At 35.1% G+C, this 72089-nt stretch overlaps 1 protein-coding gene across 1 annotated transcript; it reads left to right on the plus strand.

Moving 5' to 3' along the window:
* Window positions 1–33809: 33809 nt before the first annotated feature.
* Window positions 33810–37776, plus strand: PIN1 (Auxin efflux carrier family protein). Its single transcript, XM_006826822.4, has 6 exons — window positions 33810–35088; window positions 35176–35449; window positions 35705–35790; window positions 36001–36158; window positions 36694–36770; window positions 37361–37776. The coding sequence occupies exons 1-6, from the start codon at window positions 33867–33869 to the stop codon at window positions 37425–37427; spliced, it is 1884 nt and encodes a 627-aa protein (XP_006826885.1). The 5' UTR covers window positions 33810–33866; the 3' UTR covers window positions 37428–37776.
* The last annotated feature ends 34313 nt before the right edge of the window (window positions 37777–72089 follow it).

The following is a 72089-nucleotide window of genomic DNA, read 5'->3' on the forward strand; positions in this document are numbered from 1 at the left end:
AACTTGGGGTTGAAACTTTCTCAACTTGTTAGACAACTTAAAAGAATACAAAGGTTTCGTACAAGCTTTAGGGAAAAACAAAGTGATTGATTATATCCGGTCTAGAACGGGTAGATATAAGTATTTGGGTACTCAAAATCCATTTTATTTATTTTGACAATTTAAGAACTCATAGGTATGTCTTTTGTTTGAGAAGCAAGTTTGCTGGAAGTAGGATGCATTTTAAGTCTCCACACACACATGGATTCAACCATTGATATTTTTTTCATTTTTTTGGACAGATCAATAGGGATTTGGCCTTTACCTTTTAGGTGAGAATGAAGTCCGAAACTTCATTATAGGGCAATATTTGGTTTAAGAGAAAATACTCATCTCCTGTAGAAGCCTAAGGGCTACTTCATTATAGGGCAATATTTGGTTTAAGAGAAAATACTCATCTCCTGTAGAAGCATAAGGGCTATACATATATGTTTTGATGTTTGTACTTTGCTGCCCATTCAAGTTTTGTACTTCACTGCCCATTCAAAAAACCATCAGCAGGGGATTTGATGTTGAGGAAATGTATACAATACAACCATTTTGTTTTGATAGAACGAAGTCAAAGCCATTATTGGTTGTTAGATGTGAAATTAGGTGACTAGATACGTGTAATCGGTAAACAACACAGTCTCAAATAAAATATCTTGAATGTTACATCACAATTTAGTGAGTCCCCAAAGTAAAAGAATACCGAAAGTAAAAGACAAACCGAAAGTTAAAAGACTTGTAGTACACAATCCCAGATGCCAAAGATGATCACGACATCAGCCAATGAAGAACATAAAAAGATATCAATTTTGATAGCCATAAAGAGATCCAATAATGTGACTCACACCAGCCAAAGGTCATCTTGCTTAAAAATTCATATATTTTTTCTCAGAAGAGAGAGAAACCAACACGAACAGTCTAGAAACTTATTTAGCCGTCACCTTATCTCTACTTACAAGACTACTACTCATCGCTTATGATCAGTGAAAATGCTGACCACAACAGCGATGCTTGTAATAACAATTTAACTAGTCTCTCTCTCTACACTTAATTTATACTACTCTCTCCTTCTCACTCATCAACGGTGTAGATTTCGATCAACATTCCTTTTTGACAGTCACCAGAAACGCCGCTAACGAAGAAATTGCCACCGCTCTGTAGCAGTATATGATCCAGACCGGTTTGGTAAGTTTTGGAGTGCTCAGGAATAACGCAGGTCGTGAATCCTGCACCATTAACTTGAACCACGTTGTGAAGAGCCGGATCGTACTTGAAAACTGCAAGGAGAGCACAAAAAGGCACACGTAGCCATAGTATCAGTCTAGAGAGAGAAAACCTCTTGTGAGTGTGAAATATATGTATATATGAAAGTTCAATGGTCTAGATTGAATCTGGGTCGATCTGACGATTTGGATTTGTAGAAAAGAAAATAAAATTCAAACATTGTCGGACACCCTTGATCGTCAGATCGGCCCAGATTAAATCTGGGCCTCTGGGATCATTTTTACTTATGAGCCCACTGGCTCACAGCAACGTTATATATATATATATATATATGAAAAAGTTTATATAAGGTTGCCACCTTAAAATGTAGAATTACAAATGCACATCAAAAATCCATTGGAAAATGTTGTTTTAATGTTGAAAAACCCTATAATTGATCATCTCGACAACAAGATGTATGAATATAAATAAAAAATTAATTTTGAGTCCGAAAAATAGTGCACCTTGCAACACATTATCTAAACCGTATTTTGATCAACACAATATTTTGGAGGTATTTTGATCAATTTATATTTTACTAATTATTTTCATATGTTTAAAACATTCATATTTGTTTTAGAGGTTTCAGGTTCTTCCTTTGATTTAGGAAGGGAATCGTCAACTTCGGGGGGTACAGGAATATCATTTTCGGTTATTAGGTTATCGAACTCTAATTCGATATATATATATATATATATATATATATATATATATATATATATATATATATATATATATATATATATATATATATATATATATATATATATATATATATATATATATATATATATATATATATATATATATATATTGGTGTGGTTTCCATAAGTTTACAACCTTAAACAATCCATTTAAAGTGCACCTTCAAATTTTATCATAACATATAATTTTGATGTAAAATATTCTTTCTATTATTGCAAAATCCATTTTCAAATCTAATTATAAAATTTTAAACTCCAAAACTGATTAAAATCAAGCAGATCTACAAACATATGAAACTCTTGAAAATGGACAGTTTGGATAATGTGTTGTAAGATGCACCATTTCTGGGGCTCAAAATCTTTTTTTTTTCATAGTCATACATCTCGATGTCGAGATGATCAATTAGAGGATTTTTCAACATTAAAATAACCTTTACTGATGGATTTTTGAGATGCATCCGTAGTTCTACATTTTAAGGTTGCAACCTTATATAAACTTTTATATATATATATATATATATATATATATATATATATATATATATATATATATATATATATATATATATATGGAAAACACTACAAAACATCTATTGGTGAAGTTCTAGTGCTTCACCTATGGTTTTATCACCGTTCAAAGTTTATCACACGATCATAGATGTTTGATTGTGTTTGAATTTTAATATTTTTTTTACTACTCATAATGATTTGATATTTTTGTAGGTATGTTCACCTTGAGATGCACATGAATGAAATATAAAACAAATAATTTGAATGATAAAATTACACAAAATACCCCTATAAAGTTTTAGAGGTAATTTCATCATTTCATTTATGTATGTTATTTTTTTAATATTTTATTTTGGTACAACTTGGTCATATATATATACAGCCCAAATATTAGATAAATTTGATTAATATAATAATTATAAATTCAAATACTACTAGATAATTGTAAGCATCTGATGAACTTTGGAGGGTTATAACGTGCTGGTGATGTTTTATATATGCTTCCTATACAGGACCTGGTGAGGCGAGTTACTTGGCTCGTCCGAATAACGCGCCCAAAACCGGATCATGTTTTTATAAAGTGAGCCAAGGGGAAGTGAGGCAGAGAGTAGCGTAAGAAAACACGACCCGCCTAGCTAGCCACCATCAGGATGGACATTTCCAAGAGGAGAGAGAGAGAGAGAGAGAGAGGACTTGGCCCCAGACCTGGCGATCGGCCATGTAACTCGAACCGAGTGAAAGTAACTCGGTTCGAGTTGGGCGGGTCCAAAAATATAAAAACATTTTAAAAATCCCAAAAATATAAAATTATATTTAAAATAAAAAATTAAACACAACACATCTAAATGAGGTTAAAAAAAGTAATAGAAAAATAAATTTTGAAAAAATCAATTTGTGACTTGGGTTATTTTAGAAATAATCCAGAAAGAAGGGATAATGAAAAAATAAGCATTTATAGCTAATATATTTCACAATCTTTGTCAAAATAATAGAAAATATAGAAAAAAAAATTACAAATAAGTACTTTTTATTTTTAATAATTTTCTTGATAACTTTCTTAACATCCCGAACTTGATCATTAGAAAATAATAATAAAAAAATATTACAAATAAATTTATTCTTTTTTTTAATTTTTAATAACTTTTTTGAGAGCTTTCTAAACCTCGGAAACTTGAGCACCGAAATCAGGATACTCAGCCTAGTCAGCGTGGTGAGCACGAGTTACTCAGGTGTGTCCGGAATGGCTCGTCCAAGTAGTAGAACACTGAGTAACGAGAGAGTGACAGAGAGAGTAAGCAGTAGTTACCAAGCACATCTCCTGCCTTGAAGGTCTTTCCATCTGGCCAGTTAGCTACGTAGAAAGTCCAGCCTTGGCTGTCCCCCACCGTATAAGTGGTCGCCATGCTAAGCTCCAATACCCCAAACACCACAACCACCAAACCCACCAAGCTCATCGCACTCCTTCTTCCCTGTGCCATCTCCTCTGTCTCTCTCTCTCTAATGCAGAGGCTGTTTCTATAACGCAGAGAGGTGGGCAGAGCTTATTATAGATTGAGATCGAATGGAGGGCTCGTTTCTAGAAGCTGAGATGGCATCTTGATAAGAAGAAAGCCTTCCAAATTAGAAACGCATGCCTGGAATTGTAGAATTAGAGATTTCTTTTTAAACTATCGTGTCTCTCTGTTTATTTTGGTGGATTCACTAGCATGCGGAGTAACTAAATTACCCCGAAATCAGCATGCTCACCACTTTCATTCACTTTTGGTGTAGGTAATTTGCGATCGTGAGTAGTGATAGAGTCTTATCAACCATTATAGGAAAATTTATTAAAAGGCAGCGTGTGCCATATTAGTTTATGTTTAGAAAAATTATATATATATATATATATAACGTCTTCATTTCGTGTTTGAATTTTAATTTTTTTCTGCAAATCCAAATAACAAAAAATTTTAGGGTTTTGTTTTTCATATATAGAATAATCTAATAAAAATAAAAGTAAAATAATTTACAAAACAAAAATTAACCAAAATACCCCCAAAACTTTTTGGGGGTATTTTGGTCAATTTATTTAATGTAAATTTTTTTTTAATTTTTTTATTAGATTCATCTGTTTTTTAAAAACACACGTCTAAAATTTCAAGCTATTTAGATTTATAAAAATAAAATAAAATACAAATACGAAATGAAGTCATAACCGTTAGATCGGTCTAGATTCAATTTGAGTCGCTGGGCTCATTTTTGCCTATGAGTCCACTGGCTCACATGATCATTTCCATATAAGGTTTGTCTAGATTTAACAACCATTAAAAATATAAAAGTTAAAGTTAGAACGGGTTGTGATGGGTGTATATATAAAAAAGATGATTACTCTTATTTAAAAAATTATTTTAATAAGGGTAAATTTGAAATTTTAACAAAAGTACAATGGCATTTTAGAAGCTAGTGTCTTGGAATTTTATTTGTAGAGTACCATTGTATTTTGTAGAGTACTTTTATGAAGATGACAAAAGTTTACCCCTTGTCTTGTAGTAATATTTACGAAATTACCCTTACTTGATCAATATATCACAAAAAGTAAATTTTTTGATAAAATAGACTACAAAATTTGTAAATCCGCCATTCACAACTCTTTTTATCTTTAATCTTTTTAATTTAAAGGATGGTGAAGTTTAGATTATCCCATATATGTATATATGTATATATGTATATATATATAGGGAAAAGAATATATATATGTTCATATGAACTAGTGAGCCAATCCCATCTTTTCCCATATATATATATACATATATACATATATACATATATACATATACACTCCAAAGGATTACCATTAAATTTGACACAGATCTCTAGAAAAGTTATCACATATGTGTGGGACTTGATTTTTTTAGAGATTTATGTCAAATTTAATGGTGATCCTTTAGGGTCCTACACACATGAGTGTGGGAGGGTCTCATAGGATCATTACTTGCATATATATATATATATATATATATATATATATAGGAAAACTCTTCCTAATGCCTATAGGCGAAAATGAACAATGATTTCGCTTACCTTCATCACCATCCAAACTTCATCGCACGGTCACAATTGTCTAGTAGTGTTTCAATTTTCATATTTTTTTCTACAAATTTAAATTACTTTAAATTTGGAGAGTGTGTATATCTTAGTGAGGCGAACCTAATAAAAATATGAAAAAAATAATTCGTAAAATATAAATTGACCAAAATAACGGGGTATTTTGGTCAATTTATATTTTATGAATTCTTTTTTTCATATTTTTATTAGGTGCGTCTCACTAATATGTATACACACTCCAAATTTCAAATCATTCCAATTAGTAAAAAAATTTAAAATTGAAATAATATCGGACAACTGTGACTGTGCGATGAAGTTTGGATGATGATGAGGTTAAACAAAATCACTATTTAGTGTTTTGTAGTATCTTCCAGATATATATATATATATATATATATATATATATATATATATATATATATATATATATATATATATATATATATATATATATACAAACATTATGCAACGCATATAGGCGAAAATGAACAATAATTTTGTCTACCCCCATCACCGTCTAAAGTTTATCCCGCGGTCACGATTGTTTGGTAGTATTTTATTTTTATTTTTTTTATACAAATCTGAATGACCTAGAATTTGGAACATGTATTCATAAAAAATATGCGAATCTATGAAAAATATGAAAAAATAGTTTTCATGAAAATAGTTTACCAAAATACCCCCAAAACTTTTTGGGGTATTTTGGTCAACTTTTTTTTTTTCACGGATAATTGTTTTTATTTTTTTATTTGATGCACCTCAATAAGATATACATACCCTTCAAATTTTATGTCATTTCAATTTATAGAAAAAAATGAAAAATAAAACACTATCAGACATTAGTGACCGCGCGATGAAACTTAGACTATGATGATGGTAAGCGCAATCATTATTCATTTTCAACTATAGACGTTATGAAGAATTGGATGGCTTGGGCTAGTCACGAAGTCTGGGAAATTTTTTATCATGAATGTTGAATCTGTTTTATGACACTATTATAACTACCTAATTTGAAATCTAAGGGACATGAGTAATTATGACCTCCTTTATATATATATATATATATATATATATATATATATATATATATATATATATACATATATATATATATATATATAGATGGATAGATAGATAGATAGATAGATAGAGAAGATGGGATTAGCCTACTAGCTCATATGAACATATGAGCTCAATGGCCCAGATTGAATTTGGGTCGATAGTGCTTGAATTTTTTATTTATTTATTTTTCTACAAATCTAAACCATTGGAAATTTTATGTGTGTGTTTTTCTCATCAAGGTGCACCTAATAAAAATATAAAAGAAATTATTCGTGAAAAACGAAATGATCAAATACCCCCTGAAATTTTTTGAGGGTATTTTAATCAATTTATTTTATGTAAATATTTTTTTTGATATTTTTCAAAGATTCACTTATTTTTTATGAACACACGTCTAAAATTGCTAGTGATTTGGATTTGTATAAAAACAATTAAAATTTAAACACTACCGGACATCTGTAATCGTCAGATTAGCCCAGATTCAATATGGGACATTGGGTTTATATGTTCATATGAGCTAATGGGCTAATCCCATCTTTTATCATATATATATATATATATATATATATATATATATATATATATATATATATATATATATATATATATATATATATATATATATATATATATATATATATATATATATGGGTACGGTTTGTATAGAGCTTAGCGTCTAAACAATCAAATTAGAACCTACCTTTAAATAGTGTCGAAAAATGTGGTTTCATTATTGGAAATCTTTGTGATAGCCTTAAGATATATTTTCATATTTATTTATAAAGTTCAAACCTTAAAAAATAGTGTGGATCGACAGATCTATGAAAACTTGAAAAACTTGAAAATCTTGAAAATTGACGGTCTAAAAATGCGTTACAAAATACACTATTTCTAAAACTTGAAATCTATTTTTTTCTGATGTCAAGATGATCAGTTTGAAGATATTTGGGCATCAAAACAACCTTTTCTAGTTAACTATTTGAGGTACGCTCAAATTTGATTGTTTATAGCCTCGGCTCTATATAAACTTTTCCATATATATATATATATATATATATATATATATATATATATATATATATATATATATATATATATATATATATATATATATATATCTATAGAAAAAACTATAAATAGCTTGCCCGCTATAATGAATAGTAATATAGGTGGAAAGAGAGCAGTCAGATCTTCATCATGCGGTTCAGAATGCATATCACAATTTTAATTTTAATTATTTTTTTATAAATCGGATCATAATGAAATTTTAGAAATCTATACTAAAAATAGGGCACACAAATAAAAAATATAAAAAAAATATTTTCCATAATATAAAAGTACCAAAATACACTTGAAATATGATGGGGATATTTTGGTCATTTTAAATTATTAAAAATATTTTTTTTATATTTTTATATGGTGTGAAATAGTGTTAGGTATATACACTCAAAATTTCATATTAATCAGATTCATATAAAAAATTTAAAATTCAAATAGTGATGTGCACTCTGAACCGCATGATGAAGATCTAACGGCTCCCATTCCAGCTATATAGTATTCATTATAACTGGCCGGCTGTTGTAAGGTTTACCCTATATATATATATATATATATATATGGGCAGTGATTTCATGCAACGGTCGTATCATAGTATGACCCAAAATTTTACACGCACACTCTCTTCATCTCAATAATCAGTCCCCAAAAAGCAAAAGTTCAATTTGAACCCTATATAAAATGAGTCCCCTTCGAAAACGAATCTAAACCATTTATTTGGTGAATTTTCAAGATCTTAGCCTTTATAAACTCAAAATATTTTTTTATTTTTGAACATTGTTCATCTAATGATAATAAATCCATCCAAAAAAATTGAAAATGAAAAAATCATTTTAAGGCCTAAATCTAAGAATCTCACGAAAATGAACGGCCTATGTTAATTGGGCTAAAAAAATACTTTCTAGGAAGTATTTTCAAATTTTTCTTTCTTTGTGATTGTTCATTAGAATGAAAAGAGTGCATATTTCAAAAATTGGATTAAACAAATAATCATAACATGGTTTTTGAAGGTTGTTGCGTCATATTACTATACAACCGTTGCGTGAAATCATTGTCATATATATATATATATATATATATATATATATATATATATATATATATATATATATATATATATAGGAAAAGATCATGTTAGCCCACTTGCTAATAGAACAGTATAAGCGCAACAGCCCAGATTCATCAAACTTAGGTATATCAACTATAGTGTTGAAATCCTACAATCTATTCTCCCGAACGGGAGGCTCCCGACATTGATTGTCTGTTTGGTATAGATACTCGAAAGAAGCATATGACACTGCTGTCATCATAGTTTGCCGAGGCTAGGTTTTGCTCCACCACTTGTCTTTTCAAGTCTTCTATCTCAATATCTCGAAGGTCTCGTTCTCGTTTGATGGCCTCATTCCCAGTAGTTGCCATTGACCAAGTCTATGAGCAATGATGCCTTATCGACAAACATCAGGATCCTACAATAATCAATGCTCTAATACCAACATGACACGATTGAAAATTCACCAGCAACCAACAACCGACAAATATAACATCATTTTAGAGAGAAAAACAAAAAATTGAAAAGAAAATTAGCAAGAAGAAAATGAAGAAAAAAGGGGTTGGGGGAGACTAGGCCCTGGCCTAAGAATGACCCATCCTTAAACCCAGGCAGTGGTTGCTAAGTTCTAACTCGGGGGACACATATTATGCCCCAAGCCCGAGCTTTTCAGCGCTAAGCCGAGCAGGTTAGTTTGGGTCTTTGAGCTCATAGCCAACACCCATTACAAAGTCATAAATTTCTAATATATTGCAATCTAAATAACTTTACATCCATGGTAAAGTCCATTATACCTTATATTTTCTAGAAGGTGCCCTACAATTTGTTTTTTTATTAAAATGTCATATTTTTTTCTCTAGGACTGACATACTAACCAATATTATTACATATCATTATTTCCCAATAAACCTTGGATTTTATGTATTTCATATTGTCCATTTTTTTTTCCATTAAAAAAGCAAGCTTTTGTCATGTTTCAAGGTCGATAGACACCTCAAAAGCATGGATATTTGTTTAGGTCTAGTAATGGGCCAAGCAGCCTGGTCCAGTAAACTAGGGTTGGGCCCCTAAATGTGGCCAAAGGTTAGACCCGGGCAGGGCCCGAGCCCGGGCCAGGTCCACATCAAGGACAGACTAACCGATCTTTTTTTTGTTTTTTTGTTTTTTTTTGTTTTTATCTAGCTTTGAGGGTATTAGGCCCACTCCAGCTCAAACTTGCTTGGGTCACACACGAGTCGGCCCCTCTGTGGCCTTGTTAAGGCCAAGCCAGGTTCATGTTATCCCTATAGGATCCAGGGAGGGGTTAGCCTCAAGGTTGGCCCGATGTCAACTCTTATGAATGTGTGATATTTGGGCGAGGTTCTATCAGTCTGCTCTCATTTGTTCACATACGCCCCCCCATGTTAAATCTATTTTAAAGATGGATTTTTTAATCCAAAATTTTTTGGATCCATAATCTAGACTATGATGATCATGAACATGAACAAAATAAAATAAAATATAGATTTACATGTAGTACTCTTCAAAAAAATTTTACCGTTTATTTGAGATTTTGTTCCGGCCAGTTTTATTTACGTCATGGATTTATAATGGCCAAGGTGCTTACTTTTTATCAGTGGTTTAAAAAACGGATCGGTGACCCTGAACGGATATCCCAAAAACCAATTCGGATCGGGAATCACGCTGAATCGCTCGGATTAAGCTTTAAAAAAATTCAAAAAAATTATTAAAATTCATTATAAATGTTGTTTTTTTAGGAATCCAATAAGAAATAGGGGTACTACATTATTAACTTTCATTGTTTTCATCAATTTATGAATGTTGAGATGTTCTTTCCCTGTATGAATTTATGTTGACCATTAAATTTAGATCACACAAAAGAAATCATAGAATTATCATGGATTAAATATATAATCATATATGGACTACAATAAAGAGTTGACTAAATCGATGAAAAATTGGTCAGGAAAATCTCGAATTAACGAAAAACCCTAATCCGCTGAAAAAGCCCAAATTATTACAACCGAACTAACCATAATATTATATACCAACAATATTTTATAATTATTTTATTATATAAATAATAACAAATCCAAAATATTTTATAATATCATTGAATTTAAAATGTATTATTGGCAACTGTAATAAAAATAGTACACTACATGATTTATAATACAAAAATTAATAAGTAAAATAAAAGATTTGGTTATCAATGTAGAAATTATTAGAATGCGTACCAATTTTTTTTAATTTTTTAGGTTTCTAGAATAAATTAGTGGAAGAGATTGTTAGTACTACTTAGCAGAAAGAGAGAGAATTCAAATGGCCTCATTGTATGAATCCTATCTTTAAATTAATATTACTAAATTTATGTTAAAGACCATCATATTATAAAAATAAAAATTATAATTAGACCATTTATTCTTAGGTTCTATTAAGAAATACCTTTTATTTTTTTGATAAGTACTTATTGTGTTATCTTTTATTTATTTTTACAAGAAAAATATGATACTTGTTGATTATCTTTTTTTTTTTTTGACAAAAGAAGAAGATGTTGTACTACATTTTTTTTTTTTTTTTGTATTACTTTTTATTTTTTTTACATGAAAAATAAAAAAATAATGCTAACAAAGTACGTTTTATTTTTTTATACCTTTTGTTTTATTTTTTTGCAAGAAATACTTGCTATATTATTTTGTATTTTTTATACAAAAAAAATAAAAAACTGTTGTATTATCTTTTTTATCTTTATCTTGAAAAGCCTTTTAGTTTTTATTTTTTCTATAAAAATCAGAGATGTCAACCAACACTGCCACATCGCCTAATGTGAATATATTAGCTTCTATAATAATATATATTCAATCGTCTTGTTTTAATGATTTTTTGTAGGAATTATCCCACATCGAAGGATGAGCGTTGCTTTGTTCTCTATATATTCATGTGTAATAGATGTTGCATTGTGAGAGTAGAAAAGCGACGGGGCCAACATGTGAGGTGAGTTACCACGTGTAGAGGTTTTTTAGGTGCCACGTATTGCTCCCATGAGGCGGCCACGTGTAAGACTCGCGATTCAATATTGGGAATTATATATATATATATATATATATATATATATATATATATATATATATATATATATATATTTATTATATTAACATCAGGGGAAAAGTACAAGGAGACAATTAAATTATCACTAACAATAGAATTCGGTAAATCCACTCTCAATCTCGCCAAACCATCTGCTACTCCATTAGCTTCAGGGTAGAAAGGACAATATAGAGTGCATATGTTTCTTCATCAGCTTTACAAAGGATCGGGCAGAATTGTTCGCTTTTCCTTGGATTGTCTACTGTCAAATTTCTAGCTTACAAAAGCACGCATAAAAAGGCCTATACCTTGTGGGGTACGGCCCATTTCTACACCTTATTTAAAGAAGGCCGCAACCACCTAAATCAATCATAAAATGGAAGTATATAATCAGAGTTGACAGAAAAAATGCCATCATTTTCTTCCTCCCATATCAATTCATCATCAATGTTATGTGAAATGTATACCCCTTCCATTTGTTCCCATAACACCGACGTTGAGATATAACGGCATTTGAAGCTTTATTATAAGAGCAATTCATATTCCCTATAACTTCTGAGTTCCTTCTTTCATAAACTTCATTTACCTTCACTTGCTTCTGGACTGCCCTACTAAAAACCTCGGGATAAGTCACACATTCAAGGGTCTATTACCCAACCATCTATGCTGCTAAAATCGGATCTCATCACCCCTCCTCATGATCGATCTTCATCTTGAATGGTTTTCAACAAAATTTTTACAACTCAGAACTGCTTTACAAATATGGATATCAGTGAGCTAGATCTACTCAAAGCATCGTGAAACATGTTTCACAGCCATATTTCTCGCCCATAACCCTCTTGCGAAGTTGTTCTTCATTATCTAAAAATCTCCATCACCATCAAGAAAGCAATGCATAATTGACATACTTCAACCTTCTCACACCTAGTCCTCCCTTAGACATTGGTGTATAAACTCTGTCCCAATTTACCAAATGGTGCATTCACCCATCCTAAACAGATACCCAAAGAAATTTCCTCGTAAGTTGTCCTAATTGTTTAGACATTGTAGACAGAATGAAAAAAAAAAAAAAAAGACAACCGGTATATAGGTAAGTTGGCCATGGACGATTTGATAAAATATTGTTTTTCTAAGAGAAAGGACCTTAGATATCCAAAGATCTAACTCCACGTGCATCCTGTTAATTATAGGGTCCCATGCAAATCTTGAAAGTCCAGAGTTGGAAATTGGCAGATCCAAGTATTTAATTGGAAAATGTTCAACTAAGAGCCGAATTGCCAAACCATATGAGCAACCAAATTCTCGTTATAGCCCACCCCAACTATTGATGTTTTATGACAATTAACGTGGAATCCTACAACCATCTCCATACATCTTAGAAATATTTGAATGTACATAATTTGATCCATACTTGCATTGCAAAATATCAAAGTACCTTCCGCATACTGCAAATAAGTGATACTTGGACAATTGGTAACCACTTTGAAACCCTAAAAACGACCTCTAACCGGTGCATTAGATTTCGTCAAGCTGAAATATTTAGGACCAGTTTGGATGTACCCAAAATTGCAATATTTTTGGATTGTAATCCAAAAATCTTGTGACAAAGATTTGAACCGTTTGGACAACTGCAAGATTTACTAGATTTTAATATTGAAATAAAAAATTATGCAGTCTCAAGACAAAAGTTATCGTAAAAAAAATTCAAGTCAGACTTGAAATTTTTTTTACGAAAGTACGGCTCTCTCACCGCTGTGCAAAACCCACCTTGTGACCCAACAATGCAACCGTGAAACCTCAAAAACTCCAAATCTACTCTCTCTTTCTCTACCTCAGAAACCCCAAATCTACTCTCTCTCTCCCTCAAAAATCTCAAATCTACTCACTCTCTCTAAACTACTTCAACCTGAAATCTTTAAAGGAAAATCAATTGTCACAAAGACATGAAAAGATGAGAAAAGCTCAAATAAGACAAAGAAAATTAGAAAATAAGAACAACAATAACAGGAGCTTGGGTATCTTGTTAAAGGAGAGAAAAAAAAGGTAAAAGATGAAGCTCAAATAAGGCAGAGAAGATGAGAGAAGAAGAACAATAATAATAGGAGCTTGGGTCTTTTGTTAAAGGCAAGAAGAGAAGAGGGAAGCAAAGGAATCTTTAATTCACCGTTAGGGTTTGCTAGCTTGGGTATCTTATTAAAGGGGGGAAGAGAAGAAGAAAGCAATGTTTAATTCACCATTACAGTTGACACATTCTTCTGCTTAGGGATTTGTGGTTGCATCAAGGTTAAAGGGAGAAACACGCAAAAAGGTGAAAGAGAAAGCGTTAATTGCGTAGTTGTCCCTTTCTTGTTGAGGGAGAGAACCGTAGAGAGAGAAATAGACTTTAACACCCAAACAGCCTTATAAGAAAAGAAAAAAGACTTTATATTTTTTGCAATTGGTATTTGAAAAAACTGTATTTTTTATTGGATAACAATTCCAAACTGGCTGTTAGAAATCAAAGTAAATATACATGGGATAACGAGTCACCGTATCTAATACCCTTAGTTCTCTAAAATCCCGTTTAGTGCTGCCATTAACAAGGACAAAGAAATAAGCATTACTCAAGCAGCCATAAATCCCATTCCTCCATTTAGATCCCAACCCCCATTCAACATGATCATGGGCCTTCTCCATATTCAATTTAATTAAAACCCCAGGATCTGCATCTATCTATCTTGTGTGAATACACTATGGAGCAATTAAAATATTATCGGAAATCATTCTGTTGCGGATAAAGGCTGCATGAGGATCATTTATATTCTGTTACGAATATCGAAAATACTTGTAATACTTGATTTCTTTGGAGTAAGCGCAATATACGAGGAATTTATAGTTTATCTACGACACCCCTCTCCCAAAACTCCTCCATCTCATAAACATCCACTGTTGCCAAGTTCCAAAACTTATGAAAGAAAAAGACAAGGAGTCCATGGAGATCTATCACTAGCCATGCAAAACACCTCCTTTGTCATTTCTTCCTCCAAAATCACCATCTCCAATTTCTGTTAATCTCTTAAAAGGTAATTCTACTCAAACTCACACTCGAAACCAATTCACTTGAGAATTTAACAAATTCATTGTCCCAAGCCTCATGTTAAATAATTTAACAAACTTCCTCTTCTCCACCTGTTGATTCTCCGAAAATTCACCACTAGCTTGTATCTATTGCTCCACAAACTATAGATGCAATAGAGTGTCATCTATCTTCCTTTTAATGTAAAACTTATTTTCCTTCTTCCAATTTCTCAACTTCTATTTGACATTCAGAAGTTTTTATGCAACATGTACATAGCCTACTTGTGTACAGCTGCGTTAGCCCATGTTGTTTTGATGATAGCAATTACTTCAACTTCTTTCAACTTTGTAATATCCATCCTAAACGGTTTTGGTTCCCTAATTCTTTATCAGTTTGAAGACATAGTGTCACATGAACTGAGGATGGTTTAGGTAAAGCATTAATACAGCTCAAAGGAAATTGCACCTCATAGACACAGGAAACGAACAACCTATCCGGTTGGTGAGATGATGACCACTGTTATTTGACCAAGTGAAATGATGCTCATTCACTGATAAATCAATAAGACCCCTCTATATAATAAAATCATTATTAAACTTTCTCATTAATGAATTATACGGCATATAAGAGGAAGTTTCCTCAAGTGATTTAACTAAATTAAAATTACCCCCTACACACCAAGGTAGATTAAAAGTCAAAGTCACATTTGTTGGATTTGGTGCTATCCAAAATCACCCATATAAGAAATACTATATTATGTGGGATTGAGATATTATTATATTATGTGGGATTGAGATATTATTATATTATGTAGGATTGAGATATTCCCATATTATATGAGATTGAGATTGATATTGATACGTTTCATAAATGAAATAGAAATTAAAAAAGATTAGGATTCTTTGATATATTTCCTAGTTTTGGGATATATGTAAAATCTATTGGAAGTTTCCTATTTAATATGGACTCCTAATCTTATATATATAGGATGAAAGTACAGAGAATTCGTGTGCCCTATTTGGGTCACCATATAGGAATGGTGGATCCTCTAGAGAGAAAGGGGCCCAGAGCCTCCTATGCATAAGATACAGTTTTCTCTTAAAGAGAAGAGAGCTTCTTTTGGGCAAAAACATTGCGATGGTGCCTCTTGCAAATTCTCAAAGATTGAGATGCTTGTTTCTTGTAGAGAAGAAGTTCCCGTAGTGATTTTGGATTGTTTCCCTTTTAGTTAGAGAGAAATTCAATTTCTCATTGCTCTCGCATCTCTATATGGCGTTGCCGGTGATGGTTGCCAAACGTAAAGATAAGGAAAGAAGAGTGGTTTAAAAGAGCTTGCTCGACTTGAGCTTTTGTCGAGTTCTGTTCCAAATCTTTGATGTAATTTTTATTGCTATAGTAGATTTTTGTTTACCGTGCCCATGGATGTAGCCTTTTTTGGGTGAACCACATAATCCTGTGTGTTCTTGTTATATGTATTTCATATTTTATTTTCTATACTTTATTTGCCAAAAATCAACCCATCGGGTTTAGAGCTTCCACACACAACAACATTAGATATTATCTTTCAAAGCATATTTATTTGGACCATAGACATTAAGTAAAGCCCACCTAAAAGGCCCTAGTAGACCATTAAAAACAGTAGTAGTATTCCGTCTCTAACTATAACATGAATACACTGCAAAAAAAGAAGAATCCCACACCAACAACATACCACAAAATTAGCCATAGCCCACGAACTTCTGATATCTCTAAGAGTTGGTCTTGGGAGCTTTGTTCCCGGTAATAACATCACATCAGGTCTAGAATTCTTCAAAGTAAGTTTCAACTCCCTTTTTTTTTGCGCAGGTATCCCAAGCCAGGCACATTCTAGCTGATTACCTGCATCGCTCTTTGAAGTCGACTCGTGCCTAACAGACTGACAGACACCGAGCTTGAGCTAGATATTGAAGCATCTTCTTTTGATACGGAGTTGTTATCACTCAAAAAAAAAAGATCCCACCAGCACCACTTCAAGGTCCTCTACATGACGTGACCCTTGGTGACGATCTGGGATGCTTTGCCACCAACTTTTCTTTCCCCTTCGATTTCTCTTTTCCTTTGGTGCCTCCTGTTTCGATTTCTCCGGCACCACACAATCCTCCCTTTGTGTCTGGCCTTTCTTCTTTTCCTCCTCCCCCAAGTCTTTATGGATTTTTTCTTTCATAGTTTCTAAAACTATTGTTAGAGAGGTATTGGAGTCCACTCCGATGTCTTTGAACATACTCTCTACAATACCATCATCATCCTCCACTGGCATATCAAGAAGAGCCGGCACCTCTGGTGCATTAACAACCATAGCAGGCGGAATCACCACAAGTGGTTGCACAAACTCTGCCTCTTCCAGAGGATCTTCATCCACATCGAAGTGATCATGATCAGGCTCATGTACTGGGACCTCTACAGCATTATCATCACTTGTCTCAGAGTCGGAGTCCAATACCACAATGGGTAGTCATTGCTCCTCTGTTGGAATTTTGAAGCCCATGTCTATCTGCTTGTTCTTCCTTGCCAACTTTCTGAAAGGCAAGAACCTCATTTTGAACGTCTCACGCCAATTATAAAGAAACTATATAGGAATGGTTTGTCGATGAAAAGCAACAAGGATAAGAAATTCACAACTCCATTTTTACCTCTCTGCAACCAATTTATAACATTATAAAAGAACACAAAATTCTCCCTTTCTTTACACCATTCAGTCAAAACCCTACAAAATCTTGTACTTTCCCAATACTATCCCCACCATTTCAGATTCCCTAGAGGATTTGGAAATATCTTTCTTCTTTCCAGCCGCCACAATAGCTTCTTCCTTAGTTATTTCAGCTCCTGTCAATGAACTATTTTTCGTATTGACCCTTTCCAATGAAATTTGTGCCGGCCCCAAAGAATCTCTCTTAATATAAGAAAATGGATTCTCATCCTCTCTTTCCTCCATCTTTCTGGTTTTTTTTAATTTGGACATATCAGCTTAAAACATGGAGAGATATTCGAGGTAGATATACCGAGGTTATTAATGGCATCAACACGAGGTACAACTTTCCATATGTGCTTGACATCTGATTTTGGATTCAAAAAACATAACCTATCACGATAAGCCTCTTTCATTTCCCCTTTTTTCGGATCTCTGCTACAGAGAACTTGACGTCGCCAATGTCATTCTTTGGCTCTCTTGCCCTTTTGCTCTGAGAGTTTTTGGCCTTCCATACTTTCAATTAACAAATATCCATTCTTCCTCATCAAGGCAATTATTAGTAGCCTTTATAACTTTAATACTCCTCTGATCTGAAAACCCCTTCGTATTGTGGCCCAGGCTCGCGATCACAACAATCCAAAACTCATCAGGTTCCACCTTAAGTCTAATCATTTTTGGCAAAATTTGAGCATCACTTTTAAGAATCTTCACTCTTACATGAGATAAATCATTACGTCTGACATGCTTCCAATCAACTTTAACAAATTTGCCATAACATTTAGCTAACGCTTGAAAGACACTTAAATTCCAAGCATATAAAGAAAATCCCCAAAACTTAACCCAGGAAGAAAATTTAGGAATAAAAGTTTCATGCAAATTAGGTCTCCATAGGTCAAGAGACAGCAGCATGCCCCTGACCCTTCAATGAATCTGGGAAAGTAACTTCTTGGCATCTACATTTGAGGTTAAGCAAAATAGGATCATGTTGTCACCAAAGACCTTAACCTTAGGCTCATAAGAAAGCCTCCAAGCTCTCTTTGCCCAATTCTCCAATCCAGTAATGTCATCAGACAGAGGGCAAAAAGAACCAGTTTTCTTCACCGTCTCCTTGAACGATTCCTGCTCCACTTCCACACATGGAGCTACAAAACCTTCCCCTTCCATCCTTCTACACCATTTTCATCTCCACAAGGTTCCCTACAAAGCCAAGTTGCTTTTCGAGCTGAAACTTACTTCTACAGGACTCTTCTTAGATAGTCCAAAGGGACCGTATTATAATTGTGCCATCTAGAGAGTGGCAGCATTGGGACATGGAGATTCTGCAAAGGAAGGAGCTCCAAGACCATGCAATTCGAGCAAACCTACATAGCATATTCCCACGATCTAATATTCACAATCCAGCATTCAAAGCATGATGTTTTGATCTTCTATGTCACATGTTTATTAGAATATGAACCAAAGTAGTCAAACGGCGGGTACTCCCGAGGGAGTACATTTACATGATGCTCTTTAGGGTGTAAAAATATTAGAAGATCAACTAAAATGGTCAAACTACCTTAAATTTTGAGAAGGTGGTCAAATAAAGCAATATTTCAACAAAGTGCCCAGTTTGTTAACATGGTTTAGTTCAAGTACCTCTTCAAGTATTTTTCAAATTTTCCAAAAGACCTGTGTTCAGGGTTTGGAATCTTAAAATTTCTGGCCCTTAATGCAAGTGGGCCAAATTATCGAAGGACCCCACATTTTCATCATGTGGTTTAGCAAAATGATGTAACTACCCTGTTGTAAATTCCAAACGTAAAACTAGAGAATTTATTGAAATAACACATTCCAGGTTTGGAACCTAGAACAAGTAGCATATTTTTGTTGTTTTGCTTGCGCTATTTCTAAGAGGTATCCCAGTTATACTATAAATGGATGAAAAATGTATGATTAATAGTTTATACAATGAAAAACCCATAATAGGTTCTCGTGAGCCTTCTATTTACATAGGTTCTTCACTCTAAAGGATCTTCACTCCTATTGCTGTTAGAACTGTGGGCCTGGCTTCACAAAGTAGGCCCACATTTTCTCATTTTTCTACTTTACCTTGTGTATCCACTCTCGCCCAGCTTCATTGGGTAGAAGCTCCTACGCAGCTGAACGCGCCACTGCAGGAACGACATGCAATTCGTACTTCACCCCCGACCTAAAAGAGAAATCTCCCTCAAGTCTCATCGCAATAGACTTTTTTTATATAAGCAAGTCATTCTCTTCTTCCTAATCCATGAACCCCTCTTACTTGTAATATAAAGATCATACTCTAAATTTGGCCTTGCTTATGGCTCTTCTTCCTTCATCGCTCGCTCATGGGGTTGAGTGCCCTGCCGTTCAATTAGCTCTCTCACAACAAACAAAGGAACATGCGCTACACTTTGACTTGGTCTGCATCTCCGTTATGCTACGACTTGGACCTCTAACTCTAACCTTTAGTAGTTTATTTATTTGCTTAATATAGTTCCTTTCTTTGTCCTTAACCTTTTCCGAAGCCATCTTTTCTGTTTTCTAAGGTTTATCAAGCGTTCTTTTGGTTTTTGGCAAATCTCTAGCCGGCGCCTCAAGTGGATAATGAAAGAGAGACTCTTAGGTCGACTCTTATGTGACCATAATTAGATGGAACTTCTTTCTCTTTCCGAATTCAACACTTTTCTCTTTCCGAATTCTATATGATTTTGTTTCATGAAAACAAGTTGCGGAGGAGGTTATCATCTCCCACAACTTTGCAAAATTTGTGTGTAAACAATTGGCTTTGTGGAAAATTGGTGCTAGAGTAGTTTTATTGAAGGTATTTAGTCAATTTTCAATGAGGCTTTAACATATGTCCTATATAAATTACACTTCATTGTAATTTGATGGGGTGATTGGGTAATGAAATGAATTTATCATTTTCCTACTTGGCGTACTGGAGATATGCTCAATATGTGTGTTAAAAGACCTCTACTTGCTTCATTGGTACAGCCCTATTTAGTGTAGTGGGATGGCTAGAGCTAGAGAGAGTATTATCCCTTTTACTTCTTGTCTGTGATCAGAAAATGTTTCTCATTGTTTGATCGACGAGCATTTTCGATGGGTTGCCATTGTTATCGAATTTATCTCATAATATTCTCGATGTTTGCTCCCAATTTCACGCCATTGTATTTCTTTTTGTTTCCTCCCTGCGACAATTGGTATCAAAGCATTCAGATGCATACAATATGATGCCATGAAAACTCTTAGACAAGGACATTCCCATATTGGAGCACATGGACAAAGTTATGGGAATTTACAGAAATACATGCTAAAGACATCAACAAATTTAAGTGGTGCTTGAAGAAGAATAACATTATGATATGGAAGTTGAGACTTTTAATCCAATGATGAATCAAATTCCACAAGCAATAGTCGACATGGTGGTAAAGCATGGAGAAGTGGTTGAGCACAAACGATAAATCAGGATTCTGGCAGGAATATCAGAGTTCCACTACAAGTTCTACATAAATAGTTTTATTAGTATGGTGATTGAAGTGGAAAACATGTCTACAATGGGAATCCAACACCAATTATTGAAGAGGCCTTTCTATGATGTGATGAACTCAACATTGTTGAAGATGATGCAAAATAAGAGGAGATGTGAGGTGGATGTGGGTGCCTTTCTTATCTTAAATGTGGAATGTGGGATAGTTAAGATCATGGGAAGTTATCGCTCTCTTCATGTGTTAATGGGTAGTTGTTATCCAATCATGTAGGTAATGGTAGTTGTTATCCAATCACATAGGTAGTGGGTAGTTTTGTTGTAAATGCCTACATATATGATCCTCATATATTGAAACGAAGTGTGTGTGGAAAAAACATGAGTTCTGTGATTATCTCTGTGAGTGCATGATTTTAATTATCAGTGGTATCAGTGCCTTCTCCAAAAACTTGCAATATGATATCAAAGCATACATAAAATTTCAACATGGCATCACAGTGCAGGTTGTAAAAAAAAGAAAAAAGAGGGAAAAAAAAGAGAAGATAGGCATTGAAGTGGAGAGCTCAAGTTGAGAATAGGCATTAGAGAGCCCAGGTTACAAAAAAAATAGGCATTGGAGAGCCCGAGTTACAAGAAAAGAGATATAGGAGATCACATGTTGCCAAAGAAGTTGGTGTGAAAATTTAATCCAGCAGGTCAGAAACAAAATTCAAGGGAGGTGATAAAAATTTAAAATCTCTTTATTTAATTTCTTGCTTTATTCCATATGACACACCATAGTAGTCAAAATATTTTTTAACTATTGATTTCAATTTTCAAAGTTGAATTTTATGAGCATTGAAAAATTAAAAGAAAAACAATGTTTGGGTCTTGATAAAAAAAAAGAAAAAAAAAAGTGATTTTGAATATATATATATATATATGATTTGCAATGAAAAAAAGAAAAAGGAAAGAAAAACAAATTCTTAAATGTCATGTTCTTGGGAAAAAAAGATGGAGATTTTAAAAAAAATGGGGAAACAAAATTGGAGAGCCCTTAATGTATTATTTTTGCAAAGGTTTTAAAAAAATGAGTTTAAAAAAATAAATTCTGAAAGGGGAACATAAGTAGTCCTAATGGAAAATCCATGCCTGTGTAGGCATATGAAATGATTCTTGGGAAAGAAAAAAAACATGACACCGCAATCCTGGTATGTCGTGCTATGGAAAGGCATGATGGAAAATCCTTGCCTAGTGTAGGCATGGGAAAAACGATTTTTGAAAAAATAAAAACATGACACCAAACTCCTAGTTTGTCATGCCATGAAAAGGCATGATGATGCTGTGAAAAAGCATGAGAGTGCCTAGTGTAGACATAGGAAAAAATGATTTTTCAAAACAGGACATCGAAGTCTTAGTTTGTCATGCCACAGAACGACATGATGTTGTCGTGAAAAGGCATGAGGGTGCCTAATAAGAATGCATAAAAAAAATTGTGTTTAGAAATACAGGACATTGTGTCTTTCTTATCTCTCTCTCTCTCTCTAAGTAAATGTGGAATGTGGGATAACTAAGATCGTGGGAAGTTATCTCTCTCTTTATGTGATAATGAGTAATTGTTATCCAATCCCATAGGTAGTGGGTAGTTTGTTGTAAACGCCTATTTATATAGGCGCCATGTATTGAAATTAAGTATGTATGGAAAAAGCATGAGTTCTGTGATTATCTCATTGAGTGTGTATTTTTAATTATAAGTGGTATCATTGCCTTATACAAAAACTTACAACATGATATCAAAGCGTACATAGAATTTCAACAAACATGCTCGAGGCCAAACTTCTTATAACCCTTGGAGAAGGAAGTAGTTTGGTCTTTCTCTGTTTTCTGGAAGTTTGAACCTAGGGTCAATTTGGTACTTTTTATTCTTGAGACTTTAGGGGTATTTGTATTTGTATTTTTATCTTTTGTTATGGCGTATAAGAGGGTAGGAATACCATAGTTCCTACTCTGATAGGCGATAAGATGAGAGAGTAGATTTAGATAGGCTGGCCATGTGGAGCAAACCCATTACAAGGCTAAAAAAAAGCAAGAAGTAGGCCTAAAAAGACATGATTGGATGTAGTGAGAAAAATACGAAGATTTATGGCTTCAATGATGATATATCGCATTTAATAGAGCAGAATGACAGATCTAAGATTTGTGTAGCCAACCTCAATTAATTGAAAAAAGATTATGATGATAATAATGATATTTTGTTATGGTATAGATTTAAGCTTACTTTTGTCATTGCTAATATTCAAGTAAGAAGACTAGGTTTCAATAGTGTCTAGTCTTGTTCAGAGTGATGGTAGCTGTTACGGTTTTCGTCTTATTAAAAATTTGTATTGCGTTTCCTAAATAAAAGGACTATGTTGAATTGAGTGTATTAAAAATTTGTATTGTGTTTCCTAAATAAAAAGACAAGTGGTTTTATTGCAGAGATTGTAGGAGTATTTTTCTCGTGGTTAATGTTCATGCTAGATGAATTACAAGGTCTTGGTACTCTTTCGTTTTTTGGAGAATGAAGATAGCTATTAGGGTTTTTTCCTTGTAAAATATGTATATTTTGTTTTCAAATGAAAAGGACACGTTGAATTATGTCTTGTGAAACACAAGTTCTCTTCTTGAGGTGCACTACCTTACATGTCTAGAGACAGCACTTAATCACTCGATCATTAATATAGACTTCCTTGCAAATCTAATAAAGGACATATTCTCTCAATTTTTACTTCTTTGTGAGCATTTCTTGCTTTCTCTTCCTTCTTGCATGCAGTCTGTATAAGTGGCAACTTTATTTGTAGAAGTGAAGTTACAATACTCTACCTAATCTATTATACTTGGACGTTGTAAATTTAATATGTCTTTTAAGACAACTTAAAAAATAGCACGTTTTTTAAGATAGTGTCAAATTAATACCGCCCAAATAAAAACAACATAGATTACTACAATTATAATTCCATAAATAAAGTTGTAACATTATATAATTTTTTTCTATTAAAAAATTAATCTCGTCTCCATTATTTGTCTACTAGAAAAACCTTGGTTTTTGTGAAGAGTCACAGCTTTTTCTAAAGAGACTCTGTGTCCATTAAATAAATGAATATACAAACTTGTCTTTTATAGATAAATTACATATAATAATAACAGAAATAAATTATTTCCTATATCCAAACTTACCATAAATACAAGAGATTGTATCTATCCTTCCCAAGTATAGAGATTACAATATACGCTTTCCATATTAACGTGATAGACAATATATACTTTCCTATTACACTCCCCCTCAAATTCAAGATGCTATGAGAGAGAGCAACTGGAGTTTGAACTGGATCTTCAGGTGCATAGCGTGACCAGTAGAAGCAATGGCTATAATATTCAAATTGCTTGATCAACAAGCACATAAAGCAACGGTAGATCAACAAGATTGAGTAATAGAGTGACAGACTCGATCTTACAAACAAGAAGAGATAGAGCAAATAAAAAATTAGGATAATGCATTTTTTCTTTTTTCTTTTTTTGGGGCTAGTGTTTCATAAGGGTTTCAGATGGTCAATGATAATATCGAATCAGAGTAGCGGGGTGAGATTTCAGACGGATCTGGATTCTGAGATCAAGATCCGGAGGCAAAAATAGACAGATGGACGGTTTTTCAGATGGGGCAGATCAGCTGTTTTCATAGGTGGATTCAGAGGCTAGTTTCATATTAGATATTAGAGGAATTTTTCAGAGGTCGTTACTCATAGGCCATTGATTTAAGAGGGAAGGTAGTGATGTCAGATATTGCGTTTTTTCATATGCCATTTCCAAATGGTTGTTTCATAGAAAGGTAAATATTTTAGATCTAACAATTTTCATGGTGTTTTTCAGTTTTTATTATTATTATGATTTTTCGAAAGGATTTACTGACAAATCTGGCTGAGACTGGGCAAATGGCTGATTTTTCAAAAGCAAAAAGGTTGTTCTTCAAAAGTGCAAAACACTTTTTTTTTTTTTTTGGGACATAGGGTTTGTTGCATATCAGGGTTTTCAGAGGATCGATTTGACTTCAAATCTAGGTATTTCCATTTTATTTTATATTTACAAAGAAAACCTAAGAGCTATATCCCTGTGATTTTCCAAAGACCGAAGCCCGAGATCAAAAATTCTGGTCAAAAGGGCGAAATTAACAACAATATAATGAAGGTTATTTCTTGGATATGCCAAAGGGATAAATTTTCATAATGATACCATAAATCGGTTAAGAATCCCCAAAACATTTCAGAAGCAAATACCAACTTCTGGTCAAAACAAGAGAGCTTAATACAAATAGATTTAAACCTCAAAATAAAGAAAAAATTAAGAGATATTACAATCAATTAACGGGGGGTATGACCTAACAAACACGAATCACGCATAGATCTAATGATCAAGACAAAATCCAAAGAAACTCGAAACTGTAACCCTAGAAATCCAAAGACCAACAAAGAAAAGGGAAAATTACTATTAATCGAGAGAGGAGAATGAGATCTGAAAGATGAGAATAATGTCTTTTAGATCTGATGGAAGAGATTGAAGAAAAACCTGAAAGAATTTGCAGAGAGTCAAAACACGACTCGACATAAGGGCACCAATTGGGTGAGTAAGAACCTTGTCTTGAATCCGGCTCTCTGATACCATGTGAAGGGTCTCAGGTTTCTCTTAAGAGACTTTGTGTCCATTAAACATATGAATATACAGACTTGTCTTTTATAGGCAAATTACATATGACAATAATAGATATAAGTCCTATACTATACTCAGACTTACCATAAATACAAGATATTGTATCTACTCTTTCCAACTATATAGATTACAAAATGAAAATCTTTCTGTTAGCCCAAGAGCTAATTGGAAGATATGAGCCCAACTGTCCAGATTGAATCTAGGCCGATCTGACGATCACAGATGACTGATAGTATTTAAATTTTAATTTTTTTTCTACAAATCCAAATCACTTGAAATTTTTGGTGTACATTCATAAAAGAATAGGTGAACCTTTGAAAAATATCAAAAAAATATTTTACATGAAAAATTTGACCAAAATACCACCATAAAATTTCAAGGGTATTTTGGTCAATTTTATTATGGATTAGTTTTTTTATATTTTTATTAGGTGCGGCTTGATGAGAAGAACACATGCCTAAAATTTCAAGCGATTTGGATTTGTAGAAAAAAATTAAAATTCAAACACGAAATGAGATCGTGACTGTCAGATCGGCTCAGATTCAATCTAGACCGTCGAACGTATATCATTAGTATCTTCCTTTACAATATACACCATCCATATTAACCTAATAGTATCGTTCTTACAATATACACCTTCCATATTAACCTAATTGACAATATATATTTTCCTTTCACAATTTTCTCGTCTCCAAATTTGTATTTTAATTGAGACAAGTTAATTCCTTTTCTTTTTAATAACTTTCTTGATATAGAGCACCTATCTCCTTGCAATATTCTGAATTTGATTCACTCTAAAATCGGCCCATGAAACAAACTCCGCTTCTTTTTCTTTTCTTCTTCTCTTCCTTTTTAACACCTTTCTTGATACATAACACTTATCTCCTTGAGATATTCTAAATTTGATTCGCTCTAAAATCTGCCCATGAAAAAGACTCCTCTTCTTTTTCATATTCTTCTCCTCCTCTTCCTCCTCGTCCAATTTTTCCCCTTTGTTTTTTATTTTTTTTTATTTTTTTGTATATTGTTGTTGTTGTGGGCCATTCCTTCCTCTCCACGTTTTCTCATTTCTCTCGGACTCATATCTGACATTCTTAGTCTAAGCCCGGTCTCCCTAGTTCTCCTGTTTGAAACGCTATTCTCTTATTTGAAAACCATCCTTTTTTCTCTCTGCCTTTCAGTCTAATAGATTTTCCAGTATAGGATCCTTGTGAATCTTCCCAGAGTTTTTAACTTTTCCTTGAGATATTGCGCCTTCTCTAATTTTCAACTTTAAATCTTCAAGAGTTTGTTATGATTACCATTTGTTTTAGAATGAATTTCTTGTTCCGCGCTTTCAGTCAAATCTCTTGGAAAAGTAAAAATCTCAGGTCAAAGAAATCATTTTACTTGGAAAAAATTGTGCACGGACCTAAGAACAAATGTAGAATAATCGCATCGGTTATATTTTTGCATAATTTCCGCCTATCTTTCTTGCTGTGGATTTTCAATCCGGTTTTGCCCCCTAGTCCAATGTTTTATTTTTATTTGTGTGGTTTCTTGGGCGAGTTTGGTTCTTGGGCGAGAGTTTTGAACCGATAGGGTGGTAATAAACCTGACTAGACTTGGGTCCCGATGGGTAGACCCTATAGTGGGTCCAGGTATAGGTCCAAAATTCCAGTCAGACTCTACTTGTACCTTTAGTCATAGGGTATATGATGGCAATCATATGTCTTTAGGTGTACGTTAGGTGTTCATATTGTCACAATATTGGCAACATTTACGGTATTATTTGGCAAAAAAAGAAAAGTTAATAATCGCAAGGTGGCTATGGATCCAACCAGACTCAGACCCAGACCCAACAGGTCCAGATATCAGTCCAAATTTAGGACCTGAGTACTATTCAGGTTCGTGTCTAGCCGGACCCGACCTATACCCATATCCGACCCGGTGCCACCCCTATGGGTTGATCCATATTTGGCTCTGTTCAATATTAGAAACATATGGCTATCCTATACTTTGCATTTTATTTTTGGAAGTATGCAGGCCAGATGTCTCCAACATCAAGTCCCATTAAAACCAAAAAACAAATAAAATTGGGTCGGTCTGATATATCGAATATCAAAATCATAATTTTTCGTATATAGTCAAGCTCCATATAATATATGTTGAACATTTGTATCCTGGTAACGCATAAGTCTAACTACCATGATATCATCAATCGCTTTATTGTGTTATATACATATATGCGGAAAAAGATACCTTTTTTTTTTTTCTAAATATAGTTCAACTAGGGAGACCTCAAAGCAGTCCATATATATATAAAGAAAAAAATTCAAGTATGGGTAGCCCGATGTAACCATTAAAAAAAATAAAAAATTGTCTAATCCTTACAACATCCAATTAGGAGCAAAGCTTAACTAGAGAAAATAAAAAACAAAGGGATCTAAGTGCAAAATATGAAAAAATATGACTCATAGAGTAATTCCATGTTTGTTTCCCTACGCAAACATAAATTTTTCTTTTCAATTATTCGAGCTTTATAATAGTCAATAACCAGAAGAGAAACTTTGGTCAAGAAGGTAACTTAACATTCAAACATACATGGAATAATATCATAAAGGGGGGCTAAAACCCCTTACAATATTACGAAAGATCAACAGATTACGAAATACACTACAAAGTAATGCTTTTAAATTTCTATATCAACTAAGTATGTCATAAAATGATAAGTTAAATTTTGTTTAATTGCTTTTATTTAGTGTTGGAAAGCAACAACAATTAAGGGTACATTGATACTTTTACCTTAAGTATCATTCAATTAAGGCTGACTTAAGGGTTAAAACTACCAAAAGTATCCCTAATTATTTTTTCTGAATACTAAATCGGGGCAATTTATTTTTTGAGAATATATGTGATTGATATGAAAATTTAATATTATACCCTCAAATGCAATACGTGATCTGCTGATTTGTACTATTAAAAGCGGTTTCAAACATTTTTTTTTTTTTTTCTTTTAATGCTTCCCATCATAAAAGACTGTGGGATTGGGTTTGGGCCTAGAAATGCTCTTGGACCTCTTTGGCATAGGGCCCATCCATCTAGTTTCACTACTCGTAAAATGCCGAATCTTTTTGAGGATCATTTTTATTTTCGAGGTTTAAAAGTACGTAGAAGATATATAAATGAACACAAAGACTAACGTTCCCTCTCCTCTCTCTCGTGCTAACAACCCCTTTGCATTCCATCCACAGCGCACCCATTGGAGCCATCGAACCTCACACCTTGCCCTCCCGCTAGGGTCCCTTGAGCAATAAATAAATGGAGTGTAGACACGAGGGCCTAGGGATTCTTCCCAGTCCCACATGTCTTCTTAGCGTTTGGTTCTCTCTTCAAAATACAACGCATAAAACAAAACCCAACTGTCTTGGTGCCAGTCTCGCACGTGCAATGAATGTAAGTATTTTGGTATTAATGTGTGGGGGTGAGCCGAACAGCATGCGTGTCATCATGCCTTGGCTTCTCAATTGAAATTCGAGGCTGCACAAATTCCTAACCCTAATTTGAGAATTATAAATTTGCAAGTGCGTTACCAAAGCTGAGGGCCATACAAATATTACCTGGTATTGTGCACAAACACCAACATGGTTAACGGTTTTCACAAAACAATCTTCTGTTTTCTTTTTTTCTTTTTTTTTCTCAAATATGGCGTGCGATTGGCCCTAAAAAAGTAGCACTTGGGTCACAACGGTAACCCAACGGCCGTGCCAGGGCTATTATCGGCCCGGTCCAACCAAGTCCTAACAGGGCCAGGGCTGACACTGGACGGGCCCTATAGAGACAAGGGCGGGACCTGAGTAGAGGTGATAACGGGTCAAGTACGGGCTGGGTACAGCTAGACCCATACCTGAATCCGCATAGTATTTGGACCCGTATTCTGACCCGTCAGGTCTTGGGCCTTTCCGCTAGGTCCAGGGTCTGGTCGGATCCATTGCCATTTTAGGTCTATGAGCTTTTTTTTTTGTTTTTTGTTTTTTTTTTTACTATCATATACTCTATGACTATGAGCTTTTTTTTTTTTTTTTACCAATAATACTGTAAATGTTGCCAATATGATGACAACATGAACACCTACCACGTACCAAAAAACACATGATCACCATATAACTACGGACCCGCACCTAGACCCAGACCCGAATGGTATTCAAGTCCAAAAGTTGGACCCATACCTAGACACAAAAGTCGGGTACACCCATCAGGTCCTAAGTCTAGTAGGGTGCTACCCCTAGGTCTGAGCCAACCTTATGAAAGCAAGGGCCAGGCTAGGGCCCGAGGCTAGCTTGGCATAGGCCCGGACAGTACCGTTGCCACCTTTAGTTGTGAAGTGTAGATCAAAATGGGATACAACTAAGAATGGAGGTGGTTTCTTTGGGGCAGAGATCAAAAGAGGGTGTGGAATGGAGGTAAAGACCCACACTATGATTGAGGCACCCGATGTGATATGATACAAATCCACCCCCCCCCTCAAGCAATAATCACAAAAACCCATTCAAGAAGTGCCAAAAGCAAAAACCCATAAGGGGGAAATGGGAGTGGAGATAGTTGCTCCTCCATGCCCATGTGCCATGACCCACAACAACTTTGAATGCTCGCTTTTACTTGAAGAATGATTGAAGCAACCATCTAGCCCCAAACCAAAGTTGTGTTTCATTGTTGCCTTACAAGGAGGATGAGGCCACCATCATATACTTTACCTTCATTTTTTTTGAAATCAATATAATTCTTACCACTAGATTACAGCCACTCGATATTTATCGTATCTTCATTTTCTCCACTTGATTTGTAGGATCATGAAAAAATTTAGGAGCAAATTATATTCTTGTGGATTTGTAGCTTGTATTTGTAGTTTATTCAATGGAAAATGAGATTCTTTCATGGAAACACACATTTGCAAAAGTATGTAACAACAAAAGAAAGTAAATAGAGGAACATGTCTTCCAAATAGGGAGGGCTAGGTGCGACATAGGCTTCTACATAAGGTTAAGCATACTGCTATACTAGTACAACACCTATCTCACTTAAACAGTTTTGTGAAGGGATTGATGGAACTAATATTGGCATGACTAGGAACTATAGCATTTGTATACGTATGACCACATTTGCTAAGAGAACCTTTTTTTTTCTTGGGTGATTCAGTGGGGATGAGAGGCCCTTGCTCATTTTTTAACTAGTTAGTAGATTGTTTTGAAGCTATTAATAGGAATGGAAGTCACAACTTATATAGGGGATATGCTACCACCATGACCTCAGCCTCTTTTTCAATGTGAGCTTCATTCTAACCAAAGTTAGATAAGGTTATACATACATTTCAACTTTTAACTTAGATATGAGAGTCAAGAAATATGAATTTTAAAATTTGCCTTTCATATACGACACATCCTAAAATCATTTAGATAACTAAGAAAATAGACTTTATGCAATATTAAATAATTTTATGGTGAACTTTCAAAAATAAATATTAACAAAAATAACAAAATTTCTTAAGTCTCTGACAATAGTACCATATCCTTATTCTATCTTTGTGACTTGACTTTGGTGTGATGTACCAACTATTCTAGGCACCCGTATCCAAAACAAAATATTACGAATATTCTATCTTATATATGTTTGCCACTTTCATTCAAGCAAGAGTGTAACTTCAATATCATTATTCGACCACTTTAGGAACCCAGACTCACCAATGGCAAAGTGCTTTTATAGCGTTGTGCTTTTCCTGAGTAAATAACTTACGAACTTTCCTTAGGACGCTGATTGTGAAATATGTGTGTTCCTCAAGTTCATTGGATTATCCTTAATAATACTCTTTCCCAAACACTTCAATTTTATGGTTTTGATAAGAAACACGCCTCGGCCACTTGGCCGAGGCGATTTATTTGAACTCATATCGAGTAAAAAAATAAAATAAAAACTAAAAAGATGAATATATTATAACCTTCCTTTTCTTAACATGCTAACCAGCAAGCACTTCGCACGATTTAGAAATAAATTTGACATATCAATTTAGGGCAAAAATTTATATAGAGCCAACGCTCTAAACAATCAAATTAGGACCCACATTAAAAAATTCTCTAGAAGAGGTTATTCTGATGCCCAAATATCTTTTTGGACTATCAATTTTCAAGATTTTCAAATTTTCATAGATCTGTTCGATCTACACTATTTTTGAAACTTTGGGTGTGGGAGCGTCTCATAGGATCATTACTCTATAATGAAAAGTGAAAATATATTTTAAGGCTATCACAAAGATTTTAAGTACTAAAAACACATTTTTTGATACTATTTGAAGGTGCGCTTTATTTTGATTGTTTAGCCTCGACTCTATATAAACCGCACCCTCAATTTATATAAGAAAAATGTTTATATAGAGCCGAGGCTCTAAACAATCAAATTGGAGCCCACCTCAAAAATTTCACTAGAAGATGTTATTTTGATGTCCAAATATCTTCAAATTGATCATCTCAACATCAAGATGCATGGACATGAGAAAAAAATGGATTTCAAGTTTTGAAAATAGTGCATCTTGTAACACATTTTTGGACCGTCAATTTCCAATATTTTCAAGTTTTCATAGATCTACTCTATCGACACTATTTTTGAAGCTTTAAATTTTATAACTAAATATGAAAGTGTATTTTAAGACTATCACAAAGATTTCCAATATTCAAACCACATTTCTCGATATTATTTGAAGGTGCGTTTTATTTCGATTGCTTAGAGCCTTGACTCTATACAAACTGCACCTATTTATATAACACACATAAGTGGTGGTACAGCAGAACTCACCTCGCCCATATGGCGAGCTTGAGTTGCTCGACTCGGCCGAGTCCTAGAATGCTGGTTTGACACAATTTAGCATTAGTATTGCTATGACTGTACTTGAAAATGTAAAATTTACTCTACATCTTGGATGTTCTCTGTTCCATGCACGAAAGTGGACCTCTAATCAGTAATGCATAAAATTAATCCCGACCAAAATGCTAAGCCAACGTACCTCTTCTCCATAGTTTGGCCTTGTCTCACAAAAAGGCAAGGCCAATAATCCCTTTAATAAGAAGCCTCATGTGTAAACAAATAAATTGTGTTTGTAGTGTTAAGCTCACTTACGCATAATACCATGAAAAGAAATATAATGGAGCTTGTCCACTTAAGATCATACTGATCCTTTATTAAAAGGAAGAGAATGAACTTCTCCAATTTAAAATTAAGTTTGATGGGTTTTCCCATAAACATTTGACTTGCTTCACAAAAAAGAACACACGTACTATAGATGAGTGCTTTTGCTTTGATGTGCAATTAATTACAAAGGCTAGCAAATCAACTGAAATGATTTGTGCTATCTTTCATCCTTTAGAAAATATCCCAAGGCCTAATAATGTCAAAGAGAAATGACCACAATAAAAAAAAGCAAAAGGACACAAAGCAGGGGGCTGAAAGGAAGTCCTTTCTTCCGGGAAAAAATCCCGATATTTCGGCAGTTTGCGCCGACTCAAGGGCTCAATTCTTCAGCGCAATCAAGTGGAGTGGGCTCCGCCCCTCTATAAAACCCTCTTTCTCTCTCTAAAAACTTTAATCATTCACTCGCTCTGGCCCCTCTCACTTTCTTTTCAGAAGGGGGAACTTCCCATGCACAGAGAAACCGCATATTTTTTCTCTCTCTCTCTCTGCAAAAACCAAAAATAAAAGGCTCAAAAAGCGGGGACCAACGAAACTCATGTAGTGCACAGAGAGGGGGATACTGTACGAATGGACGGCGATGTCTTGGCTCCCCCTCTCTCTCTCTCTCTCTCTCTCTAAAAGCATACCCCTTTTTTCTCTCTAACCCAAATCCAAAACAATAAAAGACGTTTCCTCTTCAACCTCTTCCCAAAGCTTGCAAGCGACTGAGCAAGTTCAACTACACATGCTCCTCCCTGATATTTCCCCTTTAAAAACCATCGTGCTTTCTCTCTCTAAACCAGTCCTAATACTCGGAGCAGAAGTAGAGAGAGAAAATGATCAGCTTATTGGACCTCTACCATGTCTTAACAGCGGTGGTTCCACTCTATGTGGCCATGATCTTAGCTTACGGTTCAGTAAAATGGTGGAAAATCTTCACTCCCGATCAGTGCTCAGGAATCAACAGATTTGTGGCGTTGTTCGCTGTTCCTTTGCTTTCTTTCCACTTCATCGCCGCTAATGATCCTTATTCCATGAACTTTCGATTCATTGCAGCTGATACCCTGCAAAAACTCATTGTCCTCGGTGTTTTAGCAGTATGGTGCAGAGTTAGTAAGAGGGGCACACTGGAATGGACCATCACACTGTTTTCTCTCTCTACACTGCCTAACACTCTGGTCATGGGTATCCCCTTACTGAAAGGCATGTATGGTGATTTCTCGGGGAGTCTCATGGTCCAGATCGTGGTGCTTCAGTGCATCATATGGTACACTCTCATGCTCTTCCTGTTCGAATATAGGGGAGCCAAGCTCCTTATCACCGAGCAATTTCCCGACACAGCGGCCGCCATTAAGTCCTTCACTGTGGATTCAGATGTTCTCTCTCTAGATGGCCGAGAACCGCTGGAGACCAACGCTGAGATTGGAGAAGATGGAAAGCTTCACGTTACGGTGAGGAAGTCCAATGCTTCTCGCTCTGATATCTTCTCTCGAAGATCGCAGGGAATCACTCCTCGACCTTCTAATCTCACAAACGCTGAGATTTACTCTCTGCAATCCTCTCGAAACCCAACGCCGAGAGGTTCAAGCTTCAACCACACTGATTTCTACTCCATGATCGCCGGCCGTGGCAACCCAAACCCCAATATGAGCCCAAGACACTCCAATTTTGGAGCTAATGATCTCTACTCCAGCAGGGGACCAACGCCCAGGCCCTCTAATTTCGAAGACGAGACTAAGGACAGCGATTACCATCACAAATCGCGATTCGCAAGGGGTTCTTCAGAGAATCACCCTCTTCCCATTGCTCCTCCTAATCCTTCCATTGCTCAATATCCCGCTCCCAATCCTGCCATGTTTTCGCCTAATAGCGGGACTAAGCCCGCGGTTAAAGGTGCTAATGGGCAACAAAATGAGGGAGCCAAGGATTTGCACATGTTCGTCTGGAGCTCGAGTGCTTCTCCTGTATCGGAAGTTTTCGGACAGCATCAAGAGTTTGGGGCTTCTAAAGAAGTAAGGGTTGGTGTATCCCCGACAAATGAACACCCACCATCGAAAGGTATGGATTTTTTGCTTCGAAATTTCTCAGTGTTTCTCTCACTTCAAATCCTTTTCTCATATTACTGTTCTTTTGGTTTTGTTATAGGAGAAAGTTATCCAAGAGAGAGTCAGGAATATGAGCGTGGCGATTTTAGCTTTGGGAACGCAGGTGCAGAAGGAGAGGGGCAAAATCAAGGGAAGTTCGGTTCAAGCTCAGCTATGGAGCTTCACTCTAGGCCAACGGATGGAAAAGCCACGTCCATGCCTCCTGCCAGTGTTATGACAAGACTTATTCTCATCATGGTTTGGAGGAAGCTTATTCGAAACCCAAACACATATTCCAGCTTGATTGGTCTCACATGGTCCCTTGTCTCCTTCAGGTCTCACACGTTCTCTTGTCTTGAAGATCACAGTATACTTTCCCTTCTTCTTTTTTTCTTTTTTTTTTTTTTTTTTTTTTTTGTAGTTAGGGCCGCGCCGGTCATCCCTTTTCTTGCTTGCAAAAGTTGGGTTAGAGCTTTTTTATAAAGAATAATGTGATTGATCTACAAATTTAGATTTCACAGTGTTTTGTGTAGTTTTAGGGGGATTTTTTAAGTTGGGTTTTTTAATTTTTTGTTTGGTGTTGATTTTAGGTGGCACGTCAAGATGCCTGCTATTGTGGCTCAGTCCATTTCGATTCTCTCAGATGCAGGCCTTGGAATGGCTATGTTCAGTTTGGGTGAGTTTCTCTTTGTTTGAAAAAGGATAAAAAAAAAAAGGAAAGAAGGAAAAATCTTATCTTCTCATAATACATGGGTTTGATTTATTGGTTCGGTTCTTATAATTTAACTTCAAAACATTCTCTTATCAGTAAGAAATGGGTTTGGATTGGTTGTAATAATGAGATTGTGTTGATGTTAATGTTGTTGGTTGTGGTGGTGAGAGACAGGGTTATTCATGGCGTTGCAGCCGAGGATCATAGCATGTGGGAATTCGATAGCAGCTTTTGCGATGGGAGTGAGATTCCTTAGCGGACCAGCTGTCATGGCTGCTGCTTCCATTGCTGTTGGATTGCGAGGCGTCCTCTTACACGTCGCCATTGTACAGGTCACTAACCCCTCTTTTACTCTCTCTCTTCCTGACAACGGAATCTTACACCCAAACTGCCGCATTCCTCAAGATCGCTGCTCTCTCTATAAAATACTGGAAAAGCAACCCAGACACTGTTCCAACAGAGAGCAAATACCTCTCTCTTGTTTAGCGATTCTATTCTCCGACCTCTTCTGGCCTCGTTTAATCGACAAACGAAAAACCCAAGACTCTTTTTCAAAAAAAAAGGCACGCCTCTCTCTCTCTCTCCTTGATAAAAAAATATTCAAAAGAAAACGCCATCTCTTGCTCTCTGATTTGATTACTATTCTTCTCTTTTCTCTTTTTCTAATTTTTTTTGATGAACTGCTATCTTTTTTTCTGATGGATAATCAAGAAACCATTCAAATGAAAATACCAGTGCTCTTTCTCCCAATCTCTCTCTTCTCTCTTCCTCCGAACTTGGATTGCCAAAAGGAAAAGACCACTGTTTCACTGTATCTCTGTAGCTGTGTGCTTCTATTCTGACCTATTTTGTTTGATTGACAAACAGGCGGCACTTCCTCAAGGCATTGTCCCCTTCGTCTTCGCCAAAGAGTACAACGTACACCCCGATATTCTGAGCACCGGGTATATCTCATACCTGAAATAACTAATCACTCACCGAATCTAGAGAGAGAAACCCCGAATCTAGAGAGAGAGACTTTCACTTTCATTTTTAATACCATCCTTTCTTCTTGTTAGCGGTGGTTACTTAAGGGGAAGCTATGAGACCCACCTACGTACGTTCATTCGTGACCTTTGCCCTTAGCTGTCAGATTTGAGTAGATGGCTTTAGTCACTCTTATTGATCAAATGACTCAGTAATTTTTTATTTTTTATTTTTATTCTATAAATAATTAACCATATTACCTTTCAAAATTTCATGAGCATTTTGATCATTTATTTTTAACAAAAAAATATTTACTTTTTACTTTTTACAGGTTCGCCATAATTTTATGTTTGGACGCCAAAAATTTCATCTAAATGTTATGCAAAAAGAAATAAAAAATAAAACAGCATTCGGCATGATCATAGTGTGAACAATCTGAATCGAAGGGCTAAAAAATAGGGTCACATATAATTTACCATTTATATGTTAGTGGGTCACATTCCCCTTTACTTTAACCATCTCTTCTTTCCCAAAATTAATGTTCTTTCCTAATACTTTGTTGTTACAGAGTTATATTTGGCATGCTGATCGCCTTGCCCATAACACTAGTCTACTACATCTTATTGGGTCTTTGAAAGCCATCTCTCTCTCTCCCTACCCGACATGGAGCAGGGCCTGGTCTGTACTGCTGCCATTGTTTGTCATGAAGCGCCGACCGCCCCAACAGTTAGTTTCCTCAGACAGCAATGGCCTCGCTGGCTGCAACCACAAAAAAGAGGATATGCCATGCCAAACGGACCACAATGCAACACACAGCAAACCCCACCTCTATTTTACTGTGAAAACCCGAATTCCTCTTTAAGGGAGTTGTAATCATGTAACCATATGTTTGGTTTTAGTCGTTTTAGGTTTACAGTTTTAATGGCGAAATTTTGTCACGAGAAAGGATTCCAAAAGCATAGAAATCGCAGCTCTGTTTTATCCTTTCTCTCTCTATCTGTCCATTCTCGCGTTATCCGCTATTAATGTGGTTTGTCATAAAGACGAAGTTGTTTGTTGGTTTGGTTAGGTTAGAGAGAGAGAGACAGAGGAGTTTGGGTTGTGAGCTCGTGATAATGCGTCAATGAATGTGGGTTTGTCACTTTGTGCCAAAGGTTAAATAGGAGTTTGGGGTTTTATTGGTGAGGAAAGGCGAATGTGGGCGAAGGATGTCCCTACGTTATGGAAGGGGGGCCTTGGCGTGTGATTTTGATGTGGACCTCTTTCGAATATTAAACGACAAGTAGACCCACCCTCCATGGTTACGTGGTCGCCCATCCTTTTCTCTCTCTAAAATTCACTGCCTCGCTTTTTTACGCCCGTACGTGAATTATGAAATTTTGGTTAGCACTATGGCCGTTATGTAGGCGTGCACTATCCTATGCTCTCGCAGGAGCATATTGTGTGACTACTACCTCTGGCAAAAGTAGAATTTAGGAGTTCTTCAATTTTACCTTTTGGTAACCACGTAAGCCAATTTAAATTTTAAGTTTTGACACGTATCTCACCTTTAAAAAAGTTGGACGGTACGCATTCAATCTAGTGACATTGTCGCATGGAGTGCGATTTGAAATTTCCTTATGTTGCAATCTTGAAATTTAGAATTAAGGTGTGCCTCAAAAATCAATCATAAAAAGTTGATTTGGTGTTGAAAAACACTCTAATTAATCATCTCTATATTGAGATCTTTGAATATGAAAAGAAAAAAAAATTTTGAGTATTGAAAATATTGTATTTTGTAACATATTATTTGGACTATCCAGTTTCAAGTTTCAAGTGTTTATAGATCTACTTAATTTGAACTATATTTGGAGTTCAAAATTTTATAATTAGAGTTCAAACTAGATTCTCAAGCCAAGCCATCCTGTGAGTTTTTGACACTAAAACTATGTATATGGTGAAATTTAGAGGTTAGAGGTGCATCTCAATTTGATTGTTGAAAATCGCAACCTTGGATTTGATTGTTTAAGATAAGCTATGTTTATCGAGAAGCTAATGTGCTGGAATATAGTTTGACGAAAAGGGGGTGCATATGGTTGATTCTATGGTATCTGAAGTTTTATTTGTCTGAGGTTAATTAATATCTATAATTGTTTTCTTTATTAATGAAATAGAAGTAACTTTGTTAAAGAAAAAAAGAAAAAAAAAGAAAAAAAAAAGAAAAAAAAAAAAGGTTTGCAACATGTACAAATCACACCCTTTCCTCTTATTGCTAAGATTAATGTGATGTTGAAGAGGCTGCATGCCCAAGATGTGGGTTGTAAAACTAATTGGAGGACGAATTTTATCTGAGGAGTAAACGAACAGTATATTCTTGCAGGGGCATGAAATCTTGTGACTATAAATCTAGGCTACTAAATTTCGTCCGATTCCGAAATGAGTTGGGTTTGAAACTAAACTTTTGTCTACTCAACATTATGGAAAGATCTTAACTTTTTGAAATTAAATACGAATAACGGCTTCTCTTGGGGCAAGGCAGTCTTTTCAAGGTACTTATTTTTCCTGTGCCACCAAAGTTCCATTGAGAAAAACTTGCAACCACTTTTGCATTTCTCATATTTTCTGCATTCTGTCTGGCTCTTTCAGGTTATCTTTTATTCTCACCGAGTCCAGAACGAATTCTTTAGTTGAGTGGACCCCAAAATAGTAGTCACGGATGACATTTCCATTCCACCACTCCATCTCTCACCTAATTTTATGGAGCCGTTGATACAAGGGGAGCCATCAGTGTACCACAACCTGGCTGTGTCGAACCACAACCGGCTGGGTTACTTGGAACCAGCCATTGGCTGTAGCCAATTTTGGCCAGTTAGGGTGATCGACCGGCTTGACCATCCTAATTCCAAAAAATAATTTGAAACAATAAGAACTATGTTTTGCTCGATAAGTATGGACGCGACCCAGGCGGCTTTATTGCTAGGCACTTACAAAGCAGACATCATGTCTCATGAGTCTGGAAAGGTAGTCAATCGGTTAGACCTCTCTTTTTAGCCTACACTAGATTGGTGGTTGGTGATGGATCTCACACTAGGTTCTGGCGCAGCAAGTGGATGGGCCAGTACCTGCGTAAAGTCTCCTACCCAGATTTCTTCAGAAGATCAAACCAAAAGACTGTTTCCGTCCATTCTATGGTTGGTTCTTGGGGCACTGATTGCATTTGGGATGTGAATGTCGATGTGGGAAGGGTTAACCTAGTAGTTGAGCAAAAATTTCTAGCTTTGGATCGGATAGGCTAGTATGGTCATGCGAAGCTAATGGAGTCTTCTCAGTGTCCTCGCTGAAATTCTTTGCCGTGATCAGTACATTGAAGCCATTAATAAAGTGTCCATCTAATGGAAATGTAAAGCCCCTGGCAGAAACGAAAGAGAGACATGCTGATCACGTATGTTTGCTTCTTGTGCAAAAAGGATGAGGAGACCCTCGACCATTTCTTCCTGCGTTGCCCAGTTGCTTCAGCCTTGTGGATGTGGGTCCAAAAGATTTCGGGCTTCGTTTGGGTGGCTCACAGTAGAATCGATGGAACTCTTCATCAAATTTGGTCCCTTAATTTCTCAGCCTCAGCCCTCGTCCTATGGAGAATTCTTTTAGCAACGGTGATTTGGAACTTATGGAAAGAGAGAAAGCTAAGGACTTCTGAGGGTAAAGGCAGGGAGCTCAACCATCTCTCAATCCAAATCTTAATCATCAATTGGAATCTTTGTTTTTGTGCCATTTTATTCTATTCTTAAGGATAACTTCTACTCGCATTTCAAGGATCTTCTGCAGTTCCATAAGAGAATACCTTCCCCATCCTCTTTTGTTCGTCCCAACAAATAAAGTTAATAAATAAATAAATAAATAAATAAAATTGATAACCAACTTACTTGGATCTGTCATTAAATTACAGAAGGGGCTTAAGGTTCCATATCAAAACCTATAGACCAAACCATCCGGTGACCGGCTACCTTACTCGGATCTGTCATTAAATTACACCTGTCATTAAATTACAGGAGGGGCTTAAGGTTTCATATCAAAACCTATAGATCAAACCATCCGGTGACCGGCTACCTTGAGAGTTCTCTTGGTGAATCTCTTTCACCTTCCATCTCTATTTTTCTATCATTTTCTCTATCTTTTTTGAGGGGTTAACCTCCTTTAATAGAGAACACATTTAATTTGTAACTCTTACATTCGTAGTCTATAGGAGTTGAGATCCAAGTGTAACTCCCTCCTTAATTCTCTTAAGTGCAGCTAATTAGGAATAACAAGTTGTCATCAAACTATTAATCCTATGTAATGAGTTAAAACTGTCATCAGTCCATTAATGACTTATATAATAAGATGTCATCCAAGCATTCCCACAATATATAAGGAATACAAACACATCACTCGGTTTTCCCTCCAATGATACTGGCTTTTTTCGTCCAGTGATACATCTATTAAAGCTAAAAATGGATCCATCTATATGGCATTGCTTCGTGTTAATCACATGAGATTTCACATATACTTCAATATGGATTTTGTAATATTATTGAAAAAATAAATTTTCGGGAGAAAATCCAACATCTATGTGGTTGAAACTACCTGTAGGTTGGTTTAAACCCAATTGTGATGGCAGCCTCAAGATCCATGAAAGTCTAATGGGTTTTGGGCTCTCCGGCAGATTCCAATGGATTAGTTATGTGGAAAAATCAAGGGAGTCCGAACCTTTATGACATTAACGAGGCTGAACTGTGGGCCTTCAAAGAAGGTGTTATTAAACTGCAACATTTTATTTCGCATCTCATCATTGAAGGTGACTCTCCAAATGTCATCTCCTGGTGTAGGAACCTGGACCTTGTGCGTTGCACCTTGGGCCTTGACTTCAACTATGGATATCATCGTCTCAGCTTTACAAGGAAGAGATGTTGTTTACAATCATATCTTCCAAGAACGAAATGAAGCAGTTGATCGTTGTTGATATTTATCTTGAAATCTTGAATCCCTAAATTTAAGGGATTGATTTCCTTTAATATTGGTTTCTTATTTATTTGGATAGAGCCTATTATTTAGTATCTAAGCCTATAGATAAGTCTTAGTTAGATTAGGATGAGGCTTTGAGTCCATATGGATAGGGATAAAGTTCATTTTTTTTGTTTTTTTGATAAAGTTAGGAAAGTTGAATTTGGTTTGACATACTTATCTTTAGTGCTTTATTCTCTATGTAAAGATGCTTTTCTAGAGAGAGAAAGCACATGTGGAAAAAGTAGGTCATACATGGGTGCACTTTTGGATTTGTCCTATCTTATTGAGATATATTGTAGAGAAAGAAGTGCATAGAGAAAAAATAGAGGGAAACTTTTGGGGGTTTTGCATAGAAAAAAATGCAGAGAAGCTTTATGGGAGATTGAGTCTCTGATTCTCTCAAGTAAGTTGCCTTGTAATTTTTTTTCTTTGATTTAGTGAAAAACATTGATCGTTTATGGGAGATTGAGTCTCGGGTTCTCTCAAGTAAGTTGCCTTATAATTTTCTTTCTTTAATTTAGTGAAAAACATTGATCGTTGCACCCATTGATCGTTTGTACCCGTGGATGTAGTCACAATTGTGATGGACCACGTAAATCATGGTGTTCTTTTTCTGTTATTTATTTTTTGCTTTAATTTTGTTGCTTGTTGCTTGTGTTTGTCGATTTTTTTTCTCGTACTTTATTTGCCAAAAAATCAACCCATCAAGTTTAAAGCTTCCATACACAACAACTGCCCTCCTAAAGAAGGAGCTATGTTATAACCCTTTTGTTTTTTTTTTTTCTCCGGTCTCTGTTGCTTCCTTGTTTTGTTTCTCTCTACTTTGTTTCTGTGTTTTACCTTGCTTGCTATTTGTCTCTTGTTCATCATTATCTCAATGAAATTACTCATCATTCAAAAAAAAAAAAAAAAAAAAATAAAGGAAATTTGTTTTGGAAAAGAATAGAAAATATTTTGACATAAATATTTATTTTTACATTTTTTTCTATTTTTTATTATTTTTACATTAACCCTGGTCCCAAATTGATTTTTCAAAATCGATTTTTACACTTCTTTTTCAATCTAATTTCAGTGTATTTTGTTTAATTATACGTTAAATATATTTATCATATTTTTTGAGATTTGGTTTACAGACTTTTTTTTACCCTTTTAGCCCAGACTAGACATGCCCTGTTAGTGCCAGATACCCAAAATGGCTCGATGTTGCTTGGATACGGCTCATGGCCGGGTTCTTAGGCTGGTTTGTGCAATCAAATACTAGGAGCCATCATCTTAAAGAACGGTGACGATAAATTGACGAACCAACTGAGCCACTTAAGATTGGGCCAGGGCCTAGTTTTGGAGGTCTTAAGTTGGCTGACTCGCAAATCTCACCCAAACTTGCATAGTTTACTGTAGTGAATCTTCCAGTTTTTACATTGGACTCGGAGATTTCCTTGTGGTCGATCAAGATTTGTCAAATCTTCGTGTTGCTTGTTTATTTTAGGAAATATTATTTATGTAAATGAAAAACATTCAAACTACGAGGTACAAATTTTGCCAAAATTTACGTGTAGGTTAGCCTCCCACGTGTTTTTTTATTTATTTTTTCCAGTTAGCTTCTTGGTCTGTTGTTCTCAACATTAGACCTGTGTTTATATTCAACAGAATCCTTATCTACATTATTCTACAAGTTTACACGGGAAACAGAGGCACATGTTACATTTACTTTCCGAAATTTTTACATATATATGTGCTTCTACCTTTCTACTAATATGTGGGAGGTATGTCACAGTCAAAACACGATGCTCCTTGAGAATATAGGGTTTAGGCCCATCCATGTAAGAATGAAAAGTTTGGATGCATTTTTTGTGCGAAAGAGGTGAGTAGTGGTAAAAAATGCCTTAAACATCATTTAAAGAGAGTGCGGGGCGATATCGTGTCATTTCTATTAGTGCCACATGATGTATAGGTACAAATACTGACCGTGATTGCAATAATTAGGAGAAAAAATTTGCCAAAAATAAGATGACTGAAGAGAATGACCAACAATTGTAACAAGCTAGTCAAGTAAGGGAGAGGATGAGTTTCATGTCCAATTCGAACATGAAAAGATAACTTCAAAGGACATTTACCACTGGTAGAATAGTATGCAGAGTTAAGGAGAGGCGGGATCGAAATGGGCTAGCACAACGGGCACCAGTGCGATCCGTGTGAGCTATTTTTAGCCATGTTGCCAAGGACATGGGGGCAACACTCCTAGTTTTTCGGGTGTACAATTTTTCATGAATTGGGAGTTAGGTACACAGAACAAATGCTGCAGGGTAAGACACACATCGTAGACCACCCCCCACCCAGCCCAAGAAGCACATCTTAGACCACCTGCCACCCAGCCCATTCAGGAACTCTCATATCTTATCCAAAGTTAAACTCACCGCTACCTTTTTAGGCCAAAAGCTAATGAATATCAATCATCATCGTCATCATCATCATTATAGTCTTTTTCGAATTAATTGAGATCGGCTAGCTAATGAACATCAATAAAAACTTCAATAAGATAGTAAGGATTTATATAGCAAAGGTCATCACTAAATGGTTTTATGATGTTGCCACCCCTTCTAATGCAACCAACATTGATTACTATGCGCACATGATCTCCCCTAGTCAATGCAGAGGCCTGTCGCCAAGGTTCCCACTTCATTTAAGCTTAGCACTTAGCCAATGCAGGAGCAAGGAACCAAGGTTCCCACTTCATTTAAGCTTAGCACTTAGCCAGTGCAGGAGCAAGGAACCAAGGTTCCCACTTCATTTAAGCTTTGCATTTCAAGCTTAGATGATGAGGTAATTGAGAAGTGGCTGCTCAAAGATGAGCTAAAGTAGTTGTGGAAGAGAATAGGGATAACAATCATGTCTAATGGCTAGAAGGATATGAATGGGAGAATAATCCTTAATCTTTTGGTAGTATTGCTCATTAGGGCTAGTGCATGATGCAGAGATGCTGGTCCAATCTCACTCTCTTCTCTTCGATATAATATTCAAGGTTTGAACATAGTAAAATAAGAAATTGAAAGATTTCGTTGAAATTGTTTGTTTCGAAATCCCCCGAAAAGCTATGCATAGGTTCTTCTCTCCATTGGAACAATAGGGCCATTATGCTCATTACTAATTTTGTTAAATATATGAAATAGAACCAGTTATATCCTTTCTCTTAGAGGCTGAATTGATTATTAGAAGAAGAATTAAGCCAAAAATTAGGATACAAACGAGGTAAAATGATCTTCCATGGAAGAAAAGCAAATGAAAGACTTTCATAAAATTTGTTGTAGAATTGAGAATGAAGTTTCAATATGTACATGCCACATCATGCATTTTTAATCCCTAAAGCTTTTGAGTGTAATATTTACATTTTGGCTCCACTTGGGATGTCTAAATACCTCTAGAATCTCGTACACAATCTTACCACTCTAGTTACTCAGTTCAGCCCCCTTTATACTTCCTTAAAATCTGTATTTATAGAGGCTCTAGATGAGAAGCATGATCGAGTAGTATATAAATCTAAAATAAATCAGTTAGGGTACACTATCACACATAATTTATGTTAGGATAAGTATGAAACAAATCCAACCAGATGAGCGCACTTTATGATGGTCTCGTCACGTTCAAATGCTAACTCCTTTTGATCCAAAAATTTATGTGCTTATAGAGGGCTCAAAAGAGGAAACAATGACACAAATTTCATGTGAATTAGATCAGTAATGAGGAAGATATAACTCATCAAAGTTGACCTGCTATTGTTCTTGATTATCTGTTGCACACCAAATTATGAAGGGCCAAATCACTTTGAATCCAAGGAATGATAGACCCTAGGGCCGTGTTTATCTGATGGAGGTTCTTATGAGGAATGTCTCTACCAAATTTATGTGAAAATTCCTCATAAATCAAGAGAAATTGAATTTTAGTCTTCACTAGTGGCTAGAATGGGTCGGATTGGGTCCGGATCTACCTAGATCCAAAGCCTGATCGACCTAGATCCAGAGCCGGATCCTGATCTAAAAATATACATGGGATCCGGATCCAAAAACTATTTCATATATTATTTTATATCTATAAAATAAGGGAAAAGTTTATAGAAGATTGCAATCTTAAAATGTAGAATTAAAGATGCACCTAAAAAATCCATCGAAATTAATGTTGAAAAACCCTTAAATTGATCATCTCGACATCGAGATGTATGAATATAGGAAAAAAAAAGATTTTGAGTCCCATAAATAGTGCATCTTGCAACATACTATCTAAACCATCCATTTTCAAGAATTTCATATCTTCATAGATCTACTTGATTTTAACTATTTTTGGAGTTTAAAATTTTATAATTAGATATGAAAATAGATTTTTAGATAATCCTAATAATGTTTTACAATAAAATTACATGTTGTGATAAAATTTGGAGGTGAGCGTTAATTACATTGTTTAAGGTTGCAACCTAATAGAAACCACAACCATAAAATAATACATAACAAAAACTATTATATAATACAAAGGAAAAAGCTGGGATTAGCCCACTAGCTCATATGAACATATGAGCCTAACGGCCCATATTGAATCTTGGCCGATCTGACGATCACGGATGTCCGATAGTGCTTGAATTTTATTTTATTTTTACAAATTCAAATCACTTGAAATTTTAATTGTGTGTTCTTCTCATCAAGGTGCACCTGATAAAAATATAAAAAAAATATTCGTGAAACACAAAATGACCAAAATACCCCCAAAATATTTTGGGGGTATTTTAGTCAATTTATTTCATGTAAAATATTTTTTTTAATATTTTTTAAAGATTCACCTATTTTTGATAAACATATGCCTAAAATTTCAAGTGATTTGGAATTGTATAAAATAAATAAAATTCAAACACTACTGGACATATGTGATCGTCAGATTGGCCCAGATTAAATCTGGACCGTTGGGCTCATAAGTTCATATGAGCTAGTAGGCTAATCTCATCTTTTTCCTAATATAAATACTATATAATATATATGTACATATATAAATTAATATATAATATTCAAATAACTGAAGCGGATTTGGATCCACCTGTACCCAGATGCGATCCAAATTACTTTTTAGATCCGGATCCGACCTGTCGAATCCAAATATTGAATCCACCTATCAGATCCAAATATTGAATCCATACCCATATCTATATAGGATCCAAAATTAAACTTTTGGATCCAAACCGGGTAAATTCTCAGCCCTACTAGCAACCGACAAGTACAAACCTTGGCTGCCTAAGACTATGACAAAGAGGTCAAATCACTTTCAAATGATCTGAAATTTTGGAAGTAGGCTTATTACACCTCATATTGCACTTCTAGCCAGTTTATTACTTATCTGACCGCATTTGGATAAGACTGGTTACCAAGCTATTATCTAGCGTGTAATGAATATGAAGATGCATCAAATGACAACATCCAAACTTTATGGAATTTAGATGAGAAGTTCATAATAATTCCTTAAGATGGATACTTGTAATTTTCATTGAGGAAAACGATAAGAACATGCCATTACAAATGTCCAAACATCTACAACCAAGATGGAAGTCAAAAGTTTTATACAGGAAAGGAATGTTGTTTTGCCAATGATACATATTCAATGGCCACCTTGCTTTCTTTTTTTCTTTTTTCTTTTCTTTTTTTTTTTTTTTGACAATGTTACTTTTTATTGATTAAAAGGGTGAGTGCAACGAATCAAAGAGGAAATGCATCAGAAACTAGAAAGGCGTGCAATTCGGCAAGACTACCTGCTTCTGACAAGGTGGCCAGAACAAGTCGATGATGCTGATGTTAGGATTTGTGATAGCCGAATTCACCATTCTTATGTTTCTTAGAAAGTTGGGGGTATTATGACCTTTAAGGAAAAGATTAAAATGGCATTTATTGGAGAGCAAGCAAGGAACACTCATGATCTTTATATTATACGAGGTTCAAAGACACGAAATACTCATTACTCATCGTGAGTTATTGGAATAGTTGTCTTATAGAGAGAGTGGTTGGGCCACCAAGAGAGAGAGATAGAGACGACCTCTTGCAAAGAGAAAAATGGCATCCAAGAAAGATGGTTGGCTTTTCTATAGCTTTTTTGCTTGTCTAGTTTAACTTCTAAATAGAAAAACCCTTTTAGTTGCTCTTTCTGGTAGCAGTATAGTAGTGGACAAAAAAGGAGATCAATAATTGGTGTGGTTCAGTCGAGAGTGCATGTATAAAGCACAAAATTGGTAAGTATTTTACTTATGTTTAAAAGAGATATCTCTATTGTAACCCAAATTTGTATTTTCACCTATTTTAAATTTGGAGTTTTCAAAGTGATGGATGCAGCCTCTTTGAGGTGAACCTCATAAATATGATGTTCGCATGATGTTCTTTAGTTTTTTAATCTACTTCACACACCAGTTCTTGTTAAAGTAACCCATATGATATTTACCTTGGGTGAGATCACAGTATTTCGAGTACCTAGTTTCGCAAGAGAGGAGTTCCCAAGAACTCTATCGCTAACAATGGCAAAACATCAAGCAGCCTTTCTGGTATTGTCGTTTATCCTAGGAACATACATCTTTGGGGTAAGTCTTGCCCCCGCCTCTCGGCCTCCAACACTTTGTACTATATTTGGAAATTTTCTTAGAAGTACCTAAGAGTTGACTAGTTAGCATTACTGCCATTTGTTTTGACTAAAGCCATTGGACACATAATCATGTGATAGAAAGGTGTAGACACCCTATTTTTTTTGGAATTGACATTTTCTTTGAGATTTTAAATCCCAAAGCCTACGAAATGAGCCCTTGAGTGCATAATAAGAGGCTTAAATGAGCCATTTTAGCCATAGGGACCACAGCAACTTAGTACACCGAAGGACATACTAAACCATAGTCATATCTAGATCATAATCCAGTCCAAAAATCCTAAAAATTCCATACAATCCCATGAAAAACCCATTTTAGGAGACCTTAAATAAACAATAGGATGATAATATGTTGATACTGCCAACCGTATAAATTGCAAGTTCCTTTCATCAAAATCACAATCTTGAGGAAGTCTACCCCAACCCGAGTCCGTTGTCTGTCGCACTAGGACTTGTTGTGTGCCGTATATCAGATCTATGCAGAAAAGCGGCACGAATAATTGTTAGCCTCTCATTCGTATAGACAACTGCCTCACGTATTTCTAGGTCACCTTTGTCTAAAAAACCCTTCATTTTCAACTCGTAGAAAGAGAGAGAGCCACGCAATCTCAAGAAACCCGAATTCCCTTCTCTAGCCAAGCCCTAACCCTATCTCTAGAAAACCCTATCTGAAAGCCTTAGAGACCTTAGTTTCCCTCAGCAGTCTTTACCTATTGCAAATGGATACCCATTGCAAAAAAGAACAGTCTCCCCTTTCATCACCTAAGGCATTAAATCTTTAAGGTCCTAGATTTGTTTTCAAGCCAGTTCAGTCAAAGATCAAAGGCAATCATTCATTTCTTTAAAAAAAATTCATTCAGTCAATTTAAGTCGAGATCAAGGCCTCTACTTCGGGTACCAAGCCACAATGCCTCAACTGGCTTATGAGATTCATTACTTTAATCTATTTTTTTATCTTTAAATTTTATTAATATTTTATTAGATTTTATTTCACTTTATTCATTTCTTGGAGTTTTATCTTTTATCATATGACTATGATGCGATTTACAAGCCAACACTACCGATGATCTGAAGAGGGCTCGATTCCGACGCGAGATTTGATCACTTTGGATTGGATTTTGACCGAACCCCATCTATCTAATCTCATATAACTTGTAACGAGCGGATATTGTCGTGATCTCATGCGAGGTCGGTCCCAAATCCATTGATATACAACTGGTTGACATTTTTTGTTTTTTAATTAAAAAAGAGAAAATTACATATATATCCGTTAATAGTTTATGTTATTACGGTTACACCTAATAGTTTCCGTTATTGCTCATCTGTCCGTTTTTTATCTTTCATAACGCCTTTTAAAAAAAAGACACTTTTGCCCTTTTTCGAATGCTCAACATCCGAAAATAGGATTTAAAAAAAACGTTCACTTTTCAATTTTCGGATGTTGACCATTCGAAAATGTGGAATTTCGGATGTTCAACATCTGAAAATTTGGAAATTTCAGATGTTGAACATCCGAAAAGAGTGGGATAGTGAGTAAACTTCGTCCGCCCTATTTTCTATGTTTTTTTCATTCTTTCATAGTACATCTGTGTTTTTCTCATTCTTTGAGAGTGTGATTGATATTGTCTGCCTTATTGGTAAAGAATAGCAGTTAGTTTTTTTATTTCGATTTTCAACAGTGTTTGTCTTTGGCAGGCGACATTTTTTGGATTTTGAAGCAATTTCACATTGTGAAGGTATGTGGGTCGATTTTTTATTTAGATTGCCACCTAAATTTTGGTTAGGGTTTATACTCAAGCATACTAATTATTTGTTGTGAATTTGGCATAGATTGAATTAATTTGTGTCTCCATTGTGATTGAATTAGATATTTATAATTTGGGGGTTTTGAGAACTTAAAATTTTTTGGTCTTTGTATAACTATAAATTACTTAAATTTGGGGGTTTATACTCTTAGATAGTCTTAAACACAGATTTGTGTTACATTTATTGATATTTTAGTAATTTGTTGATTTTTGTAGTTGATAGATTGAGTAGCTTAAAAAATAAAATATGTATGTGATTTATGATTCAAGTACATATTTACTTTGAATATTTTACAAAAATTTAATCAGTGAATTTATTTGAATTATGATTTATGATTTATGATTCAAGTAGCAATGACTACATTTATTTGAATATTTTGGATTTAATCTGTTGCTTGACATAAAATTGAATTTTTTCTTGTTTGATGGAGCCGTTCGTCTATCTATAAATCGATTTCTTCAGTTTTTGATTTAACTGCGTGGTTTTTTAATAGATTGTTTACTGAGCTAACATACAAAGGCATGACTACCTTCATATAGAAGAGAAGGCAAGAATGTTAAGTGTTAACCACATTACTTATATAAAACGCTAGCATGATACATTTCAGTTCCTCTAAAAAAAGGATGATAACACTTAGGTAACATGACTTGGCACATGTCAACCTTGAGCTCTTCAGTGGCATGTTGGCTTGCTCTACCGGGTGTTCAATTTGATTTTTTTAAGACAATTACTCTCCTCATATTTGATGTGGCAAGAGTTTTCAATGATTACTTAATCCTAATGTTCACTAGGGTTTGGAGCTCAAGTTAGGCAACTGGACTCAGCTAAGTCTTAGTGAGCTTGGGCAAGTACTAAATACATTCACAAAAAAAATTGGGACATGGCAAAGCTTGGTCAATTCCCAAGGTTTTTCCATCTTGACTTGGCGAGCGGCCAAATCTGAGTAACTCGGTCAAGTATGAGAGAAACTTGATGAGTTTAAGTTACTTCACAATCCCTTCATTGAAGGGTTTTTTATTTTAGTTTATTTTATTTTTTATTTTTAAATATTTGAGTTTGATTTAGACAAGTATTCAATAAGGATTCATCATCATCATCATCATCATTATAGCCTTTTTCCAATTGATCAGGATTGGCTACACAAATCCTGGTCTGCCATTATGTTCTATTTAAGGCTATACCCTCAATGAGGCCATAAGTCCCCATGTTTTTTCGGACTACTTCCAACCACATCCTTTTGAGCTTGGCCTTTTCCCTTCTCAATCTTTCCACTTGAACTAACTCGCACCTTTTAACAGGTGATGTACTGGGTCGACGCCACATATGGCCAGCCCATCTAAGTCTATTCTCTCTTATCATATCGCCAATTGGTGCCATACCTAAACTTTTTCGAATGGATTCATTTTGAATTCTATTCCTTCTTGTCTTGCTGCTCATCCATCTTAACATCTTCATCTCTGCTACATTCATTTTATGAGTATATTATTTTTGTCCACCCAACATTCTGCCCCATAAAGTAAAGGTGGTCTCACAGCTGTCCTGTAGAACTTACCCTTCAGCTTCATTAGTATGTGGCATTCACATGATATTCAAATTTCACATCTCTACTTCACCCACCCAATTGTAATTCTATGCGCAACATCTTCCTCAAACTCTCCATTTTCTTAGATTATCGACCCAAGGTATCGAAAGTGCAGTTTTTTTTGTACTTTTTGGTCATTAATCTTAACTACTTCCTCGTCTCTACTCCTATTATTACTAAACTTGTATTCCATATACTCTGTCTTAATCTGGATAATTGTAAAACCTTTGGATTCTAGAACATCCCACCAAAGTTCTAAATTTGTGTTAACATCGTTTTGGGTCTCATTGATGAAAATTACGTCATCTATGAAGAACATGCACCATAGTACCACATCCTGCAGGTGCCCAGTTAAGTTGTCCATAACTAAGACAAAGACATACGGTCTCATTGCTGACCCTTGATGTCGATTTATTGTCACTTAAAACTCACTCCTCTTTCCACGAGTTGTTCACCATAATAGTTAACGCTCATCGTACATATCTCTCACCAAGTCGATGTAGTTTCTGGAGACTCTTTTTTTTTCCAACACCCTCCAAATCAAATCTCGAGGTACACTTATCATAAGCTTTTTTTATGTCAATAAAAACCATGTGGAGGCCTTTTCCCTTTGTCCTAAGCTTATTAATCAGTTGCTTAAGTAGAAAAATAGCCTCGATTGATGACGTTTGTATAAAACAAAATTGGTTTTAAGATACACTCGTTTCATACTTTAGTCGTTGCTCAATCACTCTCTCCCAGAGCTTCATAGTATGTCTTATAAGCTTAATCTCTGGATAGTTCACACAATTCTGTATATCTCATTTGTTCTTGTAAATAAGTAGTACAATACTTTTCCTTCATTCGTCTAGCATTTTTTGTGTTCTCAGTACCTTGTTGAACAACTTCTTCAGTCAGTCAATGTCAATCTCCCCCATGTACTTCCAAACCTCTATCGGGAAACCATGTAGTCATAAAGCAGTAAAGCCTTTTTAGTCTTCATTCTTTTCAAAGCTTCTTTCACTTCTAACATCCTAATCCTACTAATGTATATATGACCTCCACTCTCATTTATACAACATTTCCATATATTGCTATGTTCCCATTATGTTCATCATTGAATATTTTTTTAAAATAAACTCTCCATCTTTTGTTGACCTCGTCATCATCCACCAAGGAATTCTTTGTTTTTTATGGGATGATTTAGCTGCTTATGAAAGTTGGATTCTTGTCTTTACAATGAAGTGATTTGTTGCTTATAAATTTCAAATTCCTTTGAAATAATTTTGTTGCTCATTAAAGTTGAATTCTTTTGTTTTTGGTCGAGGATGGTTGCTTGGAAGGGGACTATTGTGTTTTTTTTTTTGTTTATCCATTTAGGGTTTGGTTATTGTTTAGCTAAGGTCCATTGAATTGGACTTAGTGTAATATTTCACGTGGTTTTGAAATTATTACTAATAAAAGAAGTGGATGAGGATTGTGCATATCTAGTTAATTAAGGGGTCTGTATAGTAGTTCTTCAAGTAGAGATATTAAATTGGATTTAAGAGCTGGATATGAGACAGTTTTTTCGCTATAGCTAATTATGGAAGTTGTTTAGTGGTTTTTTAATAACTCTTTGAATTCTTTTTAGTTGTCTGTTTGACTCAAATAATCAATTCTTTATTTGGCCACCATATTCACTGATTGATTTTGATTTTGAAGTATACGATCCTTCATTGGACTAGCATAGCAATTTCATTTTAGCATTGTTCTTATTTCATCAATGGATTGTAGCAATGTTCTTCTTCATCAACAGTATGTCATTATTATTTTTTTGTTATCCAGTAAATTTCTACATGTGTAGCCTTATGATTAACGTGGTGACCATATGGGATTTCAATGAATATGGACCGTTTACTTCCTGATGGAGGATATCCAGGAGGTCCTTAGGACCCTAGTTTGTTGCAACTTCATCCAGAACATTGCTCATATTTCATATGGGAAGGACATGTATATGCATATATTCATTTTCCCATTCTATTTATTTTTTAATTTCAATAAATGGTAGTCTGGTTCAAACATACTATGGAAAGTACATGTATATATATTGATTCTAATATGTTGTCTATTTGTTGTATTTCAGGAGAAAGAAGAAATTAGAATTGATGGGAAAAGTTATCAATTAAATGAATGGAAATTAACGAGAGAACGAGTTCAGTTAGTTCATGCATCTGAGTTGGGTCCGTTGGCTATCATTCGGCCAAGCCAATTGATCATCCTTTGGTCGCAGCTAATATAGAGATGTGGCATTCTGAGATCAATACCTTTCATTTTAACATTCATATTGGTGAGATGACACCAACACTTTTTGATGTATATGATATATTAGGATTGGCTGTGGATGGCGACCTAGTCACATGTCGTCTTATCAAGGACCTACGAAAGTTTATAGAAGATAATTTGGGTATAGTCCTTGATGGAAACTTGGCAAGCCTGAGGCATACATGGCTGAAGATGAATTTTAGGGAATTGCCACCTGATGCAACCCCAGTCGAGCATATCTGCTCTTCCTCATCAGTGTAACCATATTCGCTGATGCATCAGTTTAAACAGCGCCAACAAGGTACCTGCAGTTTTTTGAAGATATTAAGGGTGTCAACACATATGCTTGGGGTGCTACAGCCCTTGCATTCCTCTATCGCTCACTTGGAAAAGCTTGCGCTTTCAAGCGAAGACATTTTAGTGGTTTAGCCACTCTCATGCAGGTAACCATTTGTTTCGGTATATGACATAAGCGTGATAGTTTAGATTGCTTTCTTAATATATTAAATATTTATTATACTCAATTTATTGTAGTGCTGGTCATATGAGCATATTATGCATACGAGACCCATACTGCGTAGTATCCCTCAAAATATTCCTAGGGCCAAAAGATGGGAGCCACCGAAGAAATATCATGGCAATCCAAAAAACTTAATGCCTCCCATCAGACAAGAAATTGATAACCTCCAACCTAATGAGGTTAGTGTATAATTTGATATTAATTTCTTTCAATAGTAGTTAAGTGTTTATAATTATTTTTATTGACTGATTACATATCATATAACAGGTAATCTGGAATCCTTATTTCAACCCTGATAAGGTCATTTCAGATGATAGGCAGCAGGCATTTCAAACTGCAATGTGCCCTACAACTTTGATATTTGACGATATTGTCGAGCCGTACATGCCAGACCTAATATGCCATCAATTTGGAGCAAAACAGGGAATTTCTAAGAATCCCTTGGTTGTTAGTAAGAGGGCAAGTAGATAGGTTGGACAGCGAGACTGGCGAAACGTCAATGCAGATAAAATCGCTAGCTGGTTGTCTCGCCATGACCGCATCATGTCTGATATTCAACAAGATACTGCTAATAGGTTACCCTCAGAGGAGTATAAGGCCTGGTACAACTTGGTGTCTCATCCTTTGATACATAATGTCGCTAACTCACCCAAAGACATATTGCAACCTCATATCCATGAAGAAGAAGAAGTGGTTCCTGCTCATGAACCACAGTATATAATGAGACCTCGAGGTTATGAGGACCAGTTGATACGTTTATATTGACCTATAAATTCTTATAATATTTTATTTACATATTAGTTATATTAAATTGTTTAAATATGCTAATTATGTAATCTGGTTGTGTAGGTTAGTGCAGTTAAGGTATCTCCAGTCATGTTAGCAGAGGTACTTACACTTAGACAAAAGTGGTACCCTGAAGTTCTTAATCGCGTTAACAATGCATTTGAAATGTTGTCTAAGTTTGTGCCTGTGGATATGGGTGACGTAGAAGCCAGGATGAAGTATTTACAACGTTAATATAATGACGAAGCTGTACCTGATGAGGCCGGAGATGATGGAGTGGGTCAAAGTAGTCGAGCTGTACAAGATCTAGCTCCCTCCACACAACCTACAGTTGAGGAACCCAGAAGATATAACGCATGAAATAAACAATATTCGCCTAAGAGAAGGCAAGGTGTAATGGGTCATTTTGTAATGGGTCATTTTGAGGATCCCAATTTTGTAATGGGTCATTTTGAGGGTCATATAGAGCTATCATATTTTTTATGAAAAGTTATAGTATTTATATTACTATTGCTCACTAAATATATTGCAGAGTTTTCAACATCACTCTTGATATCAATGTGTGTTGTTGTGCTTATGGGTCATCTTGAGAAGACTTGGAGTCTTGGTGAAATTTGATTGTTAGTGGTTGCATATGTATATTGGGTTTAGCATCATATCGCTATCTAAAGCTATCCAATATACATTCGATATAAGATTAATGGGATTTATTAATTTAACATTATTTACATTACTTCTTGTGATTGATGGTGGTGAAAATAACAACGACTGTGCATCCAAAATGATAAAATCAACAATAGAAACAATTGTGATAGCCTTAAAATAAGAAAATAAAATTCATATCCATACATCCAAAAATGAGTTATTCTCATGTCCATGCATCCCGAAATGATGTCCATTTTTTTATCATGTCAATGCATCTTGATGTCCATGATCAATGTAATGTCTAAACAATTTCGGATGTTCATTGCGAATATCCTGGATATTCACAGTGAAGATATTCACATTAAGTTTTCGGATGTTCAACATCCGAAAATCTCATATTTTCGTATGTTTAACATCCGAAAACTCACTGTGAAAATCCAAAAAATAAGTTTTCGGATGTTCAACATCCGAAAATATTACTTTTTTGGATGTTTAACATCCGAAAATGGTACTGTGAAAATCTAGGAAGTTCTTGGATTTTCACAATGAGTTTACGGATGTTGAACATCCAAAAAAGTAATATTTTCCGATGTTAAACATCTGAAAACTTACTTCCTGGATTTCACAATGAGCTTTCAGATGTTGAACATCCGAAAACTTACTGTGACATTTTCACAGTGAGTTTCCGGATGTTGAACATCAGAAAATATGATATTTTCTGATGTTCAACATCCGAAAACTCACTGTGAAACAGGAACACAATCAGTTTTCGTATGTTCAACATCCAAAAATATTATATTTTCGGATGTTGAACATTCGAAAACTCATTGTGAAAATCCAAGACCTTCTTGGATTTTCACAGTACCATTTTCGAATGTTAAAAATCCAAAAAATATATCAATTTCGGATGTTGAACATCGGAAATTGTTTGGGCATCACATTGATCATGGACATCAAGATGCATTGACATGATAAAAAAATGGACATCATTTCTGGATGCATGGACATGAGAATAACTCATTTCTAGATGTATGGATATGAATTTCATTTTTCTTATTTTAAGGCTATCACAAAGATTTCCAATATTGAAATCATCTATCTCGACACAAAGATTGGCAAACTCATCCATTAGAAGATTTATGACAAGAAATAATTTCCATTGCACTGACACAAATTTGACAACAAAAACATAATATTCACTCAATTCATTAATTCATGAAAATCATAATTCCATACAAGAATACAATATTAACATCAAGTTCACTCGATCGGTTCTCTGCATGTCCTCCTATTATGACCCTATGCACCACATCGTTTGCACTTCAAAGGCCTGGTGATCAGATGTTCCGTCTCGAATATTCTTCGTTGCTTTTTTCGCTTACTGGGAAGACGTGTAGTCCTTGGTGGCAACACTGTCCAGTTGTAAATATCTGTCAACTCAATATCATCTGGGACAGGTGCAAAGGGAGTTTCAAATGCCATTCTAAAGCATTCCACTGTAAAATACTTAAGGCAGTAAACAGTGGGATCCATATGCCTATAGCTAATGGCCACAATAGCATGGGCACACGGAATGCCACTGAGTTGCCATTTTCTACATCTGTATGTCTACTACATTAAATCGACAATGTACTTCTTCCGAAGATAGTGGATCTCAAAAAGCGTGTCCATGACGGATATAACCTTGTGCAAAAATCGAGCCTTCATCTTTCGCTTGTCAAGTAATTCTTGGGTCTTCGGTACTAACATGCCGCTACAAGAATTTCCTATTTCCCTCTTCTCTTCAAACCTGGTAATCAATTGTATCCTTATTTCTTTACACATTGTAATGATTGGTTTCTCTCGAGCCGATAAAATCCAAGCATTGAAAGACTTGGCCATGTTTGATGTAAGATGATTGTATCTAGACCCTGGAAAATAGGCATCTGTCCAAAATTTGGGTGGAGTATTCTTAATCCAATCATACACTTCTAGATTGACACACTGTATATCAAATATTATTTTTTAAAATCCACCATTGGTAGCCTTCCAAAACAGCATCAGCAACACTTCAGTATTTGCTGACCACTTCATAAAGCCCTTGAAGTTCTCTCCCATATGTCGCATGCAAAATAATAGAAAACATGTTGGAAAGCATTTTTCTATTGCTTCTGACAGGCTTTTCTGTCAATCTGATATAATGGTTAAGGCAATCAGATTATGATACTTATTTAAGAGCTCACTCAATATACTTAAGAACCAATACCAACTCTAATAATTCTCCTTCTTAACCACTGCAAATTCCAATGGGAAGAGCCCATTATTTGCATCTACCGTGATAGTGCACAATAAAATGCCTTGATACTTTTCTTTTAGGAATGTTCCATCAATACCAATTAGTCGCCTGCATCCATTGACAAACTCCATAATGCATAGGTGGTAGGTAATGAATAGTCGTTTGAACCTACCTTCATCTATGTGGATGCGAACTTCGATTCCTGGGATGGTTCTTCTGATCTTCTCAATATACAGACGGAGGTCATAGTATTGTTGTTCATGTGATCCATCTATCATCTCTATAGCAACCTCTTTTCCCCGCTAAGCTTGCATGTAGGAAATTCTGACCACGTGATCACGTTGAACATCCTTTACAATGTATTTGCTTTAATTTTTGGTTGGTCAAGAAGGTGACCTTTAATCGTTTTTACCACCCAATTACTACGAGCTAGTAGCTGATGGACCCTCCCCATTGGACCATTACATGTGTGCTCCTTAACCATAGACTTCACTTTAAAGTATGCGGTGCTGCCAACTCGTAAGCACCGCACTTGCCATATGCATCCATCTGCCTTGCAACTTGCCCACATCCATCCTAATTCACTTTTGTCACACTTCAAAAGAAAATTGTTGTGGATTGCAAAATCAACTAGATGATGCCGACATTCGTTAACATTTTCAAAAAATTGCTCAACATTCAATTGAACCTCATTACCAACTCCTCTACATGGACTCTCTAGTGGTTAAATGTCCTCCATATCACGCTCTGGTACAAGCTCAGGGTTGGGCACCACTCCAATGTTTTGATCTTGCTCAGGTAAAGTGTTACGTTGACTGTTGACAAAAGATAGAGTGTAAGATGAAGCAACAATTTCTACACATATAAGATTAAAATAAAGTAATTTACAGATGAAAAAATAAATTGTAGATATACCTATTCCTTTTAGATGGGCCCTCAGCAACAAATTCTTGTTGTGCCTTGGCAATATATACTTCAATTCTGGAAGATTCCCCTCCCAACATAAAAGACACATCTATATCATCATTAACATCAATCAAATCAAGCCCACTAGATAGACTTGTGTTGTGGTACATAATAGGTAATTTATTTGAATCACACTTGGTTAAATTTGCAAAATGAATTTATAGTTTCTCCAAGGAACTATTCCCATTATACTTAGTGACCTTCAATTTTCCTCTTTTATAAATAACACGTCGATCACATGCATTCGTCTCAAATGACCCCCCATATCAGAATACCAGTTGCACTCACTCAGTAGCCATCGTTAATACTACAGTATTAAATGAATAGCAAAGTTACTATTATAAGAAATCAATACAAAAAATTACCAAAAATTGGTATATTTCTAAGTACTTTAGGGTTCATAAAATCTGAGTATTCTATAATACATTGAAATAGTATACTACTAAAATTGTCAGTAGCGATCGTCAATACTCATGTATTAAATGAATAGAAAAATTAGTGTTACAAAACAATTACCAAAAAAATTGGGATATTTCTAACTACTTTAGGGTTCATAAAATTTGAGTATTACATAATAGATTGAAATAGTGTGTGAGTAATACTCACATAAACACAAAATAAACAACAAATTTTATTACAAACAAACAAGTTTAGCAATTATTTTGCCAAAGCAAAGAATACAATATATCAACATGATACAAACAACAAATAATTATATAAAAAAACAACTTCATCAATATTAAACAAATTCCATTTATTAATCTCAAATACACAACAAATGTTATTAACAAAATTAAATATTCTAAATAATAATACATAAATAAACTTTAATTAATCAACCGTATAAAGAAAGAGTAAGAACGGTACCAATCACGTCCAAATAGTGAGTCAATCTCTTCAACTTTATGGGTTACTTTATTAAGGACAGTAAAAGGGGGTATGTTCTTTTAATGATCCGTTTTTCCCAACTTTATAAAAATAAACATATATAAGTTTCCGCTCATGCTCGGGAAGTCTTGGAGCGCAAAATTTCGGATGTTCAACATCCGAAATTCTCAAACTTTCGGATATTCAACATCTGAAATTCTCAGAATTTCGGATGTTCAACATCCGAAATTTGTAAGTGACAATACTAGCTGGCTGTTTTCGGATGTTGAACATCCGAAAAAGGGCAAAAGTATCTTTTTTAAAAAAGGCGTTGTGAAAGATGAAAAACAGACAGATGAGTAATAACAAAAACTTGAGATGTAACCGTAATAACGTAAAGTATAACGGATATATATATATATATATATATATATATATATATATATATATATATATATATGTAATTTTCCCTTAAAAAAACATTTGTACAAGGTGGTAAGCTTCTTGTAGAAATAAGTTTGCACTCATTTACACGGTCAATTTTAGTTTGGAAATATAGATTTTGTATATCATTCAAGACTATCAAATTTTTACACTATTTTAAAAGAGAACTAAAACGGATGGTGCGGAACACCACATGCCTACCCCTCTTGATAATTTTGCTGCCTTATATAATAGTTGATATTTTTAATGTGTTTTAATAAGTTTTCCTCCTTTTCACTTTAGGGTAGAGTGGTTTCATACATATCTCCTTCAGTGCGCTTGTTAAGTCAATAAGTACTAAGATGCACATCCCCACGAAAGGAAAATCACAAAAGTTATGACGGTTAACTTATGCCATGGAATGTAAGTGGGATCAATATAATGCTTCTTGTACCACGAGTACTAAGCTCTACCGTCTATTCTTTCTCCAGTTTCTATCTATAACATACTGAATTTTTAAACATTTTCAGTGCACTTAGGACATCTATTGGGTCAAGCACTACAGTATGTCTTATAGTTCTTTAGATTCTCTCTTTTCAAGTATATATCTTAATCCATCAACTTTCCTATAATTATTTATCCACTAAGATGTATGCGGACCTTCATCTATTATTTTAAAAGTGTGGTTTGTATAAGGCTGCTTCTCGCTTTCCTGCTTCTCGCTGAGCGACGTGCTTACTATCTAGCTTCGCTTATGCCTCTCATTTGGTTTGCTAGCGCAACTTCGAAAAGTAGAAAACAACAGACAAGTAGAAAGAGAAGCAGAAGCTACAGGTACATATACAACTATTTTTACACCTTAGATTTTTAAGCTAAGATAGAAGTTTATAATTTTTCTTGGTACGTTTAAGAGTGTTTTTTTTCTTTGGTTTTGTTTGGTATGCGTAATAGTGCTTTTACTCGATGAAGGGCTTTTATGCTCATTACTTTGTTGCTTAGCGTCAATGGTTTCCAGCTTTGCGCTTCGCTTACTTACGTTAGTTTAAGACAAGACATATCACTTACTTACATTACTTTAGGACAAGACACATTCAATCCTTTGCTTTGCTTTTGCCTTTACTGACTCGTGGAGTTGCTAAGGATCAAGCTTATCCTGCGAGGGGAAACAAAACAAATGCATACAGGTTGTACATCTTTAAAAAAGTACCTAAGGGTCTCAAGGAGTGACTACATATCTTATCAATAGGACTGTAAGTCATAACACTTTATTTGTAGAAATAAGGTTGTGATACTCTACACCGTCAATTTTATTGGGCCGTTATAGATTTGACACATCTTTTAAGACAAGATTAATATATGGCATGTTTAAAATAAGGAAAAAGTTTATATAAGGTTGCAACCTTAAAATGTAGAATCACATGTGCACCTAAAAAATCTATCGGAAAAGTTGTTTTAATATTGAAAAACTCTCGAATTGATCATCTCGATATCGAGATATATGAATATTAAAAAAAATAAAAATTTGAGTTGCAAAAATAGTGCATCTCTCAAATCATAATCTAGACCGTCCATTTTTAAGATTTTCATATGTTTATAGATCTACTTGATTTTAACTATTTTTGTAGTTCAAAATTTTCTAATTAGATATGAAAATAGATTTTAAGATAATCCTAAGAATTTTTTACAACAAAATTACATGTTAAGATAAAATTTGGAGGCGCGCCTTAATTGGATTGTTTAAGGTTGCAACCTTATGGACACTGCACCCTTAAAATAATGTCCAATCTACAACATCTAAATAAAATAGACGGTATATTACTACAACCTTATTTCTACAAATCAGGTTGCAACCTTATATAAAATTTTGCCTTATTTTAATGGACATTCACAGTTAATTTCAAGTATGAATCGAGCAAATCTTTTACCTACTCAAGTGGTGACTAAATTGTGTACCATTAATGGAATGATTGCCCCAATGCTCAATGCCACTCCACTCAAAAAGGAAATGATTATTTACTCTAAATTAGCAGACAAAGCTAACTAACGCAATGCATTTAAGATATCTCCTGTCCATAGTAGGACAGGAGTTCCAACAAATTTATTATCAGTCTATTAGGACCAAGAATTCCTGCTATTACTCTGCAATATGCATCTCTTGTTTGATGTTTAAGTAGAAAGAAAATTGACTACAAGAATCTGTGTTTGCATATTTCTACGTTTTGTCGTTCCAAGTGATCTTATAAAAGACCAAACCAAGATGTTGAGCTGTTAGACATGTTCATTAGGGTTATTCCACAAATTGAAATGGCTATATATGCTAGGATCTCATTAGTTGAAAAGTGCATGATTTGTTCGTCTGTCCATTGGAAGAATCAATTATTAATGAGAAAACCATTTAGTTCTAATTAGTTTTCTCCTATGTCCTCTATTTTTCTTATTTTCTTATTATTCTGGCTAGATTTATTTTAGGTTTTAACCCTGTATCCTTGTCCTACATGTGGACCAGAGGAACCATTGTTTGACTACTAGGCGGACATGCTTGAGTAACTCGGGCCTTGGGTGGTCCCACCCGAGGATCTTAAAAAAAAAAAATGGAAATTCAAAAAATTATAAATAATTTTAAAAATAAGAAATGTATTTGTAATTTTTTTTTTATATATTTTTTATATTTTGGCAAGATTGGAAAGTGTTTTGGCCATGGATATTATGTTTACATTTTTCCTTATTTTTTGTATTATTTCTAAAATACCCCAACCACGAATTTATTTTTTCAAAATTCATTTTTATCACTACATTTTTAACCTCATTTAAATGTGTTTTGTTGAATTTTACTTTAAACATATTTTTCTTATTTTTTTATTTTTGTATTTTTAATTTTTTTTAAAACTTGTTGGCTAGGACAAAACTCGACCAACTTGGGCCGAGTTACTCAGACTCGAGCTGAGTGTTTGGCTTGGGCCTGGGCCGAGTACTCCGGGTCAATCTTTCCAAGACTGACAGAACCTATGAGAAATACGAAAATAAAAATCTTCATAGGAGCTTGGATTCTATTTATAGCAAAGCCAAAAGATTCTATGCTCCTGCATGGGCATCTGTCTTATTCATTGTTCGCAAAATCGTCGAATCTAGCAGCTAATCTCTCGGTTAGATCAGAACCGACTAGTGGCTGGTTTACTGGGGAATACATTTTTTATTTTTTTTTCTCCTCTTTCTTTTGGCAAAAGATCACTTATATGTGGTCTCTATTATAATAAGATAAATTTCAAAATAAAATCAAGATAACAATAAAACCAAGATCTTAATAACTTGATGCCATTGAAACAACTATGCACTATACTTGAGAATAAAAGATAAGATTGTAAGAAACAAAGTGAAAAGTGTCGGAGATTACCTCAACCGGGCTTATTACACCCTACAACGAGTCATCACCATCTGATGGTACAGGATCAATGGTCTAGCTTCAATCTCGAACAGGGAAAGCAAATTTCAGCCAAGCCACACCAATGGAACATGAACCCCCTTGATTACAAACTCTAACCCTAGGTGAATTCTCTTTGCAACCTAGTTTGAGAGAGATGGATTCTCTTTTTGCTAAATCCTAAAACCCTTAGCCATAAATTCATATTTGAGAGATAGAAGAGAAGAACTCCATAACCTAAACCATTAGGTTCTTTCACAACGTACAATGTGGGAGAGAGATCAAACATGAGAGAGGTAAACTTTCTTACGAGAGAAATAGAAACATAAGGTGTAGAGATTTTTTGGTAGAGACAACATCTTTTTATAGGCTTTGAATATTATTAGGGTTTTCTTTGGCTTGCCTCTTCTTGTGAGATTGAAGATAGACAATCAATCAATGGTGACTTGTGGGTTAAGAGATCTGAGACATCCATTCCATAGATGGGCCATCAATATTATGGAAGGTGCTTGGACTATTATCTCCTTTGCATTAAACCATTTTCCCATCAATATATTTAAATAAAATAAATATCATGGACTCTATAAAATTACACGATCCATGTCACATATTCCATAAGGATATAATATCAAGTAGATAAATACGACCAAATATAAATAAGATAAGATCCATATCAATTCAAATTGACCATATCTCTTTAAAACAAACTTGCTACAAAATAGATAAAGTCATCGTCAATATATCCCTTTCAAGATTTGACCACATACCACAAATCAAACTAACCTTATCTTAAAAACAAACAAGAGAATCCAAAGAGGGTGGGGCGTGCCACCCTTTTGTGGCATATGTGGGCCCCCACCTACATGCCACATGGTGGGCCCATGTGTACTATGGGCCCCCCATAGAATTTTATAAAAAAATATATATATATTATTTTTAAAATTGAATAAAATAATTCAAAATATATATTTAAATTTTTATAACTTTGTAAGAACAATAACTATATTTTTATAAGTCCAAAAATCACAAATAAAATATTGAGAGATTCATAAAAATTCAAATAATAAAAATAAAATCATTTCAATAATAAAATGAATACAATTAAATTAATATGATGGGAAAATGATCCATATGGTTTTAGGAATCTAATCTGTAAGAATAGGGTACTCTACCTTTAACTGTGGACTACAAACTACACTAGCTTTATCAAACCAACCCTGTGTTTTTCATGACCCACAGTCCAAGTAGGGGCTCATTAGCGGGTACTAAAGTCAGGTCGATGAATTAAGGGATCGCAATCCCAGTCTGCGGATTACAGGTCCACCCCTAAAGACGAGTCAAGGTCATCTAGACCTGATGCGACCATAGCTCATATGGTTCATAGGGGTCTCTCTCGCACATGCATACGCTTCACCCTAAAAGGTGGATTTCTGACTTTTCCGAACGATCTATTGATATGTATATGTGTGATGGCACATGGATGAGGCTTTGGCCCCTGTCTCTATATGCCACCATCACACACAAGGGTCACACAGTCCCTCGGCTCACTCATCCGGGCATGCTCTCTGACCTCATCAATGGCTAACCCATAAACCCTCATCGATTTATTTTTCATGCTTAGGTAACATGGGTTTTTTCCAACCGACTGACCTAGATTGTTAAGCACATATCGATATCAGCAAACCATCGTTTGCTTAGTATGATCCACGAGGAACCACACTCCTACTGAGTTCATGTTCCACTATATCATTTCATTTTACAAACACTCATAAGGCCTTTAAAGGCCACATAAACTCAACAATTTAGCCCATTCAATAGCAACCGATTTCAAAATAAAGATTTTCCAATCACACTCTATGTGCTTGGGAAACTAAGATCATGAGATTGAACAGAGACAATCCATGTTTATGTAAAATAATATCAAAGGCATTAATCATAATAATTTCTTAAAATTACACAAAGACTATCCAATTTTGGGATGGTCAGATCCAAATGTTTAATAACTTAAATTTTATTTCTTTTCACGATAATCATCGACTAATTCTTATTTGGTTCCAATATATCAAATTGACATATCATCATTAAATCGCTCTTTTGCCTGGGGAGAAATTATACAATGTGTATTGGTCAAAAAAAAAAAAAAGACGAAATTATACAATGTGCTCCCCCGCGAGCATGCTATACATGCCCTAACTTTAATTCCAAGCAAGCTCATGGAATACTCATTTATACTTTTTCCTTTTGTTTATTCCTTTTTTCCTTTTAGTTCAAACTTAAAGTATAGGACCACACTTTTATTCTATTTTCTAGAATGATTATATGGCCCCACTAGAGTAAAATGCGAATTTGTTCCCGCGTACCCTATTGCTCTAGCTAGGACATGTTCACTTGGACTCAGCCAAGCTACACAGCTTGGGTTAGGTCCTAATATTTGGCCAGAGTTGAGTTTAGAAACATTAGTTGGGAATGAGATGACAATAATAACATATATTAATTATAGCGTTATAAAATATTGTTGGTCTTGGCCTATAACGAATGTCCACATATACATCTACATATACATGTGATTATATATACGGAAACACACATATAGATGTTTTTTTATGTGCAAAAATCAAGCATTTTTTTTTTATTTTTTTGGGTAATTCAATGGGGAAGAAAGGCCCTTACCCGTTTTTCAATAGATTAGGGAGTTACATTTTGAAGGTCCTAATTGAAAGTATCAGCAGTAAGAATGGATATCATTATGTGGTAACTGAGTGTAAGGATGCTACCACCACGAGCCCAACCCCTTTCCTAACCATTAAGCAATTAAAACAATCATATGAACAATAGTAAGATTGGATAATCAAATTACAAAACTACTTGCCCAAGATAAAGTAAAAGACAAAAAACACATAATTGTATCATCCCATTAGTGATGTAAATTCATCTCAACAACGTAGGCATATCCGAGGTAGTACTTTCTCATTATAAAACACATTTTGGTGAAAAACTACATGAATTATGTGATGAGAGGGTGAAAAGTGTAATTTCATTATATAATGACTTCAAATTTAGGGAACTAAAAGGAAGATCATTCACTTTTATAATTGAGATTGTGGACGTATCTAACCCGATTTCAATGTGTCAAAGCCAATGATGGCTACCACTAACTTGAGATCCTCCTCCTTGACCACCATATTCAAACCTTAACACATGAACCAAGGCAAATATCAAGCAACAAGAAGGTCGGTAATTCCCTTTTGACCAATATTTAAAATGTGCACAACTCTTATAGCTCCAAGATTCATGTGCGGACCAAAGACTAAAAGCGTCCAAAATCTTTGAATGATTGCGACCACGTCATTTCTCATCGTATGATGCCCTAATTATCAACCTAATTATACTTTGTAATTCATATAGACCCTTAAATTTAATTCTCTCTCCATTTGTTAATAGAGCTGTGCTACTCTTTAAAATTGAGTGTTGCCCGGTATTCAAGAATATAAAAGTAAACCTTTTGTAAAATAATTATGTATTGTCAAAAGTATATTTTGAATATATAAAGGGTCACGGTCTATACGCGGCCAAGCACGTGTATTTAGAAATGTGGGCCTATTAATAAATCTATTTTTGAGATGGAATTTTTTACTTAATTTTAATTAATAGGCCCGTTAGAAAACATAAGTAAACTTTTTAAAAAATTAATTTTTGACTAGAATTTAAAAAAAATAAGTAAATTTTAAAAACTAGAAATAATAATTCTAGTAAAAAAACATTTGGACGTTAGTTTCCCTTGTTTTTAGATAGAACACCTACTTGCATCCATCTTAAAGATGGATGCTTTACACTTTTTGGATTGCATATATAGTAATGTGGCCCAGCCCGCATGAGACAATTTACCTATATAAAGACATGTTATAGTCAAAGTTTTGGAGTAGCAAATTCTAAGTTTAATGTTAATATGTTTTTCTTAATATTTTATTTATTCATTTTTATGTATTATTTATAATTTATATTTAACAAATAACAAAAGGAAATAAGAAAAAAGGAGTTTTTTGCGAGGGTTATGTTTAGAGAATCACATGATCATTTTTTACCTTCTTTCTTTTCGATCCCCTGGTGAGAGAAACAAAATGTGATGTGCACATAAATGATGGTACGGAGGAAGTTACATCTACAAAATAAAATATCGCCATTTACAAATTAATCGAGTACTTCTTTTGGATACGTGCCAAATAATTATGTGTGATTCCGATCTTTTATCATTATAACTTGTCTCATTAAGGCTGATATTCTTATCTATGGTTAGAAATTTTGTTGTCTCTTGTGATCATGATCCTTTTTATTTGATCTTTGATTGTGGTTGTCTTATTAGATAAATTCTTTATATATACATATATATAGAGAGAGAGAGAAAAAAGTATACAATGAAACCATTTATTTTTGGTACAAGGTGGTCAAAATTGATGTTGACCATTAAATGTGAAATTTGATGGGTGCACATTTATTCTATTGAGAAAGCTAAAACTTTAAACGCATGCAACAGTTCATATACGAATGTTTTCATGCGAGGTTAAGTTCGCCTTTTATTGCAAAAGAATGAATGTTTTTATTATTAGTTTGTGCCGACCCACCCAACCCTCTTAAAAAATAAAGGTGGTTCGTCTTAAAACTTTATTATTAGTTTTTCATTCCATGGTCCTCATGCTGGATGGTAAGCCATGCTCACAGGTGCAAACAAACAAACATTTTAATGAGAAAGTGCGTAAATTAATCGTGCGAGGGAATTGGAAGATGGAAATATGTTAGTTATTATTGGACGGGCCATATGCACATGGGTAGAGAGAGAATGTGTGTCTGATGGAGGTCCATGCACGTGGGCAGGAGAGAGAAAGATAGAGCTTGTCCATTGTTTGAGTCTTTAGAGGGAGAGAGATTTTCCATTTTGTTTCATTCTTCGTCGGTTCCGAAACAAGTTGGTTGGGAGCGCGCGTGTGTACGCAGTGGTTTGCCGTCCTTTCACCTTTTAAATAAAGAAAGCGGAGCCTTGCTTTTCTTGTGCTTTCTCGCGTGGACTTTTCGAAAGGCCACAAGATTCTAAAGAGAGAGAGAGAGAGCGTCTGGATTGATGCCCCCACGAACCTTTGTTCCCCTACCGGCAGACCCGCCAAGGTCTAGTGGGAGACCAGCGTCGCAATGCACGAGAGAGTGATAGATGAGGGACGGGGGAGAGAGACTGATTGACGTTTCCCCCCCCCCCTACGGACCCATCCGCATTGCCCCTCTCAGCGCCTCAAAGTTAGATAGCCAGAGAGAGACAGCACACTGACACCCATGTGGATACAACCCACTGGACCAGACCATACTGGGTACTTGCTCCATCAATTACAATACCTTTGGTTAGGGCCGGTAATAGGCCGTCCGTGTGACCCAGCCCCGCTCTCTCAAATTAGGGCATGGCTATGAAATCTGCTCCGAAGCCTCCCGACGATCCTCACAGCGTCACGACCGAGCCTAGGCCGTGAAACTTTTTGGTCCGGTCAAGGCCAGCCCTAGTCCAGAGCCTTTTGACGGCTAAGAGAATGACCAGCCTTATGGGAATTAAGGCCAGGCTAGGGCCAAGATTGGCCCGACCTAAACCTTTTTTCTTTTCTTTTTTTTTTTTGTTATTGCAAGGTTTACTTTTGGTGATTTTTTTGAAAAAGATTAAATAGATCATATATGTGGCTGGTTTTTATAAATGTCCGAAGGGAGGGGTTCAAATGATTGCATTTTCCAAAATTTAAAGTCCTAAAGACGCTCTTATATTGACTTTCATTTGATGACGTTGATGAACAATATGCCCATGAAGGAACATAAAAAAGAAAACATAGGCACAATGGAGACATAAAAAGGCACAGATAAAGAGAGAAGAGTCGTATCTCTCATAAAGAGCGAAAGAGAGAGAGAGAGAGCACCGTGACGTAATGCCTGCGCCCTCGTTGCAGTGAGTTGGGCATGGTGCTGGGGGCATGTTTGCCTTTTCCCTAGCACCATCCCCTCTTCCCTAAGCCGATAAGTGTGACCACCTGTTATCATCGTTTGTTTTTTAGATGATGCCCACAATGACACGACGTACCACTAACGTTACTCTCTCTCTCTCTCTTTAGAGTAAGAAAACATTTTTTTTTGGGTGAAAATCGATCACCAAGGTGGCTACCAGTAAACAAGTTTTTTAAGTCCCCATAAACAACTTACGCCATTGGACTACCACCAACTTAAAGGGTGGAGCTCATCATCAAATCAAACTTTGTTGAAGCTCCACGACAATTTGTTCTTTTGTTAATCACTTAGAGATAAAGAATTAGACGCAAAATCTCGGCGCCGCTTTTCAGTAACCGACTTTTGTTCCAACGAAAAAAATACAGTAGAAAAACTCGTTATATAGGTCAAAGCACTAACCATTTATATATGGGAAAAGTTTATATAGGGCCGACGCTCTAAACTTTCAAATTAGAGCTAAACTTTCACTAGAAGAGGTTGTTTTGATGCCTAAATATCCTCAAATTTATCATCCCAGCACCAAGATGTACGGACATGAGAAAAAAATTGGATTTCAAGTTTTGGAAATGTTTTATCTTGTAACGTATTTTTGGACCGTCAATTTTCAAGTTTTTAAAATTCTCATAGATCTGTTCAATCTACACTATCTTTTATGGTTTGTACAAGTCTAAGCCTTAAACAATAAAAAATAAGATGCACCTTCAAATAATCTTGAAATATATTGTTTTAGTATTGGAATTTTTTATGATGGTTGGAAAAATTATTTTCATATCTAATTATAAAATTTAAATATTAAAAATAGTGTAGATCAAGCAAATATACGAACACTTGAAATTCTTCAAATAATGAGGTCTATATAACTCATTAGAAGATGCGCACTATTTTCAAACTTTTAAATCTATGTTTTCATATGTCTATACACACCTTGAGCCCGAGATGATCAATATGAGGGTTTTTGAGCATCGAAACAACCTCTTCTAGGGAATTTTTGAGGTGCGCCTTAATTTGTTGGTTTAGGGCTTCACCCTTATATGAACGTTTTCCATCTAAAAGTAGAGGTGACAACAAGGCGGGCCTCGACCGAGCCTCACCTGGCCCGGCCCTTGTCCCTAGTCCCTACAAGGTTGGCTCTAGCCTGACCCGGCTCAGACAATGCCAAGAGGCCTTGGCCTTGGCCCTATCAGGGCCGACCAACCCAAACTGGGCGAAATACAATAAAAATAAAAATAAATAAATAAATTAGAGAAATGGGACTTTCCGGCCTTGTTTTGGACTCAATTGGGCCAGGCCATGGAGGCCCCCTTAGCTTGCCCTAGGGCCACACTTTGTGGCGCAAGCCTTTTTGTTTAGGGTCTGAGCCAGCCATATCCAAAAGCTTTTACAAGCGAGATCATTTTTACAATTTAGCCGCTTTAGTTCATGATCAATATCAAAGTTTTTTTCTAACTATTTAAGTTTTTTTTTAACTATTTATGGTTAGCTATTTAGCCATTCTAGTTACTCAAGTCAAATAACCTAAATAGTTTAGGTTTCAAACTCAAAACATGCTTTCATTGATAAAGCGCAACATGGGTTATTTGTATCTTATGGGTTGGGGCAACTTAAATTAGAGTCAAAATCACGAAATGTCTTTGGAGCAACATCTTTTTAAGGGGATATTACGTCTGTACCATATATTAAAATACCGTAATTACGAATAGCTCTAAAATTATGGAAAATCTACAGAGAGTTTCACCCCGACGTTTACAACATCGGATCGGAGCTTTTTTTAAAACACCAACTCTTTTTTCTATTCCATATTTTGCCCCAAATATATAGAATATCATAGCAGTTTATTTACTTATTTATTTATTTTTTTGGGATGTAAGATATCTTATCTTTCAAATATAAGACATTCCTCTATGTAGATTGTTCGATATTTGGAATATCAGACGAGTGCTAGCTCTGTCTTAAATGTCTGTCCCATATAAAAAATATCGCCTAACCGTATTAACTTAATTACAAACATTTAGAGTATAAGACT

This window comes from Amborella trichopoda, chromosome 4 (assembly GCF_054954075.1).
Source record: "Amborella trichopoda isolate Santa Cruz 75 chromosome 4, AtrichopodaSantaCruz75HAP2 v2.0, whole genome shotgun sequence".
Taxonomy (NCBI): Eukaryota; Viridiplantae; Streptophyta; class Magnoliopsida; order Amborellales; family Amborellaceae; genus Amborella; species Amborella trichopoda.

Bases quoted from the DNA above. Each gene is read 5' to 3' on its own strand.
- PIN1 (XM_006826822.4), top strand. From the start codon at position 33,867: ATGATCAGCTTATTGGACCTCTACCATGTCTTAACAGCGGTGGTTCCA. The intron at 35,791-36,000 runs GTGAGTTTCTCT...GGTGAGAGACAG, and splicing joins AATGGCTATGTTCAGTTTGG to GGTTATTCATGGCGTTGCAG. The intron at 36,771-37,360 runs GTATATCTCATA...TTGTTGTTACAG, and splicing joins CCCGATATTCTGAGCACCGG to AGTTATATTTGGCATGCTGA.